This window comes from Hippopotamus amphibius, chromosome 9 (genome assembly GCF_030028045.1).
Source record: "Hippopotamus amphibius kiboko isolate mHipAmp2 chromosome 9, mHipAmp2.hap2, whole genome shotgun sequence".
NCBI lineage: Eukaryota > Metazoa > Chordata > Mammalia > Artiodactyla > Hippopotamidae > Hippopotamus > Hippopotamus amphibius.
In genome coordinates, this window is record NC_080194.1 from 85,717,037 (window position 1) to 85,789,125 (window position 72,089).

Sequence of the window (72,089 nt, forward strand, 5' to 3'; positions counted from 1 at the left end):
TCCAGCCGCCATCATGGCCTGGCAGCTTTCAGGGACGGGCACTCCTCTCCGTGGACCTCCTCCCTCCTGTCCTCTCGGTTCGTCACCCTACCGGCAACAATGTTTCTCACCCTGAGCCAGCTCTCCGGTTCCCACGCTCCCGCTCCTGGACCCTCCATTCAGCCACGGATCGATATCTCGGTCCGGGAACGCTGAGCTGCGCTGTGGACCCTCCGTATGTTTCTCACTCCCTCCCGTCTGCCACAGCTCCGCCGCTTCACCCTCTTTGAGCCCTCGTAGATGCCTCCCTACCGGCTATGTCGGGCTCCCCGCAGCCCTTTCTGGTGTCCGAGGCCGTCTGCTGGTGTTCAGCTGGTTCTCTGTGGGAATGACTGCGTCCTTCCGTGCATTCCCAATGCATCTGTGGAGAGGGATGCACTCCACGTCTCTCTACTTCACCGCAATCTTTTCTCTCCTTCTGTAAAATTCATTTTAATTTCATTTTTGTATAGCTGTTAGGTAGACATTTTAGATTTCCTGTTTCTTCTTTTCTTATTTTTAATCAAGTGTAATTGTTTTTAAATTTTACTTTGATACATGTAAGAGTAAAACAATCTGTTTACTGCCTAACAGAATAGGGGACTACGTGTATGATTCTGTATCCCCTAATTTTATGGATGTTGTTTATAACCTCTTAGTTAATGAAAATCAAAAGAGATGAAAAGAAAGTTTTAAACCTTGTAATTGCTGTTTCTGTATTTTGAAGTGTGTAATTACCCCTTATTTTCCAATTAATAGCATGTTGTAACAACAATAATAGCAACAATTATTATTATCATTAATATTTTTCAGGGTGCTATACCTCTGCAAATTAGATGGTGAGGTTATTTGTCCAAGTTTATCAACTGTAAATGGTGTATCAGTAGATGAACACAGGCACTTGGACTTTAAGGCATACTCGCTAAAGCACTACTTATACTTCTTCCCTCAAGCAAAAGCAGAGGAATCTGGTCTCCAAACTGGCAAACAGTGTGCCAATTCAGGTACCACATCTGCACAAAGAAAGTTGTTTGTGTTGTTAATTCTAAATAACAATATTAGAAATCTGATGATTTTACATAGAAAACCAAATCTTTATTTTCATAAAAATATTAACAAAGACCTAATAACATGTCTGTTTCACCTCTGGCAGATATTAGTTGCTGGTTAATAAAGGATTCTGCCCTTACATAAGATTTGCTCTCTGAGGTGATGCTCAGTCAGCTCCTGTCATTTTCAAAGAAGGTTATAAGTTGTTTTCTGTTTTTTGTTTTATTGGAATATAATTGCTTTACACTGTTGTGCCAGTTTTTTCTGTACAACAAAGTGATCCAGCTGTATTTATACATATATCCTCATATCCTCTCCCTCCTGAGACTCTTTCCCACCTTCCCTATCCCACCCCTCTAAGTCATCACCCATCATCGAGTTGATCTCCGTGTTGTGCAGCAGCTTCCCACTAGTGATTTTACATTTTGTAGTGTATATATGTCAATGCCATTCTCTCACTTCGTCCCAGCTTCCCCTTCGCCTCCCACCCCCACCGCGTGTCCTCAGGTCCGTTCTCTACATCTGCATCTTTAATCTTGCCATGTCACTGGATTCTTCACTACCATTTTTTTAGATTGCAAGTATATGAGTTAGCATACGGTATTTGTTTTTCTCTTATTGGCTTACTTCGCTCCGTATGACAGACTCTAGGTCCATCCACCTCATTACAAATAATTCAATTTCATTCTTTTTTACGGCTGAGTAATATTCCATTGTATATATATGCCACATCTTCTTTATCCATTCATCTGTTGATGGGCATTTAGGTTGCTTCCATGTCCTGGCTATTGTAAATAGTGCTGCAATGAACATTACGGTACATATTTCTTTTTTGGATTATGGTTTTCTCAGGGTATATGCCCAGGAGTGGGATTGCTGGGTCATATGGTAGTTCTATTTTTAGTTTTTTAAGAAACCTCCATACTGTTTTCCATAGTGGCTGTACCAATTTACATTCCCACCAACAGTGCAAGAGGGTTCCCTTTTCTCTGCACCCACTCCAGCACTCATTGCTTCTAGATTTTTTGATGATGGCCATTCTGACTGGTGTGAGATTATACCTCACTGTGGCTTAGATTTGCATTTCTCTAATGATTAGTGATGTTAAGCATTTTTCATGTGTTTGTTAGCTATGTGCATGTCTTCTTTGGAGAAATGCGTATTTAGTTCTTCTGCCCATTTTTGGAATTCGTTATTTTCTTTTTTGGTATTAAGCTGCATGAGCTGCTTGTATATTTTGGAGATTAATCCTTTGTCCGTTGCTTCATTGCCAAATATTTTCTCCCATTCTGAGGGTTGTCTTCTTGTCTTGTTTATGCTTTCTTTTGCTGTGCAAAAGCTTTTAAGTTTCATTAGATCCCATTAATTTATTTTTTATTTCCTTTTTCCTAGGAGGTGGGTCAAAAAGGATCTTGCTTTGAGGTATGTCATAAAGTGTCCTGCCTATGCTTTCCTCTAAGAGTTTTATAGTGTCTGGCCTTACATTGAGGTCTTTAATTCATTCTAAGTTTATTTTTGTGTATGGTGTTGGGTCATCTGATTTCATTCTTTTGTATATAGCTGTCCAATTTTCCCAGCACCACTTATTGAAGAGGCTGTCTTTTTTTCCATTGTATATCCTTGTGTCTTTTGTCAAAGATAAGGTGCCCATATGCATGTGGGTTTATCTCTGGGCTCTCTATTCTTTTCCATTGATCTATATTTCTATTTTTGTGCCAGTACCATACTGTCTTGATCACTGTAGCCTTGTAGTATAGTTTGAAGTCAGGGAGCCTGATTCTACCAGCTCCACCTTTCCTTCTCAAGATTGCTTTTGCTATTCAGGGTCTTTTGCATTTCCAGATGAATCATAAAATTTCTTGTTCTAGTTCTGTGAAAAATGCCAATGGTAATTTGATAGGGATTGCATTGAATCTATAAATTGCTTTGGGCAGTATAGTCATTTTCACATTGCTGATTCTTCCAATCCAAGAACATGGTATGTCCCTCCATCTGTTTGTATCATCTTTGATATCTTTCCTCAGTGTCTTATAGTGTCTTCTGCATACAGGTCTTTTGCCTCCTTAGGCAAGTTTATGCCTAGGTATTTTATTCTTTTTGTTGCAATGGTAACTGGGAGTGTTATCTTAATTTTTCTTTCTGTTCTTTTGCTGCTAGTGCATAGGAATGCAAGAGATTTCTGCACATTAATTTTGTATCCTGCTACTTTACTAAATTCATCGATTAGTGCTAGCAGTTTTCTGGTAGAGTCTTTAGGGTTTTCTGTGTATAATATCATGTCATCTGCAAAGAGGGACAATTTTACTTCTTATTTTCCAATTTGGATTCCTTTCATTTTGTTTTCTTCTCTGATTGCTGTGGCTAAAACTTCCAAAACTTTGTTGAATAATAGTAATGAGAGTGGGTACCCTTGTCTTGTTCCTGGCTTAGAGGCAATGCTTCAGTTTTTCACCATTTAGAATGATGTTGGCTGTTGATTTATCATATATGGCTTTTATTATGTTGAGGCAGTTTCCTTGTATGCCCACTTTCTGGAGAGTTTTTATCATAGATGGTCGATAAGTTTTGTCAAAAGCTTTTTCTGCGTCTATTGAGATGATCATACGGTTTTTATCCTTCAATTTATTAATATGAGGTATCACATTGATTGATTTGCATATATTTAAGAATCCTTGCATTCCAGGGATAAACCCCACAAACATATGGGCACCTTATCTTTGATGGGTGTATGATGTTTTTAATGTGCTGTTGGATTCTGTTAGCTAGTATTTTTTGAGGATTTTTGCATCTATATTCATCAGTGATATTGGCCTGTAATTTTCTTTTTTTGTGACATCTTTGTCTGGTTTTGGTATCGGGGTGATGGTGGCCTCTTAGAATGAGTTTGGGAGTGTTCCTCCCTCTGCTTATTTTGGAAGAGTTTGAGAAGGACAAGTGTTAGGGCTCTAAGTTTTTAAGTCAATGAACCTCATTTTAGAAAAAATGCTTATAAGTGAAATGTTCGAAGTATGTGGTAGCCACTCAAGAAATATAAAAGGATCATCATTATGGCTGAAATAATAATATCTATAATGATTTAATATATTTGATATTAAGGTGTAAAAACATTTAATTATGATAAATATTACTTAGATAAATTTATCCAGAGTTAAAATTATTCACAGAAACCATGGGAATATCTAAATGGTTAATTTTCTATGTAGTGTATTTTTCATAAACGGGCACAGAAAGGACATGTTTCCAAAAACTGTCCCTTTCTCCCTCCCCTTCAAAAACTACCCAAAGGGAAATGACAGCAGGAAATCACTCCGTAGTGACCGAGTTAATCCTCGCTGGAGCAGCCACAAGTCCAGCTACCCCTTTTTCTTTCTCTTCCTAGGAATCTATGTGGTCACGGTGGTGGGAAACCTGGGCATGATCACACTGATTTGGCTCAGCTCCCCCCGCACACCCCCATGTACTATTTCCTCATCAATTTGTCCTTTTACATGATATAAGTCAGATAGAGAATGACAAAAACTGTATAATCTCAATAATATGTGAAATCTAGGAGACATAAACTCATAGAAACAGACAGTAAAATGGTGGTTACTAGGTGGTAACCAGCGAAATGTGAAGATTTTTGTTACAGAGTACAAACCTCAGTTATAAGATAAATAATCCCTAGGGATCTAATGTACAGCAGAGCCATTATGGTTAATACTATTGTATTACATAAATTTCTGAGAAAATAAATCTCAAACGTTCTCACCACAAAAAGAAAGTGGTAATTATGTACCACCATGGAGGTTTTAGATAAAACCATGGTGGTAAGCAATTTGCAATATTTAATTGTATCAAATCCACATCTTGTACACTTTAAGCTTCCACAATGTTATATGCCAATTGTATATCGAAGTTAGAATAAAAAGTAAATTTGGTTACCCAGTTATATTGTAATTTTTTCCTCAAAATGATACAACATTGAATAAGTACTTTGAATAAAAACATTAAATATAATTTTTATTTCCTAACAAATAAAACCATTTAGTATTATATAGAACTAAAATAATCTCTGTAACACATGTATCTCTATATTTTTCCTCATCATTTCTCTTATAATTATCAGGGAAATTAGTCATCATCCCTCCGTTTTAGACTTGTTAGGAACTTCTAATGGGGTTATGGCAATATCTATAAGATACTTTTATTTAGCCCCCAAGTTAAAATATTCCAAGTATCTTTGTTTTATGAGAGCATCATCATATCTAAATACAGTTATTAGTATCTATGAGAACAAAAACTTTCAATTCTTACATATAAAGTTTGTTTTCATTGATTTCTATTTTTCCCCTTGTGGGAAATTACTTGAGAAAATTCCTTTAGTGTATGTCTTTATAATTTTATTAAATGAACTTTTAACTAGCTTGACATGAAATTCACTGGGCTCTAACAAATCTATCACACCGTTGTTTACAATACACAATGAAACAAGAACAAAGAAATACACCTACATGACAGTATTAAACACTGGAGAGCCAATGGGGAAAGAGTGAGATTCTAATTGTTTCTTTCCCCAAGAGCCACACTTGTGGGGTAAGATTCTAGAGGGAGGTCATTATCATTGTTTGTTCCTAACCAGACTCTTAGCATCAAAACCCAGAGTGTAAAATCATCATTCATATCAGCCAACTTTTGCAAAGGGCCATTGGCTTCATCAGAGATCAGTGACACAGAATTATCACCACGGAAACTTTTAGACGATGACCTTCAACACCAGGGAGTCCTGCAAGGTTAGTATTCAGAAACACCCACCATTACTATCATAATCATTTTTACCTTCAGAGAAATGGGGGAAAAAAACATAGCTCTGAAGTTTTGTCTTAATCCCAGTCCTATCTTTTAAAATTTTAGATCTTCTTTTTCCTAGCTCCCCTGCAGTGCACTGGCAGATGCAGGTAGTTACTTTTCTATCTCTACCTGTCCTCATTCTAATATTCACACTCCCTGATGAGCAAATATTCTCTTATCTACCTGTCCCCTGCTGAATAAAATTATGGCAAACACTTCTTTGTTTACTCACTTCAACTCAGGCAGTGAGAGAGCTTTGTTCACTTATGTGGAGTCTATGTTAACTTCTCACTAAACTTCTTTCAATAATTTTATTGAAAACGTGTATTTGACACTTTCTGTATGTAAGGCACTGTGCCAAAACACAGTGCTGAGTTAACAGTCTAGTATAGAAGGAAGACCAGTAAATAACTCAATACAGATTTAAGTGTGTGCTAATTGTAACATAAGAGATGTATTCACAGGCACAGAGAAAATGATCTTATTAACTGCGGCTTCCGCTATTAAAGCCCTTAACTAAAGTGTCTTTACTATTAAATATATTTCACAGAATAAGGGGATAGAGTGAGAAAAGCTAAAGGAATCTGATGAATTGAAAATGAGGGCCTACTATGCTCTTTTGTGAAAAAATTAAATCACGTGATAGCTGTTGGGACATTAAGGAGAAAACATTTCTTTAGCTGTCAGATGATATAAATATTTATATGACAAAAAATTGCTTTAAACTTTTTTAGGGACCATGGAAAATATTGATAATTTAGGAAGTTAACATCCAGTAAAAACCTTCAAATCTGAGTTAGCATATGTGTTAATGTAGAAAGAGGCAATAAGAAGACGTGCTAAGGAAAAGAACACTTAAAACTCTGGCCATAATTAAGGAGCAAAAATGTTGGTGAAATAAAAGATATATCACAAAGGAGCCCAATAGATTAACAGTAAAATAACTGACATTTTCTTACGAAAAGCCATTTAGCTTAATTTGCACATGAAACAGATACGAGTGTTTTTGATTTTTCAGAGAGCTGGAGAGTAGATGTGATTAACCTAAGGTAACATGGCAACTACAGGATTGAGATGAAGTTTTAACCCACTGCTGTCTAACTTAATAACAGGATTTATAAGAATTAGAAAATCATGAAACATTGGAACTGGAAGAGATGTTAAAGACTATTTAATCCAACCAGGCATTGGGTGCTTATGTCATTAAAAATACCTGCTGAGTAATTAGTTTTTCAGGCTGAAATCAACACTTGATTAAGATCTGGGTATGTCTGAGAGTTGGAATGTTCATTTCATTGTGAACCCAAATATTTCTCCCATAGTTTCAAGCAGTTAGTTTTACTTGTCTCTTAATGACATATAACATGAGACCGATACTTCTTGAGTAAAGCAATATTTTGAACCATGAGTTAAATGTCCTGTACCACATGAAAGTAGGAAAATATCCTCAGTTTTTCCATTCTAAAATGACAGATTTCTAGATCATTTTCTGAAATTGTCTGCTTTTTTTCTGTTATATTAAGTATTGTATTTACCTCAAACACACTAATCCAACTATTTTTTGAGTTTTAAGTAAGAATATAAATCTCCATTTTCTAGAATCCACTCATCTTCTTTGAAAATGTAAACTAAACATACATTGGTCTTTAAAAAAGAAACATATTACACAGTTGACCAATATTACCCAGAACTGAGTTTAAACTAAAATTTCTAATTGTATTTTGCATGTGCTCTACTAACTCACATCTCTACCACCTCTGAATTCTATAAAAAGCACATGCAAAATACATGATTATAAAGAAAAGACCAGCATAAAATCTTCTGTTTGTCTTCAAAAACCTTTCTCATATTTTGGGGATATGAATAGTTTTCTCACCTACAACATCGACCATGAAGTGCAAATTGCATAGATCAGAGTACACTGCTACCCTGGTCACAGTGGTGGAATACATGGTCTAAATTTAGGACATTATATTATGGCCCCCAAGATTATCCAAATTAGAACAAGGGAGGATGATTCCTGTGGTTGGAAAAGCTATTGAGATATAACCATGATGTCTGTCAAACAATTACTTTTCTACCTCATGGGGTCATAGTCCAAGGTAAAGGAAGCTGGCACATTAAACCGAAAGCTCTCAGCTGGAATGATACTGGAGTTGCCCAGCCCTCCAAATATTCTGAGTTATGATTCTAGAGAGGAAAACAGCTGAGACTAATACAATTACTTTTCATAGATTTATGAATCATCTCTTAAGTAATTATAGAAAGCGTGTACTACTATGACTTATTCTTAGTGAAATAAAAATATTATGCCTTTTACATGAACATTATTAACATATACACATAGAATACAGGAGGAAAGAAAAGGTCCTCAGAAATAACAGTAGTAATGTTCATTTTCACTGATTTTAAAAATCTGTAAGTGGGTGTTTTCTCTTAAAAAGTTATGAAGTATCTAAATTCTAAGGTTTGTGAAGTTTATATTTTTTCTTCTGGTTCAACCAGAATCATTGTTAGTCCCAGAGTAGCAGGAGAGACTCAAGAGATCCCTACATTATGAATCTCCTCTGATGAGGGATCAAATGATAATCTCAACAAAATTACTCTATACACACACACTCATTTTCTTTTTTTAAACATAGATGCTTCGGAGAGGATAATGGACCATGAAAATCACTCCTCAGTGACTGAGTTCATCCTTGCTGGGCTAACACAACAGCCACACCTCCAGCTGCCCCTTTTCTTCCTCTTCCTGGGCATCTATGTGGTCACGGTGCTGGGGAACCTGGGCATGATCACACTGATTGGGCTCAGCTCTCACCTGCACACCCCCATGTACTATTTCCTCAGCAGCTTGTCCTTCATTGATCTCTGTCATTCCACTGTCATTACCCCCAAAATGCTGGTGAACTTTGTGACAGAGAAGAACATCACCTCCTACACTGAATGCATGACTCAACTCTATTTCTTCATCATTTTTATCATTTCAGAGGGTTACATGTTGGCTGCAATGGCATATGACCGCTATGTTGCCATCTGTAACCCCTTGCTTTACAATGTCATCATGTCTTATCACATCTGTTTCCGTTTCACAGTGGGAGTTTATATTTTGGGCATCCTTGGATCCACAATCCATACAGGGTTTATGTTGAGGCTTCTTTTCTGCAAGACCAACGTGGTTAACCATTATTTTTGTGACCTTTTTCCACTCTTGGAGCTATCTTGTTCTAGCATCTACATCAATCAATTATTAGCTATAGTCTTGAGTGCATTTAACATCCTGACTCCTTCCTTAACTATCCTTGCTTCCTACATCTTTATCCTCTCCAGCATCCTTCAAATCCGCTCCACTGAGGGCAGGTCCAAAGCCTTTGGCACCTGTGGTTCCCACATCTTAGCTGTTGCTGTTTTCTCTGGATCTGCAGCATTCATGTACCTGCAGCCATCATCTGTGAGGTCCAGGGACCAAGGGAAAGTGTCCTCTGTGTTTTATACCTGCATTGTGCCGATGCTGAACCCCCTGATCTACAGTCTGCGGAATAAGGATGTCAAACTTGCTTTGAAGAAAATTCTGAACAGTAGAAAATATTCATGAATAGAGTCTGTATCATGATGGCCTATCAGTCATTTGGTTCCCTGAGGTATGTTATGTATTGGTTTTATTGATTTTGGTAAGTCAGTGACACTTGCCCATATTATACTTCTCCAAAATTCTTCTCCAGGCCACTTCTTGAACCTATATTACAATGATTATTTATAAAATCAGAAAATGTGAATAAAATGAATAAAAGATGAATAAAATTTTTAAAACTTGAAGATTGAAGAAGTTTTCATTTTATTTGTAATGATAATGCTAACAAGAAGAACAATGCTGAGAAAGAGGATTTTGAAGATAATCATAGTAATTATGTTATTAAAATTTTATGAAATATTAAGCACCATATCCAGCACTTTAAATGGATAACTTTAATATTTGCAGTATTCCATCTGGACAAGCTCTAGTCTATTTCCCTTTGAAAGAGGAAGAAATTGACAGGTATTTAGTCTGAGTAAATGCCATGGTCCTGAACATAAGAAATGATGGAACCTAAAGGATTTGGCTCCAGGACCCATGATTTTACTCAAAGTGATATTTTGGCTCCAGGTAATTGTGGGTGGGTCTAAGGCCTCCCTAGGAATTTTCTTCTACACATCCAGCAACCTCAGTTCCCTGTAAGACTTGTTGCTTTCCTTTAAATATCTTCAATACTATTTTCACTTTTATTTCATCTGATATCATAAAAATAATCAAAATCTTTCAAACACACCTAATCAAAGCAATAAAAAATGAAGACTTACTATATTCTCATATTAGAGACTTAAATTAGTATATTTGATAGCAAAATTTTTTATAAACACAGTCTTAACAATCTTATCTTTTGACCAGTAATGCTGTAGCTATTTAAGAAGCAACTGCTGTAGTTCCCTTGGTGGAGCAGTGGTTAAAAATCTACCTGCCAATGCAGGGAGCACGGGTTCGATCCTTGGGCTGGGAAGATCCCACATGCCACAGAGCAACTAAGCTTGTGTCCCACAACTACTGAGCCCATGTGCCACAACTACTAAAGCCCACAAGCCTAGAGCCTGTGCTCCTCAGCAAGAGAAGCCACCACAATGAGAGGCCTGAGCACCACAAGCAAGAGTAGCCCATGCTCACCACAGCTAGAGAAAAGCTCACGCACAGCAACAAAAACCCAACACAGCAACGAAGAGCCAACGCAGCCAATAAATAAATAAATAAACATTTTAAAAAAAGAAGCTGCTGATAGAAGCCAAGTTCCTGCTAAGTTCTATCACTCTGACATGATTAATGCTCATTTGCCACATAATTTACAAATAATTGCCATCTCATCTTGATTTTGTCTTTGAAACATTTCTTCTCACTCATATTATTGCTTTTTTTGCTTCTGGACATTTAACAGCTTGTGACTATGAATTCACATGCTATTCTAAATAAATATTCAGTTGTCTTCTTTTTCTTCCCAAATCAAACCATCTTAACTCATTATAGCCAGATCATGTTCTTTGGATACTGTGCAATCTTATTTACCTGATAAAAGAAGTTGCAGTGTTTTACAACAGTATCCGTATAGAAGACAAAGATATATATATATGTATATATATCATATATATGATAAATTTACCATCCTTATATTTCATTATCCATTTATTCATTGATGTCAGACATTCATTTTCAAAGTGGCCTCTCATTTATTTGACTTAATTTTCATCAGTCCCAGAAAGGAGTGGAAAATGGCTACAATTCCCATCTTAGGCATGATTTCCAGTTTAGTATTTTGTCCAACAGACACAAATGGACAAATAGAGGACAAACATAAATTTTCTTGGTGGATAGACCCTTGAATTACCTGGTCTTGAGCTCCTAAATAAAACATAGATGAAGTGACAGGAAGTGGTCTCATTAGAGAATAAAAGCCTATGCACACCCAGAAAAATCAGGTCATATTTCACATAATATAATCAAGCCACAAGGATAGAAAAGTGGACAGAAGACAGTTCATGAATCACGTCCGGGTCACTGCAAGACATCACCTTTATTTTAGTGAAGGGAGCTGCTCGATGTTTTTTACACAGAGAAGTGACACAGTCTTGCTGTTAGTAACATCACAGTTGGGTTGTGTAGAAGATGGATGCAAAGGGGAATAAGACTGAATTCAAGGGGACCAGTCAGCAGCCACTTTGTTACTCTAAGCAAGATATTGCATGTCAGGGAGAGTGCAGATATTTGAAAAGCTGGATTACTTAGACATGGCTGAATGAAGTGAGTTGAAGGTACAAGAAAGCATGAGGGTGAATGCAAGTGTCTAGCTTGGAATAATAAACAAAGGATGGATGACAGTGGAACTCTTAAGATGAAGCTCATGAACTCTAGGTAAGAAATCACAGCAGAGCAATTGGGTCACATAAGTCAGTTTAAAGCTCAAACTCTCTGTCTCTCTTTGTCTCTGTGTCTGTCTCATATATATATATATACATACACATATATGAGACAGACACATATACACACACACATATATATATTTCTCTCCTGCCAGTACATATACACTGCTAGAATTGAAACAATGGCTTCTATGAATATCTAAACAAATTTTATTATTGTATAATCATTTATTAAAGGACTGTTTATATTCTTCCCATTTCTGTCCTCAACCAAGCTCCAAATCTCTTTCTCACTTCTTTTATTCTGTATACTGATGTAACCATCAATCATAGACTCCTCACTTATAAGGTACCACCCTAGAAAACTAGAACCCTTATAATCATCCCAGAATCCTGCAGCCACAGTGATTGCAAAGCTAAAAGAAATGTCTTATATTTGCCGATGGGGTCCCTGCTTGAATCTCAAAGAATTATAGTGGAAGGAATTCAAAACAAGAGATCATCCAATGTTTTGTTTCTCAGTGTTTCATAGACCCAACAGCATTAGCAAAACCTGAGAGTTTCTTAAAAATGCATAATCTCAAGCCATGCACCAGACTTACTAATCAAATCAGAACCTGCATTTGAACAAGATCACCAAGTTATTTCTATGCATGTTAAAATTTGATCAGTCTTCAAAAAATTATCGATAGCAACTCTCAGACTCTGAGACTTTGATTCAGTTGATATGGAATACAGTCTACACTGATATTTGAAAAAAAAACAAAACTCCCTGGGTGATTTACAATATGAAACCATGATAGAGAAACACTAATGTAACCAAATTGTAAACTCCTTTGAAAACAATTGAGCCTAATACATTTAAACATATTTTATAAGAGCTCCCTGGTATGTGTCCAATTTACCTTGAATCGTACTACAATCAAAGACTGCTTCCAATTATTCCAGCTGTGGCAAAAAACATATAAAAAAGAAGAAGGAATATGAAGCATCATTTTCCAATGATAAAATTTTAGCAAGTATTTACCAAGTAACATTCTCACCAAAAAAGTAATGGTACTTATGGTACTTATGTGACATGATGTTAATATTAGCTAATGTTATTATGGTAATCATTTTGCCAATATAAGTGTATCATCATGGTCTGTATCTTAATCTTCACAATTTTATGTGTTAATTAAGTTTCAAAACTGGAAGAAAGTAGTAAATTTGATTAACTAAATTTATTGTAATTAATGTCTAAACATACTATTACACACAGAATAGATCAAATAATAGTATGAAATAAATTTTTATTTCCAAACAGATAAAATAATTTAATATTTATATAGAAACAAAATAATCTCTATAACACATATGTCTCTATATTGTTCCTCACTATTTCTCTTTTAATTATAGAGGAAAATAAAGTTATCAATTTCCTTGTTAGTCTTTTTCAGGACTTTTCATGGGGTGTCAATATCCAGCTGATGCTTTCATGCAGCCCACATGTTAAAATATTGGAATAGTACTATTAAAATGTGTAAAGTCTTATGAATACATCATAATATCTAAACAGAGCTAGCAGAGATCAAAGAGAATAAAAATTTTCAAATCTTACACACAAAGGATTTTCCCCTGATTTTTTATTTACTCCTTGTGGGCAATTACTTTAGAAAATTCCTTTAGTGTGTGTCTTTAAAATTTCTTGAAATTTTGAACTTTAAATTAGCTTGACATGAAAGTCCCTGGAGCTCTAACAAAATTTAGCACATCCTTGTTTGCAATACATACTCTAACAAGAGCAATGAACCACACCTATGTGACACTATTAAGTATATGAGAGCCAATGGGGGAAAAGATAAATGCTAATTGTTTCTTTTCTGAAGAGTTGATACTTGTGGGATAAGATTCTAGTGGGAGATCATCATCATTATTTGTTCCTCATCAGAATTTCAGCATCGGTACCCAGAGTATAAATCATCATTCATATCAGCCAACCTTTACAGAAGGACACCAGCATCATCAGAGGTCAGGATCTGTGAGTCACAATTATTATAACAGAGACTTTTAGGCTATGATCTCCTCAACACTGAGGAGTCCTGCAAGGTTAGTACTCAGAACTATCCACCAGCATCATCAGAATCATTATTTCCTTCAGAGAAAAGCGGGAAAAAAATACAAGGCACTGAAGTTTGGGAGAACAGGAAGGGGTATTTCTGAATCCCAACCCTTAACTATTAAAATTTAGAGTTCTTTACTCTGGCTCCCTCACAGGGCACTTTGAGATGCACATATTTATTTGTCTCTACCTGTCATCACTGTAATATTTACACTCCCTCATGAACAGAGATTTCCTTATCATCTACTTGTCCCTGCTGATAAAATTATGGCAAACGCTTCTTTGTTTACTCACTTCAACTAAGACAGAGTGAGCGCTTCATTCACTTGTGTTTAGTCTGCAACTTATCCCTAAACTTATTTCAATAATTTTATTAAAAACCCATATTTATTGATACTTGTTATATGTCAAGAACTGTGCCAAACACTGTATTGCATTTACAGTCTAATGCCAAAGAAAAACCAATTAAAAAGAACTCAATAATTTATATACTATTAAGTCTGTGCTTCATGTAATCATAGAAAACATATTCAAGGGCACATAGAATAAGATCTTTTTGACTGTTCTACTATTAAAGCCATTAACTAAAGGGCCCTAACTATTAAATAGATATCATAGGATAAGGGGAATAGAATGTGAGAAAAGCTAAAGAAATATGATGAATCATAAATGAGAATCTAACTTTTTTTGTAAAGATAACAAAATCATGTGATACTTGTTGGGACATAAAAAATAAAGTGTTTTTGTTGTTGTTAGAGGATATACATCTTTGAATGACAAAGATATTGGTTTGAATTTATTTGAGGACCATGGAAAATGATAATTTAGGAAGGTAACATTCAATTAAATTTTTTAAAATCTGTATTTTACTGTATTTATTTATGTACAAAAGAGCAACAAAAAGACTTGCTAAAGAAGAGAAAAAATTAAACTATGACATAATTAATGAATGAAAATGTTGGTTAAATAAAATATAAAACAGAGGGATACTCAGTAAATTAAAATTAAAATAACATTGCCATTGTTTAGTTCTTACCAAGAGCCAGGAACTGTGCTAAGCAACAAGTAGGCACCATTTAATTTAATTTTCAAACTAAACAGATATTAAAGTTTTTGTTTTTCAGAGAGTTGGAGAGTAGACGGAATTGTCTCAAGGTCACACAGCAAATATGAGGTTGAGTTAATGTTTCAGTCCACTACTGTCTAACTTAATATCAGGACCAATAAGAATTATGAAGTCATAAATTAAATTTTGGAACTGGAATAAAAGTTAAGATTATTGAATTCAACCACCCATCAGCTGCCTGTACCTTTAAACAATATTTGCAAAGCAATTGGCTATTCAAGCTGACCACAAACATTTTGACTATAAGATCAGGGTGTATCTGATGGTTGGAATATTCATCTTCGTTGTGAAACCAAATATTTCTCCCTATAGTTTCAAGCAGTTAGTTTTACTTTAATCTTTTAAGAAATACAAAGATATATCTCTAAAATAAAGCAATACATTTAACTTTGAGATAATTGTCATGTGACATGCATTTTTGCTTTGCTAACAAAATATCCTGTTATTTTAGCCATTCTAAAATGACATATTTCTAGATCATTCTTTCTGAAATTGTCCACTTTTTTCCTATCACTAAAGTATTGTATCTCAAACTGAACACACTAATCCTTGATTGCTTGAGTGTTAAGTAAGAACATGAGTTTCCATTTTCCAAGGATCTACTCATTTTCTTTGCAAATCTAAACTAAAAACACATTAGTTTTTAAAGATATACACTGCTGACTAGTACTAATGTTAACTAAAGTTTCTACTTGTATTTTTCATATACTCTAGAAATCCACATCTCCACTATCTTTGAATTCTATTGAGAATGCATGGAAAATACATGATTACTTAAAAAAACACACACAGCATAAATGACACCTAGTGTTTGTCTTCAAAAATCTTTTTTATATTTTGGAAATATGAATAATTTTCTGACCACCAGTACTTCAACCACAAAGTCCAAACTGCATAGACTTATCTTAGTACAATGCTCTCCTGGTCACATTTACATGACTTAAATTTAGGCCAATATTATGTTCTCTGAGATTATCCAAATTACAACTAGGAGCAGGGTTCCTGGGATTGGAAAAGCTATTGAGATATAAGCATGAAGTCTGCCAAGCAATTATGTTTCTGCCCTCTTGGGTCTCAGTCCTGGGTGGAGGAAGGTGGGCACATAAGTGGCAGATCTCAGGTGGAATGATGCTGGTGGCCACCCAATCCTTTTGAAATTCTGAGTTGGGTTTCTAGTAACAAAATATCTCAGACTAATATAACTACTTTTTACAGACTTATGTAACCTTTGTTTACAAAGTACCAAAAACATACACTATGATTACTTATTCTGAGTGAAATGAAAATATTGACTATTTGACATGCATCATATTAATATATACACATAGGTCATGGAAAGGAAAAAAAGAGTCCTCAGAAGTAAAAGTAGCAATGTTTGTTCTGACTGAAAACTCTAGAAATCGGTGTTAAAACTAGAAATCGGTGTCTTCTCTTAAAATGTTATGAAATACCTTAATTATAAGTTTCTTAAGTCTATAATTTCTATTCTGGTTCAATCACAATCATTGTTTTTCTCAGAGTAGCAAGAGAGAATCAAGAGATCCCTGCATTACGAATCTCCTAGGATGAGGGATAAAACAATGATCTCCGGAGAATTACTCTTCCTCACACACACTCACACATGGACATGTGCATACGCACACACACAAACACAAAAGTACACTCACTTTCTCTTTTTATACTTAGAACCTCAAGGATAATGGACCCTGGAAATCACTCCTCAGTGACTGAGTTCATCCTCGCTGGGCTAACAGAGCAGCCACAACTCCAGCTGCCCCTTTTCTTCCTCTTCCTGGGCATCTATGTGGTCACGGTGCTGGGGAACCTGGGCATGATCACACTGATTGGGCTCAGCTCTCACCTGCACACCCCCATGTACTATTTCCTCAGCAATTTGTCCTTCATTGATCTCTGTCATTCCACTGTCATTACCCCCAAAATGCTGGTGAACTTTGTGACAGAGAAGAACATAATTTCCTACTCTGAATGCATGACTCAGCTCTACTTCTTCAGCATTTTTGCTATTGCAGAGTGTCACATGTTGGCTGCAATGGCATATGACCGCTACGTTGCTATCTGTAACCCCTTGCTTTACAACATCAATATGTCTTATCACATCTGTTGCCGCCTCACAGTAGGAGTTTATATTTTGGGTATCATTGGATCTACAATCCATACAGGATTTATGTTGAGACTTCTTTTCTGCAAGACCAATGTGATTAACCATTATTTCTGTGATCTCTTTCCACTCTTGGTGCTATCCTGTTCCAGCATCTACATCAATGAATTATTGGTCCTAGTCTTGAGTTCATTCAACATCTTGAGTCCTGCCTTAACTATCCTTGCTTCCTACATCTTTATCCTCTCCAGCATCCTCCAAATCCACTCCTCTGAGGGCAGGTCCAAAGCCTTCAGCACCTGCAGTTCTCACATCTCAGCTGTTGCTGTTTTCTTTGGATCTGCAGCATTCATGTACCTGCAACCATCATCTGTGAGCTCAATGGACCAAGGGAAAGTGTCTTCTGTGTTTTATACCTGCATAGTGCCTGTGCTAAACCCTCTGATCTATAGTCTGAGGAATAGGGATGTCAAATATTCCCTGAAGAAAATTCTGGAAAGAGGAAAATGTGTATGAATAGAATCAGTAGGATGATATCATAGCGGTCATTTTGTTTGCTAAGGTATGCTGTGTTTTAGGTTCATTGTTCAAATTTTTGGAAACTTAGTGACATTTCTCTATATAACTCATCTCCAAAATTCTCATCCTCACCACTTCTTTGAACATACATTACAATAATTATGTGCGGAGAAATGCAAGAATCAAATTTTAAAAATTCTTGAGTATTAAAGGAGCTTAGTTTTATTGTTAATATTGGTACATCCAGGAAGAACAACAACGTTTATGATGATTATAATGAAAATCATAGTAACGTATATTATCAAGTTTTTATGAAATACAAAGCACTATGCCCAATACTTTAAATGGATAACTTTATTTAATAGCTACTGTATTCCCTAAGGGCAAGCTCTAGTATTCTCTTCCTTTGAGGGTAAGAAATGGAAGGTTATTTTATTTGAGTATATGCCATAGTCACAAGCATAATAAATGATAGAGCCTAGAAAGTTGGTTTGGCACTAGATGATTGTGGGTAGGTCCAATGCCTCCCTGAGAATTCCATTCTACACATCAAACATTTTCACTTTCCTATAAGAATGTGTTTCTTTCCTCTCCATCTCTTTATGCTATTTTCACTTTTATTTCCTTTGATACGATGAAAATAATTGAAATCTTTCTAACTGTGCTGATCAAAGCAAAAAATAGCAAAAATGGAGAATTATTGCAGAGTTTCATGATAGAGACTCATTTAAAGAAATTGAAATTATTATACATGATGCCAACATTTTTATAAACAAGTGTCTTATCTTTATACCAATAACGCTATAGTTTTTTATGAAGTAATTGTTCATAAAACCCAAATATTATGCTGAGTTGTATCAGTTCTGTGTTGTTAAAGCTCTTTTGTCCAATAGTTTACATATAGTTGACATTTCATGTCATTTTAACTTTAAAACATCTCTTCTTTCCCCTCATATTATTGCTTTTCTGATTGTTGGTATTTAATATCTAATTATAAATTCTCATGATATTCTAAATACTCAGTTGTCTTCTATCTTTTCCTAATTCTAACCATCCTACTCATTATTGCCATACCAATGTCCTTTGGACAGTGTGCTGTCTATTTACCTTATATAACAAGTCACAGTATTTACTTATAGTATCCTAATATAGGACGAAAATAGATAATATAAACGTATCCTCTTGCATTTTATTATACATTCATTCAATGATGTCAGATAATCATTTTCAAAGAACCCTCATATTTATTATTTGACTTAATTGTCATCAGTCCTATAAAAGAGGGGAAATGGCTACAATTACAAATCTTGTCTTAGGCATGATTCCTAGTCCAGTGCTTTACCCAACAGACACAAATGTACTAACAGATGACAAATGCAGAGTCCTGGTGGGTAGACCCTTGAATTATTGAGACTTGGGCTCCAATATAAAATATAGACTAAGTGACAGGAAATAGTCTCATTAGAGGAGAAATGCCTATGCAGACCCAGAAAAATCAGGTCATATTTCAGGTAATCAAGCTACACAGAAAAGTGGACAGAAAGTTCATGAATCAAGTATGGGTAACTGTAAGACATCACTTTTATTTTAGTGAAGGGAGCTGCTCAATGTTTTTTAAACAGGGAAGTGACACAGTTTTGCATGTTAATAATATCACACTTAGGTTGTGTAGAAGATGGATGGAAAGAGAATAGGGCTGTATTCAAGGTGACCAGTCAGTAGCCACTTTCTTATTTTAAGCAAGACATTGCTTGTCAGTAGGAGTGCAGATTTTTGAAAAGCTGGATTATTTAGACATGCTGAATGAAGTAAGTTGAAGATATAAGAAAGCATGAGGATGAATGAAAGTTCTTGGCTTGGAATCCTAAATAAAGAATGGATGACAGTGGAAATCTCAAGATGAAACTCACTAACTCTAGGTAAGAAGTCACAGCAGAGAAATTGGGTCACATAAGTCAGTGTAAAACTCAAAGCTCCTTTTCTCTGTCTCTCTGTCTCTATCTCTATCTCTTTCTTATAAATACGTGTGTGTGTGTGTGTGTGTGTATACACACACACACACACACACATATATACATATATATACTTTTTCTCCTGCCAGTACATACACACTGATAGAATTAAACTACGGTTGTATGAGTCTTTTAATAATTTTTATTATGGCATAATCATTTATTAAAAGCCCGTTTATATTCTTCCCATTTTTATCCTTAACCAAGCTCCAGCTCTCTTTCACACTTATTTTATTCAGCACTGGAGTTACTGTCAATCATCAACTCCTTGCTTATAAGGATTCAAGAATCCTAGCAGTCTCTTGTAATCATCCTAGAATCCTGCACCCACTGCAATTCCAAAGGGAAAAGAAACTTTCTGATATATGTACAGGGGGTCCCTGCTTGAATCTGAAAGAATTATAGTGAAAGGGATTCAAAACAAGAGATCATATACAACCTTGTTTCTCAGAGTGCTCCATATACTAGCAGCAGGGTAAAAGCTGAAAGTTTGTTAAAAATGCATAATCTCAAATCATATATGAGACTTACTAAAACAGAATCTACATTTAAACAAGATCCTGTGTTATTCCTGTGCACAAGAATGTTTAATTTTTTAAAAAATATTAATATCTATTCTCAGACTAAACTTGTTTTGAATTTAAGATTTTGAATCAATTGATATGGGGTACAATCCGGCTATTGAGGTTTAAAAATATCCTTCAATGGTTTAAAATATGCAGCCATATTTGCGAAACACTATAAAAGTTAACTGTAAAGTCCTTTGAAAAAAATTAAGCCTAATACATTTAACCATATTTTATGACAGCTTCCTGACATGTGTTTCCAATTTTCCTTGATTCATATTGCAATCTAAGACTGCTTAAATTCCAATTATTCCAGTTTTCGGAAAAAAATAAAATATACAAGAAAGAAGAAGGAATGTGAAACATAGGTCCCTGGTAATAAAATATTTTGTTAAATACACAATTTAGCAAGTAGAATTATTTTTAGTGACCATCTCAAATAAAACAAATATTACATCAATATTCTGAACTCTTACCCCATAACCCTAAATTTCAATTTTATATAGAGTTGACTTTTGAATCAATTATTTTTATTACCTATTTATACATAAAATGAATTAAATATATTTTATAATGAAAAAAATCTAATTCTTTATTTTGAAATTTCTAGCCTTATTAACAATAATATAACTCGTCAGGCATATGTCCTGTTGCTCTAAAACCTGCTATTCACACTGTGGACCCTGAAGCTAAAACATTGACTAGGAGTTTGCAAGAAATACAGAATCTCAAATCCCCTTCAGACTTGCTGGATCACGGTCTTCATTTAAAAAAAAATCCTCAGGAGATCCTGTGAACAAATCTTTATCATTAATTGTTCAGGATTAACAATGATTCCCTCTTGAAAGAAAAACTTAAACAATGGGGAATGTCGACTGCAACTGTGTCTTTTCTCAAGAGCTTGTTCCCTGAGGAATGGAAATCCCTGGAGAGTATTTGATTCCATGTTATTTATTGCCTTGAACATCTAAATCCAGGACAAACCTCCAGAGCACAGCAGTCATAACTGCTCAGGGGACTGTCCTGAGGATGTGTGATTCACTGAAGCTGGAGAAATGCATATGGAAGACTTAAAATTGGAGATGATGATCAGTAATGCAGATCAGCTTTAAGAGTGGCTCTGAGACCAGGGCTATGCCTAACCTTTCAGCAATAAAGACAGCAGGATGCTGGGCACCCATCACTCCCAACATAAACATTAGTGCTATTTTCCTCAGAGAGCATGTTGCCAAAAAAAAGAAAAGCTGATTAGTTTCCCAGGAAGAAAAAAAGGTAAGCATGTGGATTTCACACTTGTGTTATGAGACCATTATGGTCTGGAAGTAATCACCTTGGGAATTCAGGGAACTATTCCACAATATCTTCATTCATTCACTTAAATATTCATTTATTCATAAATTAATCTTAACTTGTTCTAATTTGCCAGATGTGTGCTATTTGCTTGGATACAGAGGAGAATAAGTCTGATTTGGTCCATCATCTTGCTTATAGAGTAGCTCAGGTCTTAAAATTGCTGCTTAGTAATGATAGTTTTCTGAGCATGTAGTAAGAAGGTCCAATCAATTAAAAGGAATTGGAAGCTCCTATGATATCAATTGTAAATGAGATTAAAAAAGAAAAAAATTTACCAGATCACAGAGATAAATGGCATTGGTGAGACTATTATTTTATGTGAAAACATGAGCAAATACAATGCAGATATTTGAGAGAATGTGACCTACTCCAGTAAATGAAAATTTTCTGATGGTGAAAGTAAAGTTTCTAAAGCTGAAAGGAACCAAATGTGAGCTGAGTCTAGCAAGAAGTAGTGTGGATATCCACACTTTATCTTAAAAGCAGCGAAGGAAATCTTTTCTCCACTCTTCCTGAACTCGGGTCATCATCTGATTTCTCTTTTTTTTTTTTCTTTTTTAAATTTATTTGTTTATTTTATTTTATTTTTTTTTATTTATTGGCTGCATTGAGTCTTCTTTGCTGTGCCTGGGCTTTCTGTAGTTGCAGAGAGTGGGGGCTACTCTTCATTGCAGCGCGTGGGCTTCTCATTGTGGTGGCTTCTCTTTTTGTGGAGCAGGGGCTATAGGCACACTGGCTTCAGTAGTTGCAGCGCATGGGCTCCAGAGCACAGGCTCCATAGTTGTGGCGCGTGGGCTTAGTTGCTCAGTGGCATGCAGGATCTTCCCAGACCAGGGTTTGAACATGTGTCCCCTGCATTGGTGGACAGATCCTTAACTACTGTGCCACCAGGGAAGCCCCATCATCTGATTTCTGGTTGAATGTATTCAGGGATTAAGTATCTCATTCCATTTCTAAGAATTCAAATTGTTCTGAAATTTTCCTTTTATCTAGTAAAAGGTACATTTTTAGATCTTTCAAATACCGTACATAAAATAATGCTTTCTTCCCTTTAGATTCCTTTGAGACATATGATGATATCTGCTAATTATCCCATTACCTTCAGATATTTTCCAAGGTCTTCACAGTTTTTACTTTGCCTTCCATTTTGTCAATCTCTCCTTAAAAAAATACCTATAACTAAATCCAGAACTACAGATGTAGTTTAAGCGTAGCACAGTGCTTCCTAATCTTATGGCACATGTAGAATATGGTAATATTTATATAACGTAACAGGTGAAGTGGATAAGACTGTATGTGGCCAGTGGTGACCACCTAGGAGTCTATGGATGCCGCAGACTCAACCCCACTCCCTCAATGGTTACGACCAAGACTTAAGCACTGTTATAAACCATGCGTGGCATTGCAGTTCCATGGAACTTGAGTTGGGAAGCCACATTATGGATCTTACAGAGATTAAACTGATCATAATCTAAATATGTGTTTCTACAATTGCCATTTGAAACTAATTACTTTATTAACCAGCCGCTTACTTTATGGGCTTTGCTGAGTTAATAAAGAATTGACCCTTTATTTTTCTTCATGTGAATTACATCAAAAAGCTACATCCAGTATGCAAAGAATTGGGTTTCTTAAATCTAAATTTTAAACATAATAAATCTTTGCCCTGCTAAATTTCAGTCTGTTTAACTGTTTTCATTGTCTCTATTCATTCTTCCAGTTGTTGTCATCCCTTAGGGTCTAGGTTGTAGAAATGTGGGAGGTTTTGTTGACCGCAGAGTGTGCATTACACCATGGGGAATTGGCAATTTCCAAGCCCAAGCTTAACTGAGAAAAGAAAAAATTTCTGGAAAGTAAGGACTACACTTCTAAATATTCTATGGCATAAAGAAATCAAACAAAATCATTTGAAAAAGTAAAATATCAATAATATCAATTTAACACATTAAAAACTTGTGAAATGCAGGTAAAGAAGTAACTGGAAGGAAATGTATATCTTATATGTACATATTGAAATGAGGGAAAATTGAAGATCAAGGAATTAAGTTTCCATTTCAAGAATTTAGGAAAAGAACAGAAAAATCAGACCCTCAAGTTATATATAAATGATATAATAATTATTACTAGTAGTAATTTAAATAGTAATTATAACAAAATTTATAAAATCAGCATAGCCATAGTTTATTATTAAGTTGATAAATAAACAAATTTCTATCATGAGTGATCAAGACAAAAAGAGAAGAATCACAAATTGCTAATTCAGGAATGAAGAAATAGAAAATATGCCAATAAACATAAAGAAGGTAAAAAAGAATAAAATAAAAACCATCTGATAATTTTCAAAATGGATAAATGCCCTGAAATTTCAATTAAGGAGAATGAAAAGGAAAGATGAAAATCGGAAAAACTGATAGTTATTCAAGAACTTCAACCTGTTACTGAAAACTTGACTACAAAGGACATTATAGGTCTGGATTATGTCACTGGGGAATAATTCCAAACATTTAAGGTAATTTTTATATTCCAACAATAGAAAGAGAGGGAACATTTTCTAAATCTCTTATGAGGCCAGTGGTTTTCAAAAAAAAACTCTGACAAGAACATTACAAATGAGAAACATTAGAGATAAACCTCTCTTATGATTATGAAATTTAATATTAGCAACTTGCATCCAGTCACATACACACATACACACACACATCGTATGGCACACAGAGAAAATGCATTTATTTTAGACATACATCAATGTTTTTATATTCTAAAACCAAATTTTTCTTACCAAAATCCATTTTCAAATATCCAATTTAATGTCTAGAATTTTTAATTCATTTATTAATTTCTAAGACTTTTTATCTCTATCACTTTGATCTTTCTACCTATTCTGTCATATCTATACATAACAGTTTTATTTCTTCCTTTCCAATTCTTACTTTATTCTTTTGTTTGTCTTATTGAATTTGTTAGTATGTTCAGTAAAATAACGAATAGGAATTGAGACACGAAGCAAGGGTCTTTGTTTCTTTCACAGGACCAGAGGACATTTTTCATGATTCACTATGAGGTTTGTTGTTCGCTATACCTGTTCTTTAAACAGATTTAAGAACTTATTATCTATTCTGTATTTTCTACAAGGTTGTTATTACTATTGGATGCTGCCTCTTTTTCTATATTTTAGGAGGAAATCTGTAAGATTATTGCCATTACTTTCTTAAATTGAAGACCAGTGAAAACATTTGAAATGGTATTATAGCTTGCGTTATGAACCAGCATACAAATAATTTTGTAAGGGTCCTATGTGCCCTTAAGAATATGTGTCATTTATTTGCTACATGCTATGAAACTATGCATATACTCAAATTTATTGATCTTGTTGAGATCTTCTTCAATCCTTGCCAATTCTTTGTTAGACTTTCTATTTTAATATTAATATTATTAATTTTTAATATATTTTGGTATATTAATATTTTTCAAGCTTATATCAGGATACAACTTTATCAAGATTACTTCAAGAATTATGTGCCTATTCTAAGAAGAAAGTTCACCTACAGGAGTTTTGATAGTTGCATACACCGTGCACTGGTGAAACCAACACCTCAGTAATGACATGACATGTTTTTATCATCCTAAAAATTTCCCTTATGGTTTTTGCCAGTTATTCTCCCATGTTCCACTGCAGCCAGTTACTGATCTTGTTTCAATCTCTCTATAGATTAGTCTCCTTTTCTAGAAGTTTATATAAATGGAATTATACACTGCGTACTCTTATATGCATATGGTCTCCTTTTACTTAACGTAATACTTTCAAGATTAATCTACGAACATATCTGCAGTTTGTTATGTTTTATTGACAAGTGGTATTCTACTCTGCGCATGTACATACCACAATTCATTTATCTATTGGTTGGTTGAATACTTGGGTTGTTTCCTGGTTTTGGTTGTTAGTAACAAATATTCCATGCACACTCTTGTATAACTCATTGTGTAGACATGTGTTTACTTTTATTTTGGGTAAAAACTCTAAGGGGTAGAGTTATTAAATTATATTGTGTTATTTCAACTTTCTAAAAATTGGCTGTTTTCCAAATTGGTTGGACAATTTTATACTCTTCCTAGCCATTTGTGTTGGAGACCCCTGGTTGCCTCATATCATCTCAAAACTTTGGATTATAAGTTTTTGTTTGTTTCTTTTCTTTTTGTCATTTCTATGCAGATGTGTATTGGTTTCTCATTAGGTTTTAGTTCAGTTTTCACTTCCCTGATGAATTGTGATTTCAGTATCTTTTCATATGCTTATTAATTATTCTTTTATCTTCTGTTATACTATCTGTTCAAATAGTTTTCTTATTTTTTAATTTGATTTTCTTCATATTGTTGTCTTTTTGATATTAATATGTATTTTTAACAACAGTTCATAGTCAGGGGCTTGCTTTTAATTTTCTAATGATGCATTTTGAAGAACAGTTTTTAATTTGGATATAACAGAATTTATCAATATTTAATAATTAGTGTATGTGTGTGTTCTGTCTATGAATTCTTTATAATTGCTCTTTCTATATTTTGAAGTGTGTAATTATCTCTTATTGTCAATTGATAACATGTTGTAACAACAATAACAGCACCACCAATTATTATCATCATTTTCAGAGTACTAACCTTTGCTAATTAAATAATGAGATTATTTCACTTGTCCAGGTTTATCAAGTGGTAAATGGTGGGTCAGTAGATGAACACAGGTACTGTGTTGGACTTGGACTGTGAGGCATACTCACTTAAGCAGTATTATATTTCTTCTCTCAAGTAAAGACAGAAGCATTTGTTCCACAAACAGGCTAAGAGTGAGATAATTCAGGTATCACATCTGCATAATGAATGTTGAATGATGATTTTACATAAAAACCTCAATTTTTTGCTTATCAGAAAAGTAATTCCCAAATCTAGTAATAATGTGTCTCTTTTCATCCGTGGCAGAAATTAGTTGCTGGTTAATAAAGGATACCACACTTATACAGGATTTGCTCTCTACAAGTTGATGCTCAGCCAACTTCTGTCATTTTTAATAGGTCCTCTAAGGTTTCAAGTATGCAGACCTCACTTGAGAAAAAAATGCCTAAAGATAAGTGAAATGTTCGAATTAGGGAGTAGCCATTCCAATATGTAAAATGATTACGATTGTTACTGAAATACTTTTAAATGAAATAGTTTAATAAATTTGAGATCAAGGTGTGAAAACATTTAATTATGAAAATATCATTTAGGTAAACCTAACCAGAGTTAAAATTATTCACAGAAACCAAGGGAATAGTCAAACAATTTTCTATATGAGGTACCTTTAATAAACTGGGCATGATAAGGACATCTCCAAAAGCTGTCCCTTTCTCTCTCCCCTTCAGAAACTACCCAGAAGGGAAATGGCAGCAGGAAATCATTCCAAAGTGACTGAGTTCATCCTTGCTGGGCTAACAGAGCAGCCACAACTCCAACTGCCCCTTTTCTTCCTCTTCCTGGGCATCTATGTGGTCACAGTGCTGGGGAACCTGGGCATGGTCACACTGATTGGGCTCAGCTCTCACCTGCACACCCCCATGTACTATTTCCTCAGCAATTTGTCCTTCATTGACCTCTGTCATTCCACTGTCGTTACCCCCAAAATGCTGGTGAACTTTGTGACAGAGAAGAACATCATCTCCTACCCTGAATGCATGACTCAGCTCTATTTTTTCATTGTTTTTATTATCGCCGAGTGTCACATGTTGGCTGCAATGGCATATGATCGCTATGTTGCCATCTGTAACCCCTTGCTTTACAACATCATCATGTCTTATCACATCTGCTTCCGCCTCACAGTGGGAGTTTATATTATGGCCATCCTTGGATCCACAATCCATACAGGGTTTATGTTGAGAATCCTTTTCTGCAAGACCGATGTGGTTAACCATTATTTCTGTGATCTCTTTCCACTCTTGGAGTTATCTTGTTCTAGCATCTACATCAATGAATTATTGGTTATATTTTTGAGTGCATTTAACCTCCTGACTCCTGCCTTAACTATTCTTGCCTCCTACATTTTTATCCTTTCTAACATCCTCCAAATCTACTCCACCAAGGGCAGGTCCAAAGCCTTCAGCACCTGCAGTTCCCACATCTTGGGTGTTGTTATTTTCTATGGATCTGCAGCATTCATGTACCTGCAGCCATCATCTGTGAGCTCCATGGATGAAGGGAAAGTGTCCTCTGTGTTTTATACCATAATTGTGCCCATGCTGAACCCCCTGATCTATAGTCTGCGGAATAAAGATGTCAAATTTGCTCTGAAGAAAATTCTGGACAATAGAAAATATTCATGAAAAGAATCTATGATGGTGAGTCAAAAATTATCCACACTTTGGTTATATTAAAACTTCTATAAATTCCACGGTCAAAGTGTGGTAATTTTTGATTCACCCTCGTATATCATGATGTCATAGCAGTCATTTGGTTTGCTTAGATATGCAATGAATTAGGTTTATTGTTCAAATTTTTATAGTTTTAATGATACATCCCTATATAACACATCTCCAAAACACTTCATGGACACCTCTTCAAATGTGCCTTACAATGATTATGTATGGAGTAATGCAAGAATAAAATTAAAAAATTCCTGCAGATCAACACAGCCTTTGTTTTATTTTTAATGATAATACAAGCAAGACAACAGCAATGATGATGATAATTAAGAAAATCATGGTAATATACATTATTAAGATTTTATAAAACATAAGCACTATGCCCAAGGAGCTTTCCTGGTGGCACAGTGGTTAAGAATCTCCCTGCGAATGCAGGGGACAAGGGTTCGATCCCTGCTCCAGAAAGATCTCACATGCCACGGAGCAACTAAGTTTGTGCGCCACTACTGAGCATGCGTTCTAGAGCCCGTGAACCACAACTACTGAACCCATGTGCCACAACTACTGAAGCCCGCATGCCTAGAGCCTGTGCTCCTCAATAAGAGAAGCCACCGCACTGAGAAGCCCTTGCACTGCAACAAAGAGTAGCCCCTGCTCACCACAACTAGACAAAGCCTGTGCACAGCAACAAAGACCCAATGCAGCCAAAATAAAAAATAAAATCATATATAAAAAAATAAAATAAAATAAACACTGTGCCCAAACTTTAAATGGGTAACTTTATTTACTGTACTCCCTCAGGGGAAGGACTAGTATTATTTCCATTTGAAAGAGGAAGAAAGTGAAGCTTACTTCACTTGAGTAAGTGCCACAGTTTCCTCCAAATAAATGATAGCACCTAGAAAGTTTGGCTGTAAGACTCAAGATTTTACTCAGAGTGATACTCTGGCATCAGATGATTGTGGGTCAGTCAATGCCTCCCTGAGAATAGCTTCTACACATCCCTCCTCACTTTCCTATAAGACTGTGTTTCTTTCCTCTAGATATCTTCAGTGTTATTTTCACTTTTATTTCCTTTGATGTAATAAAAATAATCAAAATCTTTCAAACCTGTGCTGATCAAAGCAAAAAAGAACAAAAATGGAGACTTACTGCAGAGTTTCATGATACTCATTAAAGAGATTCAAATTACTATGCTTGATACTAACATTTTTATAAAATTGGCTCCAACAACATTGTTTTATCTTTATACCACGAAGCTGTACCTATTTATGAAGCAACTGCTCATAAAAGCCAAAAAGCCTGCTGAGTTGTATCACTTTCATGTGTTATGCTCTTTTGTCTAATAATTTACATAGCTGCCATTTCATGTCATTTTATCTTTAAGATACCTCTTCTTTCCCCTCATATTATTGCTTTTCTGATGGTGGGCATTTACCATCTTGTAACTAGGAATTTACATGATATTCTAAATACTCAGCTGTCTTCTGCTTCTTCCCAATTCAAACCATCTTAGTCATTACCACCAGAGCAGCATCCTTTGGACAGTGTGCTGCCTTATTCATGTGATAAAGAAGCAGCAATGTTTCACTATAGTATCCAAATATAGGACAAAAATATATAATTTTACCACCTTGTATTCCATTTTCCATTCATTCATTGATGTCAGATATTCATTTCCAAAGAGGCTTCATATTTATTATTTGATTTAATTTTCATCAGTCCCATAAAGAAAAGGAAAATGTCTACAATCACAACTCCTGTCTTAGGCTTAATTCCTAGTCCAACAGACACAAATGGACTAATAGAGAACAAACATAAAGAGTCCCAGTGGGTAAACCCTTGAATTATGGGGGCTTGAGATCCTAAATAAAATATAGACTAAGTGAAAGACAGTGGTCTCCTTAGAGAGGAAAAACCTATGCAGACCCAGAAAATCATGTCCTATTTAAGGTAATATGATCATTCTTTCAGGTAGAAAATTAGGTTGAAGACTGGGTCACTATAAGAAGTCTTTTAGAAGTTGCTAAGTGTTTTTTAGGCAGGGAAGTGACACAGTTTTGCATGTTTGTAAATATCACAGTTAGGTTGTGTAGAAGATGGATGGAAAGAGAATAAATAAGACTGAATTCAAAGTGACCAGTCAGGAGCTATTTTATATTCTAAGCAAGATACTGGATATAAGTGATAGTAGAGAGTTTTGAAAAGTTACATTGCCCAGACATGGCTGGATAGAACTGAGTTGAAGACCTGAAGAGGGATGAAGTTTCTAGTTTGAAATATTAAATTAAAGACTGGATGACCAAAAGGGACCCAATGAAACTTAAAAGCTTTTGCACAGCAAAAGAAACCATAAATAAGGCAAGAAGACAACCCTCAGAATGGGAGAAAATATTTGCCAATGAAGCAACTGACAGAGGATTAATCTCCAAAATATACAAACAGCTCATGCAACTTAATACCAAAAAAGCAAATAACCCATTCTACAAATGCACAGAAGACCTAAATAGACATTTCGCCAAAGAAGACATGTAGATAGCTAACAAACACATGAAAAGATGCTCAACATCACTAATCATTAGAGAAATGCAAGTCAAAGCCACAATGAGGTATCACCTCACACCAATCAGAATGGCCATCATCAAAAAATTTAGAAACAATAAATGCTGGAGAAGGTGTGGAGAAAAGGGAACCCTCCTGCGCTGTTGGTGGGAATGTAAGTTGGTACAGCCACTATGGAAAACAGTTTGGAGGTTCCTTAAAAAACTACAAATAGAACTACCATATGACCCAGCAATCCCACTACTGGGCATATACCCAGAGAAAACCATAATCCAAAAGGAAACAGGTACCATAATGTTCATTGCAGCACTATTTACAAGAGCCAGGACATGGAAGCAACCTAAATGCCCATCAACAGATGAATGGATAAAGAAGATGTGGCACGTATATACAATGAAATATTACTCAGCCATAAAAAACAATGAAATTGAGTTATTCGTAATAAGGTGGATAGACCTAGAGTCTGTCATACAGAGGGAAGTAAGCCAGAAAGAGAAAAACATGCACTGTATGCTAACTCATATATATGGAATCTATAAAAAGGTGCTGATGAATCCAGTGACAGGGCAAGAATAAAGATGCAGATGTAGAGAATGGACTTGAGGACACGGGGTGGTGGGGGGCAAAGGGGAAGCTGAGATGAAGTGAGAGAGCAACATTGACATATATACACTACCAACTGTAAAATAGATAGCTAATGGGAAGTTGCCGCATAACATAGGGAGATCAATGAAATGATGGCTGATGACTTAGAGGGGTGGGGTAGGGAGGGTGGGAGGGAGTAGTGGGAGGGAGGGGATGTGGGGATATATGTATAAATACAGCTGATTCACCTTGGGGCACCTCAAAAACTGGCACAACAGTGTAAAGCAATTATATTCCAATAAAGAGCTTTGAAAAAATTTTTTAAAAAAAGAATGGATGACAGTGCAAATTTCATTATGAAGCTCGCTAACTCTAGATAAGGAGCCACAGCCAAGCAATTTGAGCACATAAATCGGTGTAAAACAAAAGCTCTCTGTCTCTCTGTCTCTTTCTCATGTATATGTCTGTGTGTGCATGTATGTGTATATGTATATTTTTTTCTTTCCCTCTCCTGATAGTACTGATATACTGATATAATTGAAACAATGGCTTCTATGAATCTCTAAATAATTTTTATTACAAATCCTGTTTCTATTCTTCCTATTCCTGTTCTTAACCAAACTCCAACTCTTTTTCACGCGTTTTTTATTCAGCACACTGAAGTAACTGTCAATCATAGACTCCTCACCTATAAGGCAACACTCTAGACACCTAGTATTCCCCTTCTAATCATCCCAGAATTCTGCAGCCATTGATATTCCAAAGCTAAAAGTAACTTTCTGAGGTATGCATGTGGGGTCCCCGTTTGAATCTGAAACAATTACAGTGAACGGATTCAAAACAAGAGATCATCTAACACCTTGTTTCTCAGCGTGTTCTATAGACGAGCAGCATTAGCAAAACTTGAGTTTGTTAAGTCAGAAAGAGAAAAACAAATAGCGTATAATAATGCACATATGTGAAATCTAGAAAAAATGGTATAGATGATCTTATTTGCAAAGCAGAAATAGAGACACAGATGTAGAGAACAAATGTATGGATACCTAGGGAGAAAGGGGTGTATGGGGGCAATTAGGAGATTGGGATTGACATATATACACTATTGATACTATGTATAAAATAGACAACTAATGAGAACCTACTGTATAGCTCAGGGAACTCTACTCAATGCTCTGCAGTGACCTAAATGGGAAGGAAATCCAAAAAAGAGGGGGCATATGTATATGTATAGCTAATTCACTTTGCTGTACAGTAGAAAATACAACAAGGTAAAGCAAATATACTCCAATAAAAATTAATTTTAAAAAAAGTCAGGGTAGACATGGGAAAAAATGCATAATCTCAAGCCACGCACCAGACTTTTTAGATCAGAATCTGCATTTGAGCAAGATCACCAGGTTATTTCTTTGAACATTAAAGCTTAAGAAATTAAAAAAATATATTGATATCTATTCTCTAAGTCTAAGATTTTGAATCTAGATTTTGACCTATTAATATGGGGTTCAGCCTGGATACTGAGATTTTTAAAGACCAGCTTGGTGATTTAAAATGTGGAAAAATAATTGAGAAGCACTATGCAACCCAACTGTAAACACCTTTAAAAATAATTGAAACTAAAACATTTAATCATATTTTATAAGCGCTCCCTGATGTGTTTCCAGTTTACCTTGAATCATACTGCAATCTAAGACCGCTTCCAATTATTCCAGCATTAGAAAAAAAGTGAAAATATATAAGAAAGAAAGATTATGAAACATAGGTACCTAATAATAAACTATTTCATTAAATATACAATTTAGCAAGTAGAATTATTATTAGTTACCAACTCAATAAAAAAAACAAATATTACATCAATATTCTGAATTCTTACACCATAACTCTAAGATCCAATTATATATAGATTTGACTTTTGAATCAATTATTTATATTACCTATTTATACATAAATAAATAAAATATATTTTTATTACATGAAAAATGATTTGAATTCATTATCAAAAATTTCTGGCCTTATTAACAGTAAAATGTATTGTCAGAATATGTCCTGATCCTCTAAACCTGCTATTCACAGTCTGGACTGTGAACCCACAGCATTGGCTAGGAGCTTGTAAGAAATGCAGAACCTCAGGTCCAACTTAGACCTGCTGGATCAGGATCTGCATTTTAACAAAATCCTCAGGAGATCCTGTGACTAAATCTTTATCACTAATTGATAAGCTCAGGATTGACAAAGAATACCTTTCGAAAGAAAAAGTTAGACAACTAGGGACGTGTCAATTGCAATTGTTTCTTTTCCCAAGAGTTTGTCACCTGAGAAATGGAAATCTTTGGAGAATATTTGACTCCGTGTTATTAATTGCCTGACGTCTAAATCCAGGACAAACCTTCATAGAACAGCAATCACAACTGCTCAGGGGACTGTAAAAGGTGAAAATGTTTGCTACCCTCAAGCTGTACAAACACAAATTGAAGACTTAGAATTGACGATGCTCATCTGTGATGCAGACCAGCTTTGAACGTGGCTCTGAGACAAGGCTGTGCCTGCCCTCTGAGCACTAAAGAGAGCAGAATGCTGGGTACCTACCACTCCCAACACCAACATTAGTGCTAATCTTCTCTGAGAGCATGCAGCCAAAAATTTTGGGCATTGAGGTTTCCAGGAAGAAAGAAGGTGAGCGTGTTGATTTTATACTTGTTATTTAAGATATTAATTATGAAAGTAATAACTGTTGGTATTCAGGTAAATATTCCACAATATCTTCACTCATTTATATAATTATTCACTTATTCATAAAATATTTTTAAACATGTTGTGATGTGCCAGGTTTGGCTATTTACTTGGATACAGAGGAGAATAAATGTTTCGTCCATCGTCTGGTTTATAGTGCAGCTCGAGTCTGAAAATGTGCTGTTTAGAAATGGAAGATTTTTGAGCATGTATCAATAGTAAGAAAGTCTAATCAATTACAAGGAATTGGAGGTTTCCATGATGACATTAATTGTAAATGAGATTAGAAAAGAAAAACTATTTAGCAGATAATAGAGATAAATGGGGTTGGTAAGACTATTATTTCATGTGAAAAATATAAGCAAGTAAAAATCCAGATAAATTGAGAGAATTTGACTCATTCCAGAAAATGGAGATTTTCTGAATTTGAATGTAAATTTCTGAAACTGAAAGGAATCAAATGTGATCTGAGTCTGGAAAGTGGCAAGAAGTAGTGTAGATATTCATACTTTATCTTGAAAGCAATGAAGAAAGTCCTTTCTCCACTGTCCCTGAAAGTGGATCATCATCTGACTTATGGTTGAGTGTATTAGGTGATTAAGAATAACTAGGCATTTCTAAGAACCCAAGTTTTTAGAGTATTTCCCTTGTATCTAGTAAAGGGTATATTCTTAGATCTTTCAAATACCGCACATAAAATGTCTTTCTTCCCTTTAGATTCCCTTGATACATACAATGATATCTGTTAATTATCCCATTACCCTCAAATATTTTCCAAGTTCTTCACAGATTTTTTGCCTTTTTTCTTGTCAATGTCTCTCTTTAAAAAGCTGGGACAGAGTGAGAGAGTAGCAGAGACATATACACACTACCAAATATAAAATGGAAAGCTAGTGGGAAGCAGCTGCATAACATAGGGGGATCAACTCAATGCTTGGTGGTGACCTAGAGGGGTGGGATAGGGAGGAGGGGAGGGAAGCTCAACAGGGAGGGGACATGGGGATATATGTGTAAATACAGCCAATTCACTTCGTTGTACACCAGAAACTGCCCAACTCTGTAAAACAATTACACCCCAATAAAAATCTGAGGAAAACAAGAATATTCATAACTAAATTCCAAACTCCAGATATAATTTAAGTGTAGCGCAGTGCTTCCCAACACAATTGCACGCATAGAAAATGGTAATGTTTATGTGAAGTGACAGGTTAAGTGTTTCAGGTTGCATGTGGCTAAAGGTGACCAGGTTAACACATGAGGAAGTAGGTTCAATCCCACTTCCTCATATGTTAAAAACCCAAGACCTCAGAACCGTTATGACTATTTGTGGCTCTGCAGTTCCATGGAACTAGTGTTAGAAAATCATATTATTGGGTTTACTAATGATCATACTCTAGATACTGTGTTTCTACAAGTGTAATCTGAAACTAATTTCTTTATTAACCAGCCACTTACTTTGAGGGTTTTATTGAGTTAATAAAGAATTGACCCCTTACTCTTTTCAAGTGAATTTCACCCAAACTTATATCCAGTATACAAAGAATTCTACTTTTTTAAATCTAAATTTTTGACACTAATCTTTGCCCTGCTATATTTCAATTTGTTTTAATTGTTTTCATTGTCCCTATTCATTTTTCCAGTTGCTGTCGTCCCTTAGGGTCTAGGTTGCAGAAGTTTCATAGGTTTTGTTGACCACAGAGTGTGCATTACACCGTGGGGGATGGACAATCTACAAGTCTAGCTTAACTGAGAAAAAAATTCACAAAGAGAGTTTGAGTCCCAACTGCTCTTTTCTAATTGTACTACCTTCTATTCCTTTAAAATTCAAATAAACTAAAGGCCAGTAGGAAGTATCTTTGTCATTTTTAATGTTCAGTGATTTCATCTTGTATTCTGATAAATGACTTAAACCCCATTTAAGTGCCTATGCTGCTTAATTGGCATTGCTATGTACACCCATTTCTTACTTTTCTAGAATACACACACACACACACACACACACACACACACACACACACACACGAGGGTGAGTCAAAAATTATCTGCACTCTGGTTATATTGAAACTTCTATAAATTCTACAGCAAGGGTGCAGATAATTTTTGACGCACGCACGCGTGCATACGTGTGTGTGTGTGTGTGTGTGTGTGTAAAATAGGGAAATCTCTATCTTGAGTTGATTCTTATGTAAATAAGGGACAATAATTTGTTTCAAAAGTAAATCTAATACTCAGGCTTTCAAAGGTGGATCCTATGGAAACTGGGTCAGGACTAATGAAAAACAGAAGACATTTTGAGATAAATAAAAATTCCAAAATATTCAGTTTTCTAGCTCTGAATCCATTAGGCAATCTATTCAAATTTGCATGCCTCTCTGAGTTCACTCTAATTTTATTTTCATATTATGCTTCTTTATGATGAATATTAGACATCCTTAATATCAAATCTTGAATTTGATGAGGTCAGTAACTGTGTTTTTGTAATTTTTATACTCTAGACTAGACCTTATTGTGTGGTAAAATTCTGTCTCAGTAATTTTTGCTAAATAATGGAAGAGAGAAAGAAGGAAGGAAGAAGAGGAATAAGGATGAAAGGGAAGAAAAAAAATGAGAAGATAATAAAAAAGGAGAAGAAAAAAAGAAATTTCTCAAGTTGTCCACTTAAAGCATGACACTACACTGCCTTTGTGTGTTCTAATCCAATAGTTTCCAAACCTGGCTAATCATCAGAATTACATTGGCAGTTTTGTTGGCTTATTTGCTTTATTTTAGCTTTCCAAAGTTGAGATTTTTAAAAACCTCAAAGACTCTGATTCCCTAATTCTGGTGTTAGATTAGGATATCTGTAATAAAAATTTCTCCAGATGAGTTGAGAGAATTTGGAAAGTTGATGAACATTTTTAAAGATAAAGTTGAACATTTTTAAAGATAAAGTTGAACATTTTTAAAGATGAAACAAATATGAAACAAATTTTTAAAAATAGAAGTATCAAATATTAGAGTAAAAGGGAGGCAGTGGTAATGATTTAACTAAAGTAACTGCATATGTAATAAAATAGAAATTTGATAAAATGTTCAAGGTTGATAATTCTCGAAGTACCAAGATTTGTGAATTATTTAAAGCTGTAGAGGTAATCTCTACAGAAATAGAAACAAGAACTGTTTATCTTAGTTCTTCTACAGACGTTAACTTATCCCTGGAGTAAAAGAGCGTAAGGAGGATGATTCAAGAACTTTTTTTTTAAATTATAATCATGTTTACATTTTTACACTCATTATTTTTGTAGATACTACAAGCTCCCTAGGTGACTCGGATGATCAACATATTGGGGAACCCCTGAATTAATAAACACTCTTGTGTTCAAATATGTTCCTCTACATCTAACTGTAAAGTGACCAGCCCACAGAACTCAAGCATATTATGAGAGGCAGTGCCACTTGCCTGTGTGAAGTGATGATAAGCTGTGCCTGTATCATGTGCATGTTGAGAAACTAAAGTATTGGCCTCGCTGTAAAACTCCGCTGACTTGAGATAGGTTGGAATCTAGAAAGAAAGTCATTTTCTGATTGTATAAGTAGATTTTAAATGGACCCAGATACAAGGAGGGAGGAATATAGAGCATGAAATCCAGACCATTAACATGTAGATGTGTAGTGGTTTCTCATTATGGTTTAGTTTAGTTTTTGTTTCTCTGGTGAATAATGATTTCACTATCTTTTTATGTTCTTGTTAATTATTCTTTTATCTTCTGTGATGTATCTGTTCAAATAGTTTTATTTTTTAATTTGTTTGATTGTCTTCATATTATTGTCTTTTCAGAATTTATCTATATACTCAATAACAGTCCATAGTCAGTGGCTTGCTTTTAATTTTCTAATAATGCATTCTGAAGAATAATTTTTAATTTGAATAAAACAGAATCCATCAGTATTGTCTGGTTAATATATGTGTGTGTTCCTTCTATGAATTCTTAGACTACTCCAATAGGTTAGATACTCTTTACTGTTTTCTCAGGAAGTTTAATAGTTTAGCCTTTATGCCTAGATTTAAGATTCACTTCAATTTTATTTCTTTTTGGCTGTGAGGTAGAACATTTTAGATTTTCTTTTTAATTTGTATTCAAGTGGAAATCATTTGTAATTTTATTTTAATCCACATGATGGTAAAATAATCTATTTACTGCTTAACAGAATAAGGGACTGCGTTTATGATCCTATATCCCCTAATTTTATGACTATTTCTCACACTCCTTTAACTAGTGAAAGATTAAAACAAAGAAAAGGTTTAAACATTATAATTGCTCTTTTTGGATTTTGAAGTGTGTAAATTATCTTTTCTTTTCCAAATGATAGCATGTGGTAACAACAAATAACAACAATTATTATCACCATTTTCTGAGCGCTGATCTTTGCTAATGAGATAATGAGATTATTTCACTAGTCCATGTTTATCAAGTAGTAACTGGTGAGTCAGTAGATGAACACAGGAACTTGGACTTTAAGGCATACCCACAAGCAGTATTCATATTTTTTCCCTTAAGCATTTGGTTCACAAACACGCTAACAGGGGGCCAACTCACAGCGAATATTGTTTGTGCTGTTTTATTTCAATAATACTATTAAAAATTGAAGATTTTACATAGAAACCCAAATATTCTGATTTCAGAAAGATAATTCCAAAGCCTGTTAGTGATGTGTCTATTTTCACCTCTGGTAGAAATTAGCTGCTGGTTAATAAAGGATTCTGCACTTATACAGGAGATGTTCTCTCCAGGTTGATACTCAATCAGCTTCTATCATTTTTAATAGGTCCTCTAAGTTTTCAAGTTTGCAAACCTCAATTAGGAAAAAATGATTAAGGATAAGTGAAGTATTGGAACTAGGGATTAGCCACTCAAATATGTAAAATGATCACCATTATGACTGAAACACTTTTAAATGAAATACCTTAATAGATTTGATATCAAGATGTAAAAACATTTAATTATGAAAATATTACCTAGGTAAGCTTATCCAGAGTTAAAATTATTCACAGAAATCAAGGGAATATTCAAAGATTAACTTTCTATGTGAAGCACCTTTAATAAACAGGGCATGACAAGGACCACTCCAAAAACTGTCCCTTTCTCTCTCCCCTTCAGAAACTACCCAGAGGGAAATGGCAGCAGGAAATCATTCCACAGTGACTGAGTTCATCCTCGCTGGGCTAACAGAGCAGCCACAACTCCAGCTGCCCCTTTTCTTCCTCTTCCTGGGCATTTATGTGGTCACGGTGCTGGGGAACCTGGGCATGATCACACTGATTGGGCTCAGCTCTCACCTGCACACCCCCATGTATTATTTCCTCAGCAGTTTGTCCTTTATTGACCTCTGTCATTCCACTGTCATTACCCCCAAAATGCTGGTGAACTTTGTGACAGAGAAGAACATCATCTCCTACCCTGAATGCATGACTCAGCTCTACTTCTTCCTCTTTTTTGCCATCTCAGAGTGTCACATGTTGGCTGCAATGGCATATGATCGCTATGTTGCCATCTGTAGCCCCTTGCTTTATAATGTCATCATGTCCCATCAGGCCTGTTTCTCCCTGATTTGGGGAGTGTATATGATAGGTCTGGTGTGTGCATTCTCTCATACAGGCTGCATGCTTAGGGTGCATTTCTGCAAATTAGATGTGATCAACCATTATTTCTGTGATCTTCTTCCTCTCCTAAAGCTCTCCTGCTCTAGCACCTACGTCAACAAATTACTGACTCTATGTTTTGCCGCACTCAACATCTTTGCCCCCATCCTGTCCATCCTCAGCTCCTACACCTTCATCATTACCAGCATCCTCCGCATTCGTTCCACTGAGGGCAGGTTCAAAGCCTTCAGCACATGCAGCTCCCACATGTTGGCAGTTGTGGTCTTTTATGGATCTGCTGCATTCATGTACCTGCAGCCACCATCAGTCAGTTCCATGGACCAAGGGAAAGTGTCCTCTGTGTTTTATACTATCGTTGTGCCCATGCTCAATCCCCTGATCTACAGCCTACGGAATAAAGATGTCAACATTGCTCTAAAGAAAATGCTAGAGAGAATATTCTTCTGATCAGATATAGTATGAGGATAATTATTTTAGATCTGTCATTGCCTATTATATTTTATGAATTGATGTTTAATTTTAGTCCACCTGTCAAAAATTTTTCCCATTTATGAGATCCTATTGCCATCATTTCTTATTGCTGAGGCCTTTTTCGTGCTATTTCTCTCCAGATGTTCCTCTCATAGGGATCGCTGAGACACAGGTTAGAATACTCAGCATAACCTGGATACATGGACACAGTAGTGCTATCGTCATCACCATCATGGCCTATCCTCCTCTTTCTCACAACTGATTAAACCCAAATCCTCAAGCATAATGAAAATACCATCTTCCAACAATGATTACTTATCTCCTTTTCTCAATTCAGTCAAGAAATAACAGACATCATAGTAATACAATGGGCATAATCTCTAGGCTTTTGCATAACTGTAGACTGGAACAATTATTTCCTGTCCTGTCACTCCATATACCTTATTTGTCTGGCTTATTTTATCCATCTCTTACCACAGAATCCTAACCAGAGCTTAGAAACCGAGTTAAGAACGCTTCCATGTTTTGTAATATTGCTCAAACCAGTATACCTCCTGCTTTGCCATTTATTGTTTCAGTGTGTACTTGCCTGCTATTGTCCAAAATGCACTGTCCTGTCATGTTCATCAAAGTTGTCCTCTATGCATGTATTTCACAGCCATATCTGCAGGACATAGGACAGTTCCTACCACCTAGAAAGCCTTGATAATTTTCTTATTTCCACTTTTAAAATATTTATAGGAAAACCATATATATCTCATACTGTGTTTATCAATTAATTTATCCAATTAGCTACATATGCCTTTTTAAAGTTAAAATCAATTAAATTTATGTTCAAAGCATCCTTCAAAGATCTGCAAGATAATTGGTGTCATCCTGACTTATTTCTACACAAATATTTAGAAGCATTAGTCCTGAGTTCCTTCTGTGTCAAATCCCACTACATGTGTGATAACTTGTGAATACCTGATTTCTTAAGTCATTAAATCCTGTCAACAACCAAAAGTCTTTGAAGCAAGACTTATTTTTTCTTGGTTTTCAAGAATGTAGCATAGATGTGTTAAAAAATAATATGTATATTTGATATCTGATGTGTCAACATAGCAAATCTGGTGATACAGTGGTATCTGGAACTCAAACAATCCAGTCTAGTACACAATAGTTTTCCACACCCAGAGCATAAGATAACTTCAACTATACTGACACTGAGAAAATTCTTGCTATGTAGATATTGAGTGAATTTTACTATATATAAATTATGGTTCAATAAATTTTATTTAAAGAGAAAGAGAGAAAATAATAACCTGTATTGCTGAGGCAATCTGGATCTTCCTAGGTTACCACCTTGAACTGGAACACACATGTAATTTTATTTTATTACTTTACTCATTAAACAAAAACCATCTAGTAAATTTTTTCACATTGATGGGTGATAGATCTCTATGGTATTCCTTAATATTTCTCTTTTATTTATAGAAGAGGATAAAGTCATCAACTTATTAGACCTGTTAGGGATTTCTCCTGGGGTTATGGCAATATCCAGATGATGCTTTCATGCAGCCCACATGTTAAAATTTTTCCAGTATTACTGTTTTATGAATACATCATGACTTCTAAATATAGTTAATAGAGGTCAATGAGAAAAAAAAAAGCTTTCAAATATTGCACACGAAGATTGTTTTATCTGATTTTCTGTTTATCTCATGTGAAATCACTTTAGAATATTCGTTTAGTGCATGTCTTAAAAATTTCCTGAAGTTTTGAACTTCTAAATAGCTTGACATGAAATTCATGGGCACTCTAATAAAATCTATCACCTCCTTGTTTCCAGCCTACAATCTAACAAAAACAATGAACCATACCTATGTGACACATTAAACACTTGAGAGTCAAACAGAGAAGAGGAAAATTCTAATTGTTTCTTGTCCCAAGAGTTGATACTTGTGGGATATGATCCCACTGGGAACTTGTTAGCATTATTTGTTCCTCATCAGATTCTAAGCATCGGTACACAGAGTATAAATTATCATTCATATCAACTAATCTTTACAAAGGGCCACCAGCATCAGCAGAGGTCAGGACCTGTGACTCAAAATTATTAGAACAGAGCCTTCAAGGCTATGACCCCTCAACACCAAGGAGTCCTATAAGGTTAGTACTTAGAACTATGCACCAGCATCCTCAGAATCATTGTTCCCTTCATAGAAATGAAGGAGAAAAATACACAGCTCTGAAGTTTGGGGGAGCAAGAGGGATATATCTGAATCCCAGTCCTTGAATTTAAAAATTTAGATCTTCTACTGTAGCTCCCTCAAAGTATGCTAGTAGATGCAGGTAGTTACTTTTCTATCTCTACCTGTCCTCACTCTAACATTCATGCCCTGATGAGCAAAGGTTCCCTTATCACCTACCTGTCCCCGCTGGATAAAATTATGGCAAATACTTCTTTGTTTACTCACTTCAGCGCACGCAGGGTGAGAACTTCATTCACTTATGTGGAGTCTCTGTTAACTTCTCATTAAACTTCTTTCAATAATTTTAAAGCACATATTTTTTTATCAATTTATTGATACTTGCTTTATGTAAGGCACTGTGCCAAACACTGTATTGAGTTTACAGTCTAGTACAGAAGAAAAAACAATAAGAAGCTCATAATAATTAACCCAGAATTAAGTATGTACTAAATGTAAACATAAGAAGGGTATTCTGGGCACATAGTAAACAGTCTTATTAACTGGGGCTTCCACTATTAAAGCCCTTAACTAAAGGACCTATTTTTTTCCAGATCTTTATTGGAATATAATTGCTTTACACGGTTGTGCTAGCTTCCTCTGTACAGCAAAGTGAATCAGCTGTATTTATACATATATCCCCATACCCCCTGCCTCTTGAGCCTGCCTCCCACCCTCCCTATCCCACCCTTCTAGGTCATCACCTATCATTGAGTTGATCTCCCTGTGTTATGCTAGTCGCTTCCCACTAGCCATCCATTATACATTTGATAGTGTATATATGTCAATGTTATATCTCTCAGTTTGTCCCAGCTTCTCCTTTCCTCCTTCCCCGTGTCCTCACGTCTGCTCTCTACATTTGCGTCTTTATTCTTCCTCTGCCACTGAGCTCATCAGTACCTTTTTTTTTAGATTCTATATATATATATGTGTGTTAACATATGGTATTTGTTTTTCTAATTCTGATTTACTTCACTCTGTATGATAGACTCTAGGTCCATCCACCTCACTACAAATAACTCAATTTCATTCCTTTTTTTGGCTGAGCAATATTCCATTGTATATATGTGCCACATCTTCTTTATCCATTCATCTGTTGATGGGCATTTAGGTTGCTTCCATGTTCTGGCTATTGTAAATAGTGCTGCAATGAACATTGGGGTGCATGTATCTGTTTGAATTATGGTTTTCTCAGGGTATATGCCCAGTAATGGGATTGCTGGGTCATATGGTAGTTCTATTCTTAGTTTTTTAAGGGATTTACATACTGTTTTCCATAGTAGTTGTATCACATTATATTCCCACAAACAGTGCAAGAGGGTTCCCTTTTCTCCACAGTCTCTCCAACATTTCTTTTTCCTAGATTTTTTGATGATGGTCATTCTGACTGCTGTGAGGTGATACCTCATAGTGGTTTTGATTTGCAGTTCCCTAATGATTAGTGATGTTGAGCATCTTTTCATGTGTCTGTTGGCCATCTGTATATCTTCTTTGGAGAAATGTCTATTTAGGTCTTCTGCTCATTTTTGGATGGGGCTGTTTGTTTTGTTGATAGTGAGCTGCATGGACCACTTGTGTATTTTGAAGATTAATCCTTTGTCAATTGCTTTGTTTGCAAATATTTTCTCCCATTCTGAGGGTTGTCTTTTCATCTTATTTATGGTTTCCTTTGCTGTGCAAAAACTTTTAAGTTTCATTGGGTCCCATTTGTTTCTTTTTGTTTTTATTTCCATTACTCTAGGAGGTGGGTCAAAAAGGATCTTGCTATCATTTATGTCATAGAGTGTTCTGCCTATGTTTTCGTTTAAGAGTTTTATAGTGTCTGGCCTTACAATTAGGTCTTTGATACATTTTGAGTTTATTTTTGTGTATGGTGTTAGGGAGTACTCTAATTTCATTCTTTTACATGTAGCTGTCCAGTTTTCCCAGCACCACTTATTGAAGAAGCTGTCTTTTCTCCATTGTATACTGTTGCCTCCTTTGTCAAAGATAAAGTGACCATATGTACATGGGTTTATCTCTGGCCTTTCTATCCTTTTCCCATTAATCTATATTTCTGTTTTTGTGCCATTTACCATTGCAACAAAAAGAATAAAATACTTAGGAATAAACCTACCTAAGGAGCCAAAAGACCTGTATGCAGAAAATTATGAGACACTTATGAAAGAAATCAAAGACAACAGAAACAGATGGAGAGATGTACCACGTTCTTGGATTGGAAGAATCAACATTGTGAAAATGACTGTACTACCCAAAACAACCTACAGATTCAATGCAATCCCTATCAAATTACCAATGGCATTTTTTCACAGAACTAGAACAAAAAATTATAGAATTTATATGGAAGTATAAAAGACCCCCGTATAGCCAAAGTAAACTTGAGAAGGAAAAATGGAGTTGGAGGAATCAGGCTCCCTGACTTCAGACTATACTACAAAGCTACAGTAATCAAGGCATATGGTACTGACCCAAACTATTAAATAGATTTCATTGGATAAAGGGGAATGTGTGAGAGAGAGCTAAAAAAATATGAGTCAAACAAGAGATTCTATCAAATGCTGTTTTGTGTAATAGTTAAACCATGTGATACCTGGTGGGATGTAAACATAAAACTTGTTTTTGTTGTTAGATTGATATACAGTAAATCACTGAATGGCACAAATTTATTCAAACTTTGTTTGGAGGTCATTGAAAATATTGATATTTAAGAAGTTAATATTTAGTAAAAAATTTCAAATTCCTATATTATTGTATGTATTCAGGTAGAAAGGAGGAACAAGAAAATGTGTTAAGGAAAAAAATGTAAAACTCCAGCCATCATTGCAGGAAGGAAAATGTCAATGAAATAAAAGATATAATGGAAAGAAACTCAATAGATTAAAATTAAACTTACATTGACAATATTAAGTTCCTACCAAGAGTCAGGGACTGTGCTAAGCACTTCATATGAATCATTTTATCTGAATTTACACAGAAGGCAGATATTAATTTTTTTGTTTTTCAGAGAGTTGGACAGTAGACATATTATCCCAAGACCACACAGCAAGAATGGGGGTCATATTGAGGATTCAATCCTCTACTGTCTAACATAGAATCAGGACCTATTAGAATTATAAAACCATGAAATATTGTAACTGGAAGAGATAAAATCATCTTTAATGATTATTTAGTCCAACTACCCATCTGGTATGTCCTTAAATAATAGCTGTTATGTAAGTGGTTGTTCAGACTACCCTCAAACATTTAGGACTGTCAGATCAGGGTGTGTCTGATGGTTGGAATGTTCGTCTTTCTTGGAAACCAAATAGTTCTTCCCACAGTTTCAAGCAGCTAGTTTTACATCAAACTCTTGAACATATACAATAAGTTCAATACCTCTCAATGCAATATGTCGAACATTGAGATAACTATCCTGTGCCATATGAATTTTTGCTAGAGAAAATATACTCAGTTATTTCAGCCAACTTAAAGTGACAGATTTCTAGATCATATTTATGAAACTGTACAGCTTTTTCTATATCATATACAGTATTGTACCCCAAACTGAACACAATATTCCAACTATTGTTTGAGTGTTAAGTAAGAACATGAATTTCCACTTTTTTAGACCCTACTCATTTTCTTTGCAAATCTAAAGATATATTGGTCTTTACAAAAACACATCATGCTGTTGACTAATACTGAATTTACACTAAAATTATTTACTATATTTTGCATGTGCTTTACTAATCCACATATTAACCATCTTTGAATTCTACTGAGAGCACATGGAAAATACATGATTATTAAAAAAAGACTGTCCTACCTAACATCTAGTGTTTGTCTTCAAAAGCCCTTGTCAATTCCGGGAATATGAATAGTTTCTCATCTCCACCATGTCAACCATGAAGTCCAAATTGCATAGATGAATATTAGCACACTGATCCCCTGGTCACAGTGGTGGAATATATGACCTATATTTAGGCCATTATATTCTCAAACCAAAGATTATCCAATTTAGAATAAGAAAGAATGGTTCCTGTGTCTTGGAAAGCTATGGAGGTAGAAGCACAATGTTTGCCAAGCAGTTATGTTTCTATCCTCTGGGGTCAGAGTCAGGGAGAAGGAAGCTGGGACATTAAAGCAGCAGATCTCAGGTGGGATGATACTGGTGGTTGCCCAGTCCTTCAGGTATTCGGAATTGAGATATTAGTAGGGAAAAGAGCCCAGACTAACATAACTACTTTTAATAGACTTATGAATCCTGTTAATTAATTATAGAAAGCACACACTACTATTACTTATTATAAGTGAAAATAAAATACTATACCATTCAACATGTGTGATATTATTATATACACATAGAGACTTGTAGGAAAAAAGAGTACTCAGAAATAATAGTAGAAACGATCATTTTGACTGACTTTAAAAATCCAGACGATGTTTCTCTTAAAACTTTATGAAATATCTTAATTATAAAGGTCTTGAAATTTATAATTTTTATTCTAGTTCAACCAGAATCATTATTTGTCTTAGAGTACAGAGAGACAAAGAAATCCCCACATTATGTATCTCCTCTGACGAGAGATAAAGGAATGATCTCCACAGAATTACTCTCTGCCTCACACATGCTTACACACACATGTGCATGCAATCTCTCTCTCTCTCTCTCACATACACACACACATAGAAATACACTCATTTTCTTTTTTTAAACACAGATACTTTGGAGAAGATAATGGACCCTGGAAATCACTCCTCAGTGACTGGGTTCATCCTCGCTGGGCTAATAGAGCAGCCACAACTCCAGCTGCCCCTTTTCTTCCTCTTCCTGGGCATCTATGTGGTCACGGTGCTGGGAAACCTGGGCATGATCACACTGATTGGGCTCAGCTCTCACCTGCACACCCCCATGTACTATTTCCTCAGCAATTTGTCCTTCATTGACCTCTGTCATTCCACTGTCATTACCCCCAAAATGCTGGTGAACTTTGTGACAGAGAAGAACATTGTCTCCTACCCTGAATGCATGACTCAGCTCTACTTCTTCATTGTTTTTATTATAGCAGAGTGTTACATGTTGGCTGCAATGGCATATGATCGCTATGTTGCCATCTGTAGCCCCTTGCTTTACAATGTCATCATGTCTTATCACATCTGCTTCCACCTCACAGTGGGAGTTTATATTTTGGGCATCATTGACTCTGCAATCAATACAGGTTTTATGTTGAGACTGTATTTCTGTAAGGCCAATGTGGTTAACCATTATTTCTGTGATCTCTTCCCACTCTTGGAGCTATCCTGTTCTAGCATCTACATTAACGAATTATTGGCTCTAGTCTTCAGTGCTTTTAATGTCCTGATTCCTGTTTTAATGATCCTTGCTTCCTACATCTTCATCCTCTCCAGCATCCTCCAAATTCACTCCACCAAAAGCAGGTCCAAAGCCTTCAGCACCTGCAGTTCCCACATGTCAGGTGTTGCTCTTTTCTTTGGATCTGCAGCGTTCATGTACCTGCAGCCATCATCTGTGAGCTCCATGGACCAAGGGAAAGTGTCCTCTGTGTTTTATACCTGCATTGTGCCCATGCTGAATCCCCTGATCTATAGTCTGCGGAATAAGGATGTCAAATTTGCCCTGAAGAAAATTCTGGACAGTGGAAAATGTAGGTGAATAGATTCAACGTCACAATGTCAAATCAGGACTAAGCCTTTGGTTTGCTGAGCTATGTGATGTTTTAGTTTTATTTTTCAAATTTTTGGATATTCAGAGTCATTTCCCCATATAATACATTTCCCAAATTCCCTCCAGCCTGCTTCCTTTGAATCTGTGTTACGTTGACTATGTATGGAGAAATACCAAGAATAAAGTCAGAGAATCCTGAAGATAAAAGAAGCCCCAGTGTGATATAAAAATAGTACAAACAACAACAACTATAATGATCATCATAAAATAATAACACATATTACTGAGATAGTATAATATATCACTGTGCCCAGCACTTTAAATTGGATAATTTTTTTTAAACATTTACAGTATTCTCTCAGGGCAAGCCCTAGTATTGTTTTCCTTTGAATAATGAATAAATTGAAGCTTATTTAGTTTGAGTAAATGCCCACTGTCCCAAACATAATAAATGACAAAGCCTAGAATGTCTAGCTCCAGGGCCCATGATTTTACTCAAAGTATTATATTGGCCCCAGGTAATCGTGGGTAAGTCTAAGGCCTCCCTGGTAATTTTCTTCTACACATTAAGCCTCTATGGTTCCTTATAAGATTGTGTTGCTTTCCCTTAGATCTCTCAATGCTAACTTTACTTTTATTTCATTTGATATAATGAAAATAAGAAAAATATTTCAAACCTGTGCTGATCAAAGCAAAAAGACCAAATGGAGAGTTACTGCAGAATCCTATGATACAGACTCACTAAAGAGATTCAAATTATCATGCTTAATACCAATAATTTTTATAAAAGCAGCCCAACACATTTTTTATATTTATACCAGCAATGCTATACTACTTATGGAACTACTCATAACAGCCAAACATTCTGCTAAGTTGTATTACTTTCCTGAGGTTCATGTTCTTTTGCCCCATAATTTACAAATACTGTAATTGCCATTTCATGTCAGTTTTATCTTTGAAACATTTCTTCTCTCTCCTCATATCATTCCATTTTTGCTTCTGGGCATTTAACATCTGGTAACTATAAATTCACATGAAATTCTACATATTCAGTTGTCTTCTGTCTCTTCTCAGTTCAAATCATCTTACCCATTACCGACGGATCAGTGGTCTTTGGAGAGTGTGCTGTCTTATTTCACCTGATATAGTGAGTTGCAGTATTTGCCTATAGTGTCCAAATACAGGACAAAAATACATATAACAATTTTACTCACCACTCTTGTATTCCATTACCCACTCATTCATTGATGTCAGACATTCATTTTAAGGTGCCCTCATATTATTTGACTTAATTTTCATCAGCACTATAAAATAAGATAAAATGGATGCAATTACAACTCCTATTTTAGGCATGATTTATATATAGTCTAGAATATGTATATATATATATATATATATATATATATGCAGAACACACCCCCTGACTTAGAACACATACCTAACTCAGAACACATACCCTGTCAGAACTGAAAGAATGACTTTTGTGGGTCTCTTAGTATTTTTCATTCTGTATAATTATAGGAAAGTTCTGTTTGTATTTTTTGTTTACATCCTTTCTGTTTCTGACCTTTACTAAGCTCCAAGTCTCTTCTCACTTCTTTTACTCAGCACAATGAAGTAACTGGCAATCATAGTCTGCTCACCTGTAAGGTGGCATTTCAGACACATAGTATTCTTCTATAAACATCCCAGAATCCTGCAGTCACTACAGATCCAAAGCTAAAAGAAGCTTTTTGATGCATGAGCATGGGGGCGGGGGGGACCTTGCTTGAATCTGAAAGAACTATAGTGGAAGGTATTCAAAACAAGGGACCATCTAACACCTTGTTCCTCAGAGAGGTCTATATAAGAGCAGCAGTGGCAAAATCCGAGAGATTTTATTTAAAATGCATAATCTCAAGCCATACATGAGATTTACTATCAGAATTCACTTTTCAACAAGATCCCTACGTTATTCCTGTGCACATTAAAAGTTGAGAAGCTTTTAAAAAATATCGATATCTGAAATCACACCCTAAAATTTTGATTTAATTGACATAGGGTGCATCCTGGGTATTGAGAAAAAAGCAAAACAAAACAAACTCCCTTGATGATTTTAAATGAGTATCCAACATTGAGAAACACTAATGTAACGCAAGTAGAAACTGGTAAAAATAATTGAAGCTGATATATTTAACTATATTTTATAAGATCTCTCCTGACTTGAGTGTCCAATTTACACTGATTCAATCATATCTAAGACTATATCCAATTTTCCTCTTTTGGACCAAAAAGTGAAAATATATAGGAAAATAGAAGGAATCTAAAACATAGGTGCATAATAAAATATTTCTTTATATATGCAACTTAGCAACTAGAATTATTAATAGTGAGGATATCAAGAAAGCAAATATTTCATCAATATTCTATATTCTTAGCTCATAAATTTAAATCCAGCTATATATAGATTTGACTTTTGAATCAATATCTATATTACCTATTTACACATAATATGAATTAAATATATTTTTGTACAAGGGTAAATGATTTACTTCATCGTTTTAAAATCTGTTGCACTATTAACATTAAGATACGTCGTCAGGATGTTCCCTGATCCTCTAAAACCTTTTATTCACAGTGTGAACTAGGGACCAATAGCATTGCCCAGGTGCTTGTAAGAAATGCAGAATCTCAGAATCTCAAATGCTCCTCAGAACTGCTGCATCAGGATGTGCATTAAAAACAAAAAATCCTCAGGTTGAACAAACTGTATCACTAATTGGTAAGTTCAGGATTGACAAAGAATCCCTCTTGAAAGAAAAAGTTAGACAGCTAGGGATATGTTAACTGCAATTGCTTCTTCTCTCAAGAGCTTGTCTCCTGAGAAATGGAAATCCTTGGAGAGTATTTGACTCCACATTATTTTTGCCTGGCATGTCTAAATCCAGGACAAACGTTCGCAGCACCACAATCACAACTCCTCAGGGGAGAACTGAGAAAGGGGAGGATGTATGCTACCCTGATGCTGGCGAACACAAACTGGAAAATTATAATTGGAGGTTCTGACCTGTGATGCACACCAGCTTCCAAAGTGGCTCTCAGACCAGGGCTGTACCTGCCCTCTGGGCACTAAGGAGAGCAGAAAGCTGGGTACCGATCACTCCCAACACCCACATAGCCCTATCTTCTGAATCAAGAAAAGGATGTTGCAAATAACATTTGATATTGAGATTTCCAGCAAGAAGAAAGGTGAGTGTATTCATTTCACATGTGTGATTTGAGACTATTAAGCCTGGAACTAATACCGTGAAAATTCAGGCAAATATTCTTCAATACACTCATGTATTGAATTATTTATAAAATACCTTTTATACCCCCTATATCCTAAACACTATGCTATTTACTTGTTTTACAAGGAGAATAAGTCTGATTTGGTCCATCACCTGAATTATAGTATAGCTCAAGTTCAAAAATGTGCTGTTTAGAAAATACAGTTTTCTGAACATGAAGTAGAAAGGTCCAATCAATTACAAGGTATCGGAGAATGTTTTCATTATGACTTTCAACTTAATTAAGATTTGAAAAGAATATAGAACATACTTACCAAACAACAGAGATAAATATAGTTGGTAAGATTATTTCATGTGAAAAGAGCAAATAAAAAGAGAGACAGCCGAGAAAAAATGACATGTTCTAGGAACTGAAAGAAACCAAGTGTTCTGTACCAGAAGAATATGATTACAGAAACTAAGTTTGGAGAGGGGCAAATGAGTGTGGAATTTTGTACTTTATTCTGAGGTCAATTAAGGAAATCTTTTCTCCAGTGTCCCTGAATGTGGATCATCATCTGCTTTCAGGTTGAGCTCATTTTGTGACAATAATTAATAGCTCATTCCACTTCTAAAGATCCAAATGTTAAAGTATTTTTTCTTACTTTGATTAAAGAGAGTGTTTGTAAATCTTTCAAACAGCCTACATAAGATAAATTCTCTCCCTTTTGCTTCTCTTAGGATACATGAAGATGCTTGCTAATTGTCCCATTGCGTTCAAATATTTTCCAAGCTTTTGATAGATTTTATATGCCTTCTCTCTTGTGCCTGCTTGAAAAAGACATCCATAACTAAATACAGAACTCCAGACATAAGTCTATCACAGTCCTTCCAAACCTCATGGCACACATAGAAAATAGGGCATCATGGGGTAAGTGGATGAGACAGTTTGTGGCCGATGGTGACCAGCTAAGAGACTCTGGATGTCACAGGCTTATTCCCAACCACCAAGGGCTAAGAACCAACACCTCAGCACCACTGTGATCCATTCATAACATTCCAGTTCCATGGCGTATGAGTTTGGAAGCTATGTTACAGATCTTATGGGATTATTGATCATCATACCCCAGCATTCTTGTAAATGGAATCAAACTCTCCCATTGCTTTTTTCATCATCCTCTATTCTATGGGCTTCATTGAGTTAAAAATAAGAAATATGCCTATTTTATGTTTTCAGAGGAATTACATTCAAATCAAATATCTTGAATGCAAAAAAATATTTTTTAAAGTCATGTTAGAAATTAACTATTTTACCTGCTAAATTTTAACCTGTTTGTTTAAATTCTTTTCAGTGTCTGGGACTCATTTTCCTGGTTATTGTAGTTCTTTAGGGCTGAAGTTACAGTAATGTGGAGTGCTATTGACCTCAGGGTGTACAGCATGCCATGGGGGATTGCCAATCTCTAAACCCAAGCTGAACTCATGAAAGGAAAATTTAACAGAGTTTAATTCCATAGTACTCTTCCCAAGTGTACTCCCTACCATGACTATTACAATTCAAGTAAGTTAAAGGGTAGAAAGAAAAGCTTTCCTCATTTATGATGTTCAGTGACATTATCTCATTCTTTGATATTACATGCTTCACAATCCCACGTAACTGACTCTAGCCAGACTCTTTATTACTGTCATATGTGCCCAATTTTTAACTGCCAAAATTGAACATCATAGACAGGGAGCCCTATATGCTTAACTTGTCCATACCTTCATAGGAGCATATAATTTGTTTCACAAGCAAAGATATTTTTCAGAGCCTCATATTATTCCAATGGCATTAGATTATGATATGCAAATAATACAAAAGACATTTTTAGATAAATAAAAGTTCAAATATATTTACATCCATAACTAAATCAGTTAGGGAGGACATTCAAAAAAATGTACATCTCTCTGATTTCACTTTGATTTTATTGCCACATCATGCCTCATTATAGTGAATATTAGACTTCCTTAAAAATCAAGTCTCTACACGCTAATATTTCTTTATTTCTTAACTCCGCACTATTGGGTTGTAGTAGCAATCAATTAATTGTATTGGCTGTTCCTCCCAAATTTATTTGCTCTGTAAATCAATAGATGATCACAACATTTATATCTTAATCTTTAGAAAGTTTTGGAACATATATAACAGAATAGAATTTAGATTTTGAGTTCCATTAAGGCGGGAATGTGTCATTTTCTTGTTATATTTCTATACCTCAACTCCGTGTCTAGCACTTTGCTGTCTTGATGTAATGAGGTAATGGTACCAGTTGAACTAAAGTAATTCCACATGTACTGTGCAAAGTTCATGTAGTGTTAAAGTTGATAATTTTAGAAATAGCAATATGAACAAGTTATTAGTTATTAAGTCAGCCATTCCTTAGCAATAAAGGGTTCAATTTAGAGTTTGAAAAACTAAAGGGATAAGTAGACAAGTCAGAAAAGGTACTGAGATATTGACATCCCTATCTCAATAGCTATTAGAACAGCAGACAAAAAATAACTATTCATGTCGAAAATCCAAACAACATAATTAATGAAGTAGATATTATTGAGATATACATCATAGGACCCACAAAAAAAGACAACACATTTTAAAATGCATTGGGAATACTTATAAAAACTGACCTTATGTTTTAGTACAAAGAATTCTCAGCAATTTGCAATAATCTAGATATTCAGATTATGTTTATTGCCCACAAAGAAATTAAGATCAACATTCAAAAACACAAATAGCCAAAATAAATAAATAAATAGAAAGCCCAACTTCTGGGAAGTGAAAATTCACTTCCACATAATCCACGGGACAATAAAAATTGAAACAAGTTATAAAATATTTTAACTGAATGATATTGTATATTTGACATATTAAAACTTGTGAAATAGAGCTGAAGTGGGGCTTAGAGAGAAATTTATACCTTATATATATATATTAGAAAAAAATAAAAGTTAAAGATATTGATTTAAGCTTACATTTCAAGAAGTTATGAAAAGAACAGAAAATCATACCAAAGAAATGAATAAGAATAAAATAATGTTATTACAAATAATTTAAAACAGGAAATAAATACACGATTTATAAAATCAACATAGACAAAATTTAGTTTAGTTAATTAATAAAACTGAAAACTTCCAGAATGAGAGATCAAGAGAAAAAAGAGAAGAGCCACAATTTACTGATTTCAGGAATGAAGAAACAGAAACCTCTACATAGTCTACAAACATCTTTTTAAATGTTAAAGAAATCATTATGAAAAACCTACTGCAACACATTTAAGAATTTTCAAAATGGATGAATGTGTTGAAATATCAACTTTGGAAAACTGAAGAGAAAGATAATATCTGAATCAGAGATAGCTGTTACATAAATCCAATCCCTAATTAAAAATTCTCACACAAAGAAAACCACCTGTCTATGTTACTACCCTGATGAATACCTTTAAATGTTTAAGGTAAATTTTGTGTAATTTATTCCAAAATAATTCACAGTATTTTTGTAATTTGTTTCATTTCATGTGTTTGCAGTTTATTCTTCTTTTTTTAATGCTGAGTAGTATTCCGTTCTCTCTCCATATGTGTATGTGTATCTACATATGTATATAACACATATATATACACATATGTGTATATGCATATATTTATGTATGCATGTATACTACAACTCATTCATCTATCCATCAGTTGATAAACATACATTTAAATTATTTCCAATTTTGGATTGCTATGAATAAAGCTGTCATGCACATTTTTGTGCAAGTCTTGCTGTGTACAAGTGTTTACATTTCTTTTGGTTAAATACTCAGGAGAAGAATTATTGGACTAAATAGATCAGTCTTAATTTGGATTTAATTAAATTGTTGGATTCATTGTCTATTGAAATTTTTAAGACATTGCCAAGCTGTTTTCCAAAGGGGTTGAACAATTTCACATCCCCCACCAGTTTTGTAGGTCAAGTCCAATTGCTCCTCAACAACATTTGGTATTGCCAGGGGTCTCTTTGGTTTGTTTATTTGCTTTACCTGTTCCAAAATAGGTGTGTAAAAGTGTCTCATTATGGTTTTAATTTTCACTTCTTTGAGAATTAAAGACATTGAGCTTATTTTCATATACTTATTGACTTTTCATATATTTTTGTAAGGTATCTGTTCATATATTTTAAACGTTTAAAATCTGCTTGTATTTATATTAAAAATTGTAAATATTATTTACATATTTTGGATACAAGCCCTTTGTCAGATATATGTATTGCCTTGGGCTTACCTCTTCAGTTTCTTTTTTTTTTTTTTTCAGTTTCTTGATAGTGTTTTTGAAGAGCAGTTTTTTTATTTTGATGAAGTACAATTTAACCATTTTTATGGTTAGTTTTGTTTGTTTGTTTTGCTTTTGTTTTTATTTATGTGTGTGCATGTATCTCCTTTATAAAATATCTTAAAGTACTCTATGATCTTAAAGGGTTTTCTTTGGTGTTTTCTTCCAGATGTTTTATAGTTCAGGATTTGTTCTCAAATCCATGATTTCGGGTTAATTTTGGTGTATAAGTGAGACCGAAATTTTTAGATTTTCTATATTTCATGTTTATTTTTTATAATTCAACTCTAATCCATTTGAAAATTTTACTTTGGTTCTGCTAATGATTAAATTACTTATTCACTAAACTGAATAGGGACCCACACTGCTATTCTATATTTCCTAATTTTATGCCTCTGTTTTGCATAAAAGATAAAAGAGGAGAAAGAATGATTGAGATATTGGTTCTTGCTTCTGTAATTTGAAGTGAGTACTTATAGCTTATTTCCAACTGATAAAATGTTAACAAGTAGTAACAACAGCACAGTAATGATCACGTTCACCTTCTGACTGATACGTCTCTCCCAATTTCATTACAAAGTGGGTAATGCTGATTATGTCTCTTTTACAGATTTGGAAGTCAAGACACAAAGAAGTTGTTGACTTGTCCCAGGGTATCAGCTAGTAAATGATGGGGTCAAAATCTGAATGCAGGCACTTTAACCTTAAGGCCTATCTACTTAATCACTACTCATGTTGCTTTTCTCAGCAAAGGCAGAAGTACCTGGTCCAAAGATGGCAAAACCACTAAATGTGGGCCAACCCAGCTGCCCCTTGGTAGTTTGCACAATGATTGTTGTGGGTGTCGTTTCATCTTAATAATAATTTTTGAACATCTAAAGATTCCGTATACCAATTTGGATCTCCTAACAATTCTTTTAAAAATTGAAAGATCTAAAAGTAATAAGGTCTGTATTCTGCCCCCCTACCAGAAATTAATTCCAGGTTATTAAAGGCTTTTACACTAAGGAAGGGTTTTCTCTCCCCAAGTTGTCACTCAGCTAGTTTTACTCATTTACACTGGTGTCTCTAAATATTCAAGTTTGCGAGTCTCAACTGAGAAATGTTGGCTTGAGGAACACTGAAATGTTTATAATAAGAACAGGCACTTAGAAAATTTCAATGATTATAAACATGGCTACAGTTTTTAATAGAAAATACATTTATTATATTTGAAAATGAGGCTTTATAAATATTAAATTGAGATGAATTTTGCTTACATAAATAGACACAGAGTTAAAGGATCATATAGATCAAGAGGATGTGTAAACCATGAATCATTGATATGGGGCATTCTACTCTAAAGGAAGAAAAATAATGAAGTCCCTCCAACAATTCTGTTTTTCTCTCTCCCCTTCAGAAACTACCTAGGGGGAAGTGGTGGCAGGAAATCATTCCACAGTGACTGAGTTCATCCTCGCTGGGCTAACAGAGCAGCCACAACTCCAGCTGCCCCTTTTCTTCCTCTTCCTGGGCATCTATGTGGTCACGGTGCTGGGGAACCTGGGCATGATCACACTGATTGGGCTCAGCTCTCACCTGCACACCCCCATGTACTATTTCCTCAGCAGCTTGTCCTTTATTGACCTCTGTCATTCCACTGTCGTTACCCCCAAAATGCTGGTGAACTTTGTGACAGAGAAGAACATCATCTCCTACCCTGAATGCATGACTCAGCTCTACTTCTTCCTCTTTTTTGCCATCTCAGAGTGTCACATGTTGGCTGCAATGGCATATGATCGCTATGTTGCCATCTGTAGCCCCTTGCTTTACAATGTCATCATGTCCCATCAGGCCTGTTTCTCCCTGATTTGGGGAGTGTATATGATAGGTCTGGTGTGTGCATTCTCTCACACAGGCTGCATGTTTAGGGTGCATTTCTGCAAATTAGATGTGATCAACCATTATTTCTGTGACCTTCTTTCCCTCTTAAAACTCTCCTGCTCTAGTACATATGTCAGTGAATTACTGATTCTAATCTTTAGTGCAATTAATATCCTAGCCCCCAGCTTGACCATCTTCAGCTCCTACACCTTCATCATTTACAGCATCCTCTGCATTCACTCCACTGAGGGCAGGTCCAAAGCCTTCAGCACATGCAGCTCCCACATGTTGGCAGTTGTGGTCTTTTACGGACCTGCTGCATTCATGTACCTGCAGCCACCATCAGTCAGTTCCATGGACCAAGGGAAAGTGTCCTCTGTGTTTTATACTATCGTTGTGCCCATGCTCAATCCCCTGATCTACAGCCTACGGAATAAAGATGTCAGTGTTGCCTTGAAGAAAATGCTAGAGAGAAGAAATAATATGATCAGAAATAATATGAAAATGCTTTTTTTAATCTAAGTCATTGGCTATTACATTGTATAAATTGATGTTTAATTTTAGCCCATATGTCAACATATATGAGTATTTATCAATGTATATCTATATATTTATTGGTATTCTATTGACATTATTTCTTATTCCTATGGCCTGTGATGACATTTCTCTCTGTGTTTTCTTCTCTCTCTCATAAATATTACCAAGACACAGATTAAAAGAAATAGTAAGGGTGACTTGGATACATGGACCAGCTAATGCCCTCAATATCACCTCTTCCCCTTTCCTTCCATACAATTGATAAAAACCCTCAATCACTGAAAATGTCTTCTAGCACTTACTACCAATGTCCTTTCTTCTATCCAATAAAAAGCAACAAAAACTATAGCAATATGATGTAATCTTTACCTTTGCACATCTCTAGTCTGGAAAACTTTCTTTCCCATCATATCTCACCCCACACCTTCGTTTTCTGAGCTATTTTGTTTATCGCCTACTTAAGAAGCCTACTCAGATCATTGAAATCCGAGTTACAGATCCCCCTATACGTTGTTACTGTGCCCAATCCAATACCTCCCTGCTTTAACATCTATTATTCTAGTTTGTGTCTGTTTATTGTTAAAATCCACACTGGACTGTGGTCTACATCACTGTATCCTCCTGTACATATGGTTCACTGCCAGAATGCCTGCTACCTAGTAAGTCCTTGATAATTTTCTTGATATGTACTTTCCTCCTATAAAATATTTGTATGAAAACCACTATATACATTAATGTAGTCGTCATCCTTTAACCCCTTAAAGTGCTATGAAATTGGTTTTAGTTCAAAACAATTAAGAGTAAGTTTGGAGAATTCTTCAAGGATCTGTAAGAGAGCTGGTAAAATGTTGTTTCTATACAAGGATTAAGAAATACTCATCCTGAGTTCCTTCTGTGGCAAATTCCAACACAGATGTGGTAACTTGTGATTTCTTAAGTCATTAAATTGTGTTGACAACAAAAATCAGACTAAGGAAAAAAAATTTCTAGATATGACTCCAAAAGCATAATTCATAAAAAATCGATAATGTAGATTTCATCAAAATTTTAATAAAATTGCTTTTCAAAGACATTGTTAAGAGAATAAAAGACAAGTCACAGAACATATTTACAAGCCATATATCTGAAGAAAGTCTTGTATTAGAATATATATAAACTGTTATGACTTAACAATAAGAAAAAAAACAAAACCCTAACATAGACAAAATAATTTGAATTACCAGAAAAGAGATATGGATGCCAATAAGCACATGAAGAGATGCCACTACACATCCATTAGAATGAGTAACATTAAAAGCTTCAGCAATAATGTGGATTGACTGGAACTATTATAATCTGCAGGGGGGAATCTAAACTGATACAGTCACTTAAAAAAAAACCATTTTTACAGTTCCTTAAAAAGTTAAACAATCTACCATATGATGCAGTCATTTCTCATGAAAGTATGGGAAATGAAACCATAAATTTATAAAAAGATTATACATGAAGATTCATAGCAGCTTTATTTACAAAAGCCCAGTACTGGAGATGACACGAATGACCATCAATAGAAAACAGTGTGTGGTTTATTATCAAGTGGAAAGCTGCTCATCAATAAAAGCAATGAACCACTGATACACCCAGCAACATGGAGGAATCTCAGAATAATTATGCTAGGGAGAAGGAGCCAGACATCCACCCTCCAAAAAAGTACATTTATATGATTTGATCTGTATAAAGTTCTAGAAAAATTAAACTAGTCTGTATTGACAGAAAGGAGATCATTGTTCCCCTGGGGACAGAAGTGGGGATTACAGGGAAACAGGAGAAAATGTTTGTGCATTACAGGTATGTTCCTCAGCTTGATTGTGGTATTGGTTTCACATGAGTGTACACATTTATTTTTTTTTTTACAGGTACACATATATGTAGACAGATAGATAAACAGCACTTCCCAAGTTGTGTATTTTGAAAGTGAACAAACAGGACACATATAGAATTATTCATAATGAAATGTGGAAATAACAATAGCAAACACCTACATGGGGCTTCCTAGCTGTGAGGCATTAACTGAAGCAAATATATTTATTAACTCATTTAATTCTCATAACTAAGCTGTATGGTAGATACTATCTCTATTCTACCTCTGAGGCATGGAGAGGTTAAATGCCTTTTTAAATGTTACACACTCAGGAAAAGGCAGAGACAGGATTAGAGCCCAGTCAGTCTGACTTCAATGAACTCCCCCTTAACCCCTGCTTCAGAGAACTGTAGCTGTGACATCCACACAGATGCGATGAGTGCAGAGCAGTGAGTTATGACCTCCGCCCGGGGCTCTAGGATGGCTTTGCAGGAAAGGTTAGATGAGAGTCAGACCTTTAATGATGAACACAATCTGTGAAGGAACAGACAAAACGAAAGGATAAATGAATGTCCATCAAACAGGAAGTACTTACCAGCCAGAGGGAGGTGAACAACCCCAATGGTGATGTATAACAGGAAGACAGGAGATAGTGGCGGAAAGAAAACAGGAGAGTTGAGTTTCATAAAATAAAGGACACTGTGTAAAGCTGAGGAGTCTCAACTGAAGAATAGGCTGTGGGCAACAGGGATGCATTCCCGCTGTTAAAGCAGGGAAATGACAGGTAAGATTCATCTGCACTGACAGTAGCTGGACAGGCTGGCACCACATTTGCATTATATTAGCATAATAGAGACAGCTCTGCTCTCAGGCACTGCTTCACACTTCCTATCCACTAAACTCTGCATTTGGCCCAGAGCCATCATGCTCAGAGGCCTCCTTTTCCCTGCAACTTACCTCCTAGGCCCTTTCTCTTCCATTTTTTGAGTTCATGCAGCAAACATGGGATGAAGCTGGGGCAAATCATAAGATTTCTGGTTTCTCTGTTTTCATTCTTTCCTGTATATCACAGATTTTTCCTCAGTCAGAAGTATTTTCTATATACTATTAGCATGCTGACTGATATACCTTTAGAGCAACTTAATTTTCTAAGGCTCAGTGCCTAAGTCCTATGCATGTTAATCTACATAAGAGCTAAAAAGTGACAGAGGTACAAAAAAGAAAAAAAAAACAGAGAGGTAAGCTTCAAGAGAAACAGAGAATGATCCTTAGAAAAGTATCCTTAGTCTGAGTGAGCGACAGGCTGGAAGAAACTGGAACAGTCCTGAAGGAGCAGGTTGGGAGACATTCCCTTGCACTGAGTGGGAACTGTCATGGTCAGCAGGGTGTGACTGAGCCTCATGCACCTGGACCACGTGGCCACTGCATGATGATCAGTAAAACACCAAGAGTCACATCATCTGTTCACAGATCCAAATGATCGGTATCACTGAGCTTCCTGCAACCAATGAAATTCTCCAGCCTATGGTTTGCCATCATGCAGCCCCTTATTCTATGTTCCATCCCAATGTTAGTAAAATGTTCTATCCAGTGACCTCCAAGCAAGCAAATATAAATGCCCTCTAGAGGTGGTTCTCTTGCCCAGACTCCTTGTGCAAGGTGCCCCATAATTTGCTCCTCAAAACTTCTCCATCTCCTTGCCTGTCTCCTCCTCCTGCAAACCACCCTTCTGTGGAGTCTTTAATCTTTCTCTCAATCATATCATTTTTTGAACTTTTTAAAAGGGAATATACAAGTGAAATTGGGATGAAGCATCTGGAGTAATAATTTATGGGGTAAAAATATATTGTCAGAGAAATTACAAATTATGCTGTGGGCTCACCCTCTCTATTTTGTTTTCTTAAGCGACACTTTTTACAATAAATGAAAATCCTCTGACCTACTATAATTTATTACCCAGTTTAGTGCGTCATGTATTCCTTTTAAGTCTTTTTACAGTATCCCCTTTTTGTTAATGCTAGGTGATACTTAAATAATCCTGGAGTTTGCCTTGGTTTTGATGTGTGGCTGGACTATACTCTAGAAAACAAGTGTGAATCTATTCTATATTTTTAGCACTAAGATACTGGGAGCACCAGGCTTGCCCTTACCAAGTTAATGGGTTTCTAAGGCAGATAAGCTCAGTGTTACAAGATGAAGATATCACTGGATGAGATTCCGAAAGAAGAGCATCAACCCTCTCTTTCTTAGCTTAATAATGGTCTCAGCTGCTTTTTCACAATCAGTTATTTATGGTGACGAGAGAGAACTGAACAAGAAGTGAATTTCGAAGGTCATTTTGATATATGAAGGACATTAACTGCTATAAATTATTTGTGAAAGTTTGTTTCCTGAAGCTAGCCTTAGGGTGTTTTAATGCCCATACACGTGATTCATAAACCATCATGGATTCAACCAAATCTATTAAGAATATGAAAGCTAGACACACTCATTTCTGTACTTTCTGTGTCACCTGATAACTCAAGGGTATCCAAAACCACTGGGGCTTCAGAAATTTAATCAGAACCAGTAGGAAAGTTAATATTCTCACAAAATTGGACTAAAATGCATTGATGGAAATAAGTCTTCTTCCTTCAGCTTTCTCATATTCTAAGAAGGGTTTTGTATGTTAGGTCAGTCATACCCATCCTTAAATCTTTTATGATGTAAATATAACTTCTGTGATCTTCAAAGTGCATAGAATATATAGAAGATCTATATAAAATGTACTCGGTATAGAACTGGAATACAGATCTATAAACTTGACAATAACTTGATTATTGCCTAATTGATATAAGAAAACAATATACTTTATGATAAATGCTGCACTATTAAATCAGCACACTATGAAAAATTATTATGGACCAATGATGTGTCAGGAGTTGTTGGAAATGTTGACACATTTGATATGTTATAGATTATGAAATGTGAAAAGATGGCTTATAAAAGGCAAATACCAGTGTTTGCCCTTGCAGCCTCTTTTGTTGATGAAATTAGACATTTATTATTAGAAATGAATTGTTACAATGACAAAATAAGAAACATTTGGGAAAGATAGGTGCTATAATAATTAATAAAGGTTTATGCTTAAATATTTGTGAAAGTTTCCTTTTTTGAATTGTGCAAGAGACACTTCATTTAACTGTTCCCATGACACTGGTTAGAATCATCATAAAATAACATATCTTATGATGATTTAGCCAGATAAGCCCATCTTCTTTTTGTTTCTCAGGAATGCTTTACATTTATAAAGCACAGGGAGGAGAGCTATGGTATCAGTGCTGCGGCGTGCTCCTTCAGAGGCTTAACTCTTACACTGAGGAGGATAACATTCAAGTCTATACCATCAGCCACAATATCTAGAGTGTAACCTACATCTTCCTTTCCAAACTCCTGTTGGACTTCCATATGCATAACCTGAATCATATGAAAAATTATCCTTCCCTCCAGAGTTACATTCGATTCATCAGTCTTTGAGGTATCAGGGTTCAAAGAGCCATGCTTGACTTTTCCTCTTTGGTTTTCTGACTGTCTTCTACCACCCATCCATGCACACACACAGCAATATGTGAATACTTATTTTATGTAAATGCTTTTTTGTTAATATAAATACACAGACTTGCAAAAGTAAAACTTCAACTCCCAATTAAAGAGGTGGGATTTATTTCTATGAGTGAGGCCATTTCAGTACAGTTTGGTGGGGGAAAACTCTGCAAGCTTACAGATTATTGGAACCCATAAATAGAATTTAACTAAAGAGGCAGGCTGTTATTTCTGAATGATGCAAATTTTCATTTATGTAAAACCATAATCTGAGATATGCTCTTGAGGATCATTCTCAGGAAAAGAAATTTCTCTGTAGCTGTGGGACCTACATATAATATGATCTTGAGAGACTCACCTCCCTCTCTGGAGCTGCAATCTAGTACCATAAACTTTTCAAAGAATAGTCGATAAAGACAGTTAAGGGCTATGGGGGTGCCAGGAAGACTTCCCTAAATATGAAGAATGACTCTGTGAGTGGTTTTTTTCCATCACAAAGGGGCAATTGCTTTCTGTATTGTTTGTTTCTTTGTTTTTTGAGGGCTTTTTCTTTTTGGCAGTGAAGGCATAATGGAAAGAACACTAAACTTGGAGTCAGAAGGTTTGGGTATGACTTGCTCGGCAGTTTCTAGTTTTAGAAAAATTTCTAAGTCTGAATTTCAGTGCTCTTTTTGGGAAATTGGGGTTAATTACCACTACTTTACAAGGATTTTGTGAGAATTAAGAAATCATAAAATTAGATTATAACAATTAAGCAGTATAAAAATGACTTTATTTAAAATTACCATTATTTATGAATGAATGTTAGAAAGTCAGAATTAGTAACTCAGAAGATGTTCCTTTTTTTCTTTGTGTGAGATCCAACTCTACCATCCAACAAATGTGGGAACTTAGTCAATTTGCTTAAACACTTTGTGGCTCACTTTCCTAATGTAAATGGGAACTAACAGCACCTGTCTCGTAGAATTGTGGTAAGGACTAAAGGCATTAATGTACACCACCATGATGTCTGGACATATTTATATTAACATAACTCAGATTTCTGTCTTTTTTTCTTTTAACTACAGATGATACATAAAAGCATCCCAAAGAGTTTGTGTCATTTTAAAGGACTCTTGTTCAGTGGCATTCTGGCCTCCCCATGGTGTATGTTTCTCTTCTATTAAGATACATTAAGAATGGTATTAAGTTGTTATTGTAACTTGTAGAGCTATATTCATAATTCTTATTGTTATACAGGTGAATAGATTTATCATATTGAAATCAAAGCCACCTGTTCACTAGGAGAACAATTTGTTAAGCTTTACTGTGACTTTTCAGATATATTTGAAAAAATGAACAATGTAATAGTCAAAAATTTCAGAGGATATTAAAGGTGCATGTAGGATAATTTTGCACTCAAATTGGGAATGCACAGTCATCACATCTCTGAAAGAATATCATCCTACCCATAGTCAAACCCTTACTGTGATGAGAACACACTCCTTCACAAGGCAACTTACCCATTAATTCTTTTTCTCTACTGAAATAAAACTTAACTTTTTATTAGTTCCACTTTTTTTTATTTACTGGATATTCGCCATGGAAAAGCACACAGCACAGCTACATAGCAGCTTTTCAATTATTTGAGGATGAGTGTCAGGTCTGCTTCTCTAAGCAAAATTTCCTGGGAGCTTTCATAGTAAAAGTTAGAAGTTTGGCTCTGCAATTGAATCTGAGTTTTAATCTCAAACCAGTTACTTCCTAGCTATATGATCAAGTTACTAAAACTCTCTGTGCTTTTATTTCCTCTTTCACTTAATAAGGTTGTTTATGAGACTTAAATTTAAAAATAAAAGAACATAAAAAGAAATTAGCATAGCTCTTGCAAATGCTCAGTCAATATAAGCTATTGTTTTTATTAAACCATTTCTGTATGGGATGACAAAGTCACTTTACATATGTATGATCTTCCTTTAAAAGTATTTAGGTTATTAATACTGTTTTGTAAGTTACACTTGCTAGCTAGACACATAAGGTAATAATCAAATAATTGCTTATTATTTATCAAATAGCTTCTCAGTTTGACACCAATATTCATGCTCTGCAGACCTGTGCTCTATTTTGAAGTCCAACATTCTAACAAAGATGAGGAATGCCTCAGTGGTGACCGAGTTTATTCTGATGGGCATCCCACACACAGAGGATCTGGAGACATTGCTTTTTGCTCTGTTTTTGTCCTTCTACATCTTTACCCTTACAGGGAACCTGCTCATCCTGCTGGCAATTGTCTCCTCCACTCGGCTTCACACTCCCATGTACTTCTTCCTGTGTAAACTGTCTGTGTGCGACATATTTTTTCCTTCTGTGAGTTCCCCCAAGATGCTCTTCTACCTCGCAGGGAACAGCCGAGCCATCTCCTATGCAGGCTGTGTGTCCCAGCTCTTCTTCTACCATTTCCTGGGATGTACTGAGTGTTTTCTGTACACAGTAATGGCCTATGACCGCTTCGTTGCCATACGTTACCCTCTGCGCTACACAGTCATCATGAGTCACAGAGTGTGTGCCATCCTGGCCATGGGGACCTCATTTTTTGGCTGTATTCAGGCCACCTTTCTAACTACTCTTACCTTCCAATTGTCCTACTGTGGCCCCAGGGAGGTAGACTATTACTTCTGTGATATCCCAGTGATGCTGAAGCTGGCTTGTGCAGACACCTCAGCCCTGGAGATGGTGGGGTTCATCAGTGTGGGCCTCATGCCCCTCAGCTGTTTCCTCCTCATCCTCACCTCCTACAACTGCATTGTTTTCTCCATTCTTCAAATCCGCTCTACTGAAGGCCGACATCGCGCCTTCTCCACCTGCAGTGCCCACCTCACTGCCATCCTCCTCTCCTTTATGCCAGTGGTTCTCATCTACCTGCAGCCCACACCTAACCCCTGGCTTAATGCAACTGTTCAGGTCCTGAATAACCTTGTCACCCCCATGCTGAACCCCTTGATCTATAGCCTGAGAAATAAAGAAGTGAAATATTCTCTGAGGAAGGTGCTACAGCAGGTGGCCTTCCTTAATGAGAAGTGATAGAGACCACACCACATTGCTTACGAAAGGAATTTGTGCAGATGCTATCACTGCTTCCTTTTAGAGATGAAGACGGTAAGATTTGAAGACATGAAGTGAATTGCTCAAGGTCACATAACTAAGAAATTATCCTACTCAGGAGGGATAATAAGATATCCTACTATTTCCAATTGGCAATAAAATAGCCTAGACCTTCTATCTCTCCCTCTTTGTATTCCTTTGCTCCTAATCCTCTCCTCTTCCCTTCTTCCTTACCCTAGCACTTCCTCATCTTGGCTGGCATGATCATATAATCAACTTTTCTAATGCCTACATGACATAAGCCCTCATTTGAAGGTCTAAGTGTTGCAGAAAAATGTGAAAGTTTCAACCATATGGCTTCCAATGGCACTCTGTGATTTCTGACATGAAAAGAATTTGTGTAAAGGAAAAAGGCTTCTGGATGAGACCTCAAATAGGTCTCTTAATGAGTGAATCATACATAACAATGTGCTGTATCACCCACAAAGCCTGTATGTTGGTCTTAAACATGAAAACAAGCCTTGACTAGGAACTAAGCTGTGGATGAAAGAGATGATGAAGAAGGTAGCCAGGGAGAGTCTGTGAAGGGGTGACTAATTCTGTTGTTTCGCAGTATTAGCAATTTTAGTCTGTCTTTAGAATCCCAAGCACAACCAGGGGTCAATGCCAAATCTGAGCTGCTAATGTTCTGTGGTCTGGGATACTTTGCATACCAGAAAGGTGAGACTTCAGTGCTGTCCCCTAACTTTCCTTTGTTCTTTTGCCTAATGAGCTCAGCATGAGATACATGCTATTTCAATCCAGGCAGTGATTTGAAGGAAAGTGAAAAGGGAGATGAGAAGACAAAGGGGTGATGGTGAGAGCTCCAGGGGCTGACCTGGCCGGGGGAAGGGTGCAAGGACTGGAAAATGTGATTTAGGCTCCTTAATTCTTTAGGATTGATTCTTATGACTTTCCTTTGTAATCCTGATTGTAAGCCAGGGTAATGATGACTCGGGATGTCACAGATCACTGAGTAAAGAAATTCCTTGTTCTGATGACTATCACGACCCTTCTGCGGAACAATCCATCCTCAGGCTAAGGCATTGCTTTTGGTAGTCAGTCTACTGCTGTTGTAAATTCCTATAGAAAGAAGTAATTCCTTAGGTTAGAGGTTGGGGTTATAATTAACTCCTCCTTTGGGGGTATATAAGTCACCCATGTACGACCTCTTCTCGGGTCTCTCCACCCCCTTCTGGTGTCTATGCCAGAAGCTATTGTACTCTTCTCTAATAAACTGTTACTCTGTGACTTAAAACCTGAGCGATGGCCTGTTATTGATCCCGAGGAGAAATTCTTTTCTATTGGAGATGACGAATCCGCTCCCCTGGACGGATTTCACAACATCAACGGGAAGAGAAGGGGTGATGAGAAGAGAAAGGGGTGATTAGAACAGGGGTGATGGAAAGAGAAAGGTGTGATGGCAAAATAAGGAGATAAGAGGCAGTCCTACTCTCTGTTTGTTTATTTTCAGGATCAGAGTTCAGTCAGGGAATCTGCCACACTTGAACCAGCCACAACATTGTGTTTAGGGGCTCATGTCAGGTTGATGAGATGATGCATGTTTTTGAAGGGAAGAACATTTCCCCTGCTCACTTCTCTTAAACTCTGTGTCTTTTATTCTCTCTACCACAAATGCTCCTTCCAGAGTCTCCAGCTGAACAAATTCATTCTTATCATTAAAGACCCAGGTAAAATGTCATTTTCTGGGTGAAACCTTCTTTATACTAAGCAAGTCAGGTTCTCATTTCTCTCTGTTTTGTATCAGAGTTTATGAAATCATCACTCCATTGTGCTAGCATAAGTGGATACATTTTAGCAAAGCATATTCCAAGAGTAAAAGTAAAGTAGGTTCAGGGAGGGTAAAGAGAAAAACAACAGTCAGTTGGGGGCTGACTGTACAGAATTGACAGTTCATTTGTTGAATAGATGAAATTCTGAGTCTCAGATGAGTTTAGTTGTGGTTGAGGAAGCAGAACCTCAGTAACCTCCCATCTGTCAATTATTTCTTATCTATCAAGTATCTCCAGAGTGGAAAAGGCAGATTGATCTTCTGGCTCTTGGGATGAAGCTTCAGTGGTAGTCACAGCCCTTGTCTTTTAAAGAGTTTTTATCAAACAAAGGAAACATGGCAGCAGTCATGTTTTCTACTCATTCAGCAATGATTTTTAGGTACCACATTGCTGAATTGTTTTCCTAGACTAGAAGGTTTGCCCTCATTCCCAACTGGAACTCTTCCCAGAACTGGGCTTCTCTCTTCTGTATTAGGACTTTAATGAGCTAGTGTCCTGATCCTTTTCTTCAGACTCCATTGTTCTCCATTAATTTTACTCTGTGCCCTGACCATGAATCTTGGTTTATTATACCTCTGGAGTCAAACTCTTCTAACCCTATCACCGCCTTTCTTCTCAGACATCCATTTGGAAGCTATCAGCTGTCACTGTCATTTATCATCTACCTGTTTGAAATGTATTTGGTTGCTTACTCCTAAGATTATCTAAAACACCTGCTCCAACCAAAGAGCTTACTCTTAGACTTTCACTAAGTGTTCTACCCACTTGTAGCCCTTGTTCGGGTTGCAACAGAGGTATTTAACACAGCTGGTATAATGAGGCATGTTAAACTCTAAAGTACTATGTGAGATAGAACTACATCATGACTGTTAGTATTGTACTAGAAAGAGTTCTATAAAGGAAAGGGAAAAATAAGCTACATTGTTTAGTGTCTAACTTTGTGCCAAGAAGTTCTCTTTAAGAACTTTATATAACATTATTACACCTTTATATTAACACCTCAGAATATGTATTATCCTCCACCTATTTTCAGATGTGGGAACTGAACTCCGGAATGGGTAAGTAACATCCCTAAGATCATGCTGAATCAGAGGAAATGTAATTGAAGGTAGGATATATCTCACTCCAAATTCAAGATATTTTGCTGATTCTATCTAACACACTAGTGCATAAATAAAGTGATGTTGAAGTACATAAATTTTGTCTATGATTTTAATTTGTATAGTTACATGTGGTCAAGCTACTTGAGCGTTTGCAAAGTGAGTGAACAATATAGATATCAAAATAAAGTACAGAGTTACTTGACATTTATATCAAAGACCTAGTTGATCAACACATGAAACATATATATATTAATAATATTCCATAGTTAGATAATTTTAAAAACAAGTAACATTTCTCAAGTACTTAATGTCCACCAGCCAATATATTAAATATTCTATTTTTCTCATTTAATTCTTATAAATACTTTGTGGAGTGAGAAGTATTACTATTCAATATTTAAATGATCAGGGCATCAACATTCAACAGACTTAGTTTAAAAAAAAACTCAGCAGTGCTCAAAATAAGGAGGTGTAAAACCAGTTGTCATACACAGGTATGTCTAATAATAATGTTGGCTGCATTCTACAATGGTCCTTACACTATAAGCCAGGATAGGAAATTTATCACCTTCCTTTTCTGCTGTTTCTTTGAAGATTAAAGGTTATATATTTATTATTAAAGAGGAAAAGTCTTTTTTAAAAAAATCTGAACTGTATGTAATGAGGTGGATAGAACTAGAGTCTGTCACACAGAGTAAAGTAGTCCAGAAAGAGAAAAACAAATACTGTATGCTAACTCATATATATGGAATCTAAAAAAAAAAAAAAAAAAAAAAAAAAGGTACTGATAAACCCAGTGACAGGGCAAGAATAAGGATGCAGATGCAGAGAATGGACTGGAGGACACGGGGTTGTAGGGGGTGGGAGATGAAGGGGAAGCTGGATCAAAGTGAGAGAGTAGCATAGCCATATATACACTACCAGCTGTAAAATAGATAGCTAGTGGGAGGTTGCTGTATAACAAAGGGAGATCAACTGGATGATGGGTGATGCCTTAGAGGGCCAGGACAGGGAAAGCAGGAGGGAGTCGCAGGAGGGAGGGGATATGGGGATATATGTATAAATACAGCTGATTCACTTTGGTGTACCTCGAAAGCTGGTACAAGAGGTGGTAAAGCAATTATTTTCCAATAAAGAGCTTGAAAAAAAACTGAATGGTAAAATTAAGATGCAACAATGTAACAATTAAAAACAGTGCATCAATGGCATCATATGGCACTAGAATGACCATAATGTCAGTGATGTCACACAGGAATCAGAGGAAAAAGAGGTTTCCATTTATGAATGAATAACTGTTATGGGAACTTACAGAACTTGCTCAATCTCTTTAAACTACTAGAAAGTTGAGAAACCACGCTTTTGATATACGAGGGTATTAAAAGGAAGCACAAATCCATGACACGTGAGAGAAACAAAAAACAAAAACAGTTAGATGAACCAATGAGACTTCTGATCAACCTAGCGTGTTGCTTTGATGCAATTTCTGAACTTTGGCACAGGAAGTGTGGTTCCAAAAACTGCAGAGAAGTCTTGCTACATCAATGAGACAGAATTCAGAGTTCAGAGATAGCAAAATGGCTAGGATTTGTGGGGCAGAGCATTAAAGAATTAGAGAGGAGGGAGGTTTTCAGAAAGGTGCTCCAGAAATCAGCACAGGGTCCTCCTGAGTAAATGGCTAAATACTAATTTGTGAACACATAGGGTAAAATTCCCCATGTCTAGGCAAAGAAAAATGCTGAAACAATTATAACAAGTAAGAAGCTATATGCAAAAATATTTCAAGCACTCACTTAGAGCTGGAAATTATTTAGTTCTGACCTTCCCAAGTAGAGATGATATGGGACATCTGGTAGAGATCCAAGACCAGTCACACTTTAGGATTGGGGCTAAATTAGCCCCAAAGGAAAGCTATTCTAGGCAGATAATAAAGAAGCCTGAAATTAAGGCTTTGATTAATCAAGATGATCCAGAAATAATATAACCACCTGTCAGAACAAGCTCCCACCCTCTAAAGAATACCAAAATGAAGCACTCCCATGAGGGCCTTAGAGCTGAGAATAGTTTGATATTTCCATCATCCAGAGTGGAAAACCTTTATGTTACACAGAGCATTGAGTAGAGTATGAAGGTTTTATCTCAGCAGTGGAGCTAAACTATCAGCAGATTAAAGGCTGATCAGATCCTACCTGAGAAAATATAATAGCAAATCTTGAAAGAATCAAGCTTTCCCAAATAACTGCATCATAGAATCAAAAATATCCAAACATATAAATAAGCAGAAACATAAGGCCCATAATTATAGTAAAATTAAATCAATATACAAAGACTCAGAAAAGTGACACATGGTGCAATTAGAAGACAAGGACTTTAAACAGATTCTTTTAATTATTTTCTGTACGTTCAAAAGGTAAAAGAAATCATAAGCATCATGAGAGACATGAGTGACTTAAAAAATCACCTAAATCCAAGTTCTAAAGAGGCACTGTCTCCATGGAGGTCTGGATCTCAGCCCAGGCAGGAGTGTGCTTTTCCTTGAGTCTCCGTATGGCCCCAGAGAGAGGATTCCTCCTCATATCTACTACTCCTGCATTCTTTAGGATTCTCTTTGCTCTCATGAGCTAAATTCCTGTTACTCTAACCCCCCATTAAAAGTGTTTATATTGAATTTTCCCTATTCAAATTATTGTATGGTCTTCATCTCTCGACGAAGACGTTTTCCACCTAATGTCAAGAACAAAGCAAAGATCATTGCTCTGA

At 35.7% G+C, this 72,089-nt stretch overlaps 7 protein-coding genes across 7 annotated transcripts; all 7 read left to right on the forward strand.

Moving 5' to 3' along the window:
* The first annotated feature begins 8,506 nt into the window (after positions 1–8,506).
* On the forward strand, positions 8,507–9,493 carry LOC130861293 (putative olfactory receptor 8G3). The gene has a single exon (XM_057750035.1). It carries the CDS (start codon positions 8,558–8,560, stop codon positions 9,491–9,493), a length of 936 nt encoding a protein of 311 aa, XP_057606018.1. The 5' UTR covers positions 8,507–8,557.
* A 7,271-nt stretch (positions 9,494–16,764) lies between these two features.
* LOC130861208 (putative olfactory receptor 8G3) lies at positions 16,765–17,700 on the forward strand. Its single transcript, XM_057749828.1, has one exon. It carries the CDS (start codon positions 16,765–16,767, stop codon positions 17,698–17,700), a length of 936 nt encoding a protein of 311 aa, XP_057605811.1.
* A 9,339-nt stretch (positions 17,701–27,039) lies between these two features.
* LOC130861264 (putative olfactory receptor 8G2) lies at positions 27,040–27,978 on the forward strand. The gene has a single exon (XM_057749943.1). It carries the CDS (start codon positions 27,043–27,045, stop codon positions 27,976–27,978), a length of 936 nt encoding a protein of 311 aa, XP_057605926.1. The 5' UTR covers positions 27,040–27,042.
* An 11,044-nt stretch (positions 27,979–39,022) lies between these two features.
* LOC130861250 (olfactory receptor 8G1-like) lies at positions 39,023–39,979 on the forward strand. The gene has a single exon (XM_057749921.1). The coding sequence runs from the start codon at positions 39,047–39,049 to the stop codon at positions 39,977–39,979; it is 933 nt and encodes a 310-aa protein (XP_057605904.1). The 5' UTR covers positions 39,023–39,046.
* Positions 39,980–46,924: 6,945 nt separating this feature from the next.
* LOC130861267 (putative olfactory receptor 8G3) lies at positions 46,925–47,887 on the forward strand. Its single transcript, XM_057749959.1, has one exon. The coding sequence runs from the start codon at positions 46,952–46,954 to the stop codon at positions 47,885–47,887; it is 936 nt and encodes a 311-aa protein (XP_057605942.1). The 5' UTR covers positions 46,925–46,951.
* Positions 47,888–52,073: 4,186 nt separating this feature from the next.
* Positions 52,074–57,837, forward strand: LOC130860950 (olfactory receptor 8G1-like; the record flags this gene model as incomplete). The annotated part of the gene is given in 3 exon segments (XM_057749474.1): positions 52,074–52,078; positions 56,840–56,879; positions 56,881–57,837. Coding segments are annotated over 3 exon segments (1,002 nt in total), but the record flags the coding sequence as incomplete, so codon positions are not given.
* A 7,606-nt stretch (positions 57,838–65,443) lies between these two features.
* Positions 65,444–66,376, forward strand: LOC130861632 (olfactory receptor 149-like). The gene has a single exon (XM_057750674.1). The coding sequence runs from the start codon at positions 65,444–65,446 to the stop codon at positions 66,374–66,376; it is 933 nt and encodes a 310-aa protein (XP_057606657.1).
* Positions 66,377–72,089: the final 5,713 nt, after the last annotated feature.

Bases quoted from the DNA above. Each gene is read 5' to 3' on its own strand.
- LOC130861293 (XM_057750035.1), top strand. From the start codon at position 8,558: ATGGACCATGAAAATCACTCCTCAGTGACTGAGTTCATCCTTGCTGGG.
- LOC130861208 (XM_057749828.1), top strand. From the start codon at position 16,765: ATGGACCCTGGAAATCACTCCTCAGTGACTGAGTTCATCCTCGCTGGG.
- LOC130861264 (XM_057749943.1), top strand. From the start codon at position 27,043: ATGGCAGCAGGAAATCATTCCAAAGTGACTGAGTTCATCCTTGCTGGG.
- LOC130861250 (XM_057749921.1), top strand. From the start codon at position 39,047: ATGGCAGCAGGAAATCATTCCACAGTGACTGAGTTCATCCTCGCTGGG.
- LOC130861267 (XM_057749959.1), top strand. From the start codon at position 46,952: ATGGACCCTGGAAATCACTCCTCAGTGACTGGGTTCATCCTCGCTGGG.
- LOC130861632 (XM_057750674.1), top strand. From the start codon at position 65,444: ATGAGGAATGCCTCAGTGGTGACCGAGTTTATTCTGATGGGCATCCCA.